A 72,089-nucleotide genomic window follows, 5' to 3' on the forward strand; every position below is an offset into this window, starting at 1 on the left:
TTTTGTGGCCTCTCCAGTTGCTGCAAGTGTCGGGTCAGATACATTCCGAATGGGGCATTGTACTCAATCATTGGTCTGATGAGTGATGAGTAAAGGGAGACTATGACCTCCCTTGATCTAGATGAGAAACCCTTCATGATAAGGTGGGCAATGTAGAACGTCTTCCTAACTACTTTAGCTACATGGGTGTCGAATGACAGACTACTATCAACCTGGGTCCCCAGGTCCCTGATAACTTCTTCTGTGCTCAGTGGATTGCCACCTATTTGGTAGCTAGGGGTAACCTTGTTTTTCCCGAAGGGTATGACTATGCATTTTTTGGCATTTAACTTTAGGCCGTGGCTCTGGCACCAGTTATCCGTTTCTGTGAGACCCTTCTGAAGGATATCTGTGTCAGATGTGTTTTCTACTATGGCGCCCAGTTTACAGTCATCTGCAAACTTTGTCAGCCATAACCCTCCTGTGTTTGCTTGTACTTCAGAGAAGTAGATGCCAAACAAGAGTGGGCCCAGGACTGAGCCCTGTGGGACACCACTTGTGACAGGCTTTGAGTCAGACATGGCGCCAGCAACTCTGACCCTGTGGGTTCTGTCACTCAGCCAGTTTGCAACCCATCTTGTGATGTATGGGTTGACATTTAAGCTGATGAGTTTTTCAATGATACCCGAGTGGGGGTATTGTATCGAAGGCCTTAGCCAGATCGAGGTAGGCTGTATGGACTGCCTTTCCCTCATCAATGGCTTTGGTGACTGTTTCGAAAAAGTCAACCAAATTTAAAAGGCATGATCTGCCTTTGACAAAGCCAAACTGGGTTGGATCCAAAGTCTGCAAACTCCCTATGTCATTATTTATGAGGTCCATTATGATCCTCTCCATGGCTTTGCAAATAAGGCTTGTCAAGCTAATGGGCCGGTAATTTCCAGGGTCGGTGGAGGCACCGCCTTTGTGGAGTGGTACCACAGTTGCAGTGCGCCACTCCCTGGGTACGTATCCAGAGGTAAGACTTTGATTAAACAGCTGTCCTAGCTGTGGATTTAATTCCTCATTGAGTTCATGGAGCACACAGCCGGGGACACCATCAGGTCCCATGGATGCTGTGTTTTTTGCTTTGGAGAGCAGTTCTCACTTGCGCGTTGGAGATGTTTGGCGGGCTGCAATGGTTTGGTATAGATATCTCTCCTTTTGGGGAGGGAAGAAGTTTGCACTGAACCTGTCAGCCAGTATGTTGGCAATGTCTGTAGGATCAGTAATCTTCACATCATTTTGAACTAGCTCTGAGCATATCTGGGAGTTTCCTCCCAGGTTTCTAACATAGCTAAAGAATGCCTTATGATTGTCTTTTGAGTCTTTAGCTATTTTTCTCTCGAAATTTGCTTTGGAAGATTTTATGAGAGCTCTTAGTTTTTTACTTATAGTGATCAAGGGTGTCTTACCTTTTAAGGATTTTGCTCTATCTTGTAGTAGCTTCCTCCTTTTGTTGTAGAGTTTGTTTATGGCTGGGGTCCACCAGACTGGACGCTTGCCTTTGCTACAAAGAGTCTTTGTTTTGCTTGGGATTGCCTTATCCATGCAGTCCTGTAGGTGCTGGTAGAAGGCATTTGTAAGTGATTCAGTGGCTTGAGTACTGTTTTCCGCCAGCTCGGGGGCCTTGAAGGAGACCACACTAGTCTTTAGAAGTGTGAAGTCGGCTTTTGAGAAGTTATTTACTGTGGTCTTTTTTATTTCAGGTGGGGGTGGGATGAGGACCTCCAGCGAGATTAGTTTGTGGTCTGATCTCACCAGTGAGGGGTACACCTCCGGTGTTGAACATTGTGCTCCCATGTTCGTGATGATGAGATCAAGTATGTTGTCTCCTCTTGTGGGGATGGTGACTAGTTGTTCCATGGCATTTGAGTTTATGAATTCCAGGAACTTTTGGGCTAGGGTGTTTGGGCTTGAGTAGTGTTCCCAGTCTATATTAGGGTAATTGAAGTCACCTAGTATGATGGTGTTTGGTGATACATTTATCCCTCTAGTGTTTTCAGGAAGGCCATGTGAGGTTCCTGAGTTTGTGAGGGTGGCCTGTAACATGCTACAATTTGCAGAGCAGTCTTGCCTATGGTTAATTGCACCTGGATGGTCTCCGATGCATCGTGCGTTGCCACCAGTCTTGAGGTGTGGGTGTCCTTGATGAATATGGATACCCCTCCTCCTTTCTTGGTATTGTCCGGATTTTGGGGCCGGAATGCATGATATGAGGTAAAACCTGATAGCGCTGGGGTGCTCTCGGGAGCCTTGAACCAGGTTTCTGTCACAGCACAGACATCGATGTTCTCCATACTGAGAAGGGCCTCGAGTGCGTGCATTTTGAGATTTAGACTTCTGGCATTGAGCAGCATTACCCTTAGTTTTTTTCCTTTTTTGTGTTCTAGGGTGGTAGGTTTAGAATTTGAGCCTTGCCTAAAAAAGGCACTATGGGGGTGGCAAGAGCCTTGGCCAATATCCGGAATCCCAGTACATCAAGAAGTACTGTGGAAAAGAAGGCTGTTGATGAAGCTACAGATCTAGTAGAATGGACATTTGGGGGGATAGGCATTGATTAACTTCCTTCTTTATAAACATAAGATATACATTCAAACAATCAATAGGAAAAAGTAACTTTGAATACCTCCTTTCCCATCTTGACAGGGGAGCAGGAAACAAACAATTGATTAGTTTTCCTGAAGGCTTTTGCCCAATGTAAATATAATCTTAACTGACAGTGAACATCTAGTAAGTGTAATGTGTATTCACCTTTGAAAACTTTGGGAAAAGAACAGGAAGATTTATAGGCTGTTTGATAGAAGAATGAGAAGCAACCTTTGGAAGAAAAAAAGGGTTAGTTCTCAAACACACGCTGTTTTGTGAACAACCATGTATGGAAGCTTTGCAGACATGGCATGTAGTTCAGAAATTTTCCTAGCAAAAGTAACAGTAACAAAAAACAGAGTTTTCCATGATAATTTTAAATCAACTTTGGTGCAGGTTCAAATGGAGGGCTAGTTAGGGCTTTCAGTAAAATGGTACTATCCCACAGAGAACTGAATCTCTAAGAGGGGGAGTGTAAGACAAACGTTCCTCTAAGAAAGGGTTTAGATAGTCTTAAGGATGCAATGGGAGTGCAGCCTTCACCACTGTGAAAGGAGGATATGGCTGCTAATTGTACTTTGAAAGTTGAATAGCTGGCTCCTTTCTGAAAAAGATAGGCCAGGAACTCCAATACTGCTAGAAGAGGAGCTGAAAAAAAAAATCAAGATTTTTCTGAACTGCCCAGATGGAGAAGCTTTTCCATTTGCTTTTCTAAATCTTACATGAAGAATGTTTCTGTGATAAAGTCAGGATATAAACAACTGAGGATGTAAACCTGGACTGTCTTTCCATCACTGGAATTGGAGAAACCATGTAGTCAACTTGAGGGATTGAATGTCCGCATGAGGTGACCCTGAAGGGTGGGAGAGTAGATGCGGAACAGGGATGGTGTACCAGATGGGGACAGAGGAAGGGAAACCATAACTGTCAAAGCCAGTACGGGGCTATGAGAATTACTGTGACTTTGTTTGCCAATGCTTTCTTTAAGAACTTGGAAATCAAAGGAATATGAGGGAAGGCATGAAGGCATCCTGGGGGCCAAATGTGGGTCAGATCATCCTTTAGTGACTCTCCCTTTTGGGAGATCAGAGTGAATAACTTGCTGCAGTTGGAGTTGTGAGGAAATATGAACAGGTCACAACCTGGTCAGCCCCAATGGCTGAATAACTGCTCCATGACTGTTGGATTAAAAGACCACGCAAAAGGAAGGAGGACATACATGACCAACCCCATCCGCTAACACACTGGACTTCCCTGGAATATGCATTGCCATTAGAAAGTGGTGAGAATATATCACCCATTCATACATTTCCATGTCCTCTCAACCTAATGGATAAGCTCTGGATCCTCCCTGTTTGTTGATCTACCAGATGACTGCCATGTCGTCTGTCTGGATATAGATCACATTACAGGGGTGACAGTCTCGAAAGGCATGCAACCGTAGAAGAGCCACTCTTACCCACAAAAGACTGATGTGAAGACTGGCCTCCAATTATGACCATGTGCTTGGGACTTTTTCCTAGGTAATGACCCCCCTCAAAGCCAAGTGGAAAGTGTCTGTGGTCACCATGGCTTGAGGAGAGGGAAGATTGAAGGGACATCCTTATGAAACACGCGGTGACTCCAATCACCACTAGATATGTGTTTTCCAAATTTTTGTTAAAGGTACTCAGAAAGACAAGGGTTGCAGTCTTATTGATCACTGGACTGCAACAGTCCATGTTAGAAATCGCATGTAGTACCAAGCCAGGGGAACCAGGGTGATCAAAGCTGTCATGCAGCCTAGAAGACAGTGAATTGCTTTTAATGTTAGGCTCTGATGGGGTAGGCTCTGGGATACATACCTCTCTCTCCAGCAGGTCCTATTTATATCACAGGCAAGGTTTAAGTCTTTAGAATGGGTAATTCTGGCACTGTTTGTTTTGTGGATAAGCAGGAGGTCTATCAAAGTGAGGTCTGACAATATGTCTTGTCTGTATGTTCATCACTCCCAGATGAATACAGTCCTGTAGGTCCTGCAACACAAGGAAACCCCCCATTATCTCTAGGACATTTATGTGAGGACATGTCTCTGAGTCTGATCGAAAGCCAAGGACAATTTTCCTTTCATACTGCACTCCCACCCTACCCTAGAGAGGATGTGTCTGAGGCTACAGTTACTACTGGAGATCGGACCTGAAAAGGCCTGCCTAAAGATATGAGAAGAATAAAGCCACCAGAGTAGAGATGGGCTCTGCACAACTGAGTTATCTTGATGGGTTAAGAAAGAGAATCTTACTTCTCAGACCAATGAGACTGCAGCAGCCATTGTACGATTCTTTTATGGTAATGAGCTAATTGCACCAATAGAATCAATGATGCCATGAACCCCAAAACTCAATATCAACCATGATTAAGAACAATCAAATTAAAGTGGATTCTGCACTGTAGCTTTCAAAGAGACAATTCTGTCCTGTGGAAGAGAGATTAAAGCTATGGTAGTGTCCAAATGGCAGCCTAAAAAGAACAGACACTAACTGGGCCAGGTAAGACTTCCTAGGTTTAGTGAAATACCACGGGAAGCACAAAAGTGACGCAGATAATCCTTTGCTCAAAGGAGAGACTCCTTGGAAGAGGCAGCTAGGAGCCAGTTATTTAGGTAAGGGAAATTTTTGAATGCCAGATGATCTGCTACAACCACCCTGCACTTGGTGAACACCTTGGGGGTTGAGGTAAGACTGAAAGGTAGGGGTCTAAATTGGAAATGATTGGCTCCTAATCAGAAGTACATGAATCTCCTGGACGACTCCTCTATTTTTATGTGAAGGTAAGTGTCCTGGAGATCTATACAACACATCCATTTTTTCTGAAGACAGAGAAGAACTGACTTCACCAAGACCATTCAAAAGCAGGTCATTTTAACATAATTATTTATGAAACTTAGGTCCAAACTGGGTCAAAGGTGCTTTGATTTATTTGGAACCATAAAAAAGTGTGAGTAAAATCCTGACCTGATATGGTCTGATGGGACCTCCTGCAAGTCTCTTTTTGCAGAAGACAGCAAACTTCTTGCATACCAGCCTTTGCCTGATTGGGTGGTACATCCAGCAATGGGGTTGGGGGGATGGGTTAATTTCCAAAAATGGAATTCAATATCCTCTGGATATGATCCCTCTTGCCCATTTGTCTCCTGAAACAGTGAACCACAAATGAGGGTAGAGGGATATGCATCTCCTGATTGCCTCCAGAGAGAAGTGGGCAAATCTTCAGGGATTTTAAGTGCATCTGTCAGAGAAGACCCATGGTATCCTTGTTTCTGTAGATATCCCTGGCCTCTGAGCCTAAATCCACTGAAGTGGCCTCCTCTGCCTTGGCCACCTGTGTCAGAACACGAGTCATACTGATGACTAGATTTAAGAAATCAGAGTAAATAAGGCTTTTTTGGTTGCTATTAAAGGTGTCCACTCTTCCGAATCCTTTCTTTCACTGTGGAACCAAATAAGGTGGTTCTTTCAAAGGGATTGTTTGTGAAGGATGCTTTAAAGTTGTCCACAATGTCACACAAATGCAACCATATGTGGTGTCTCTTGGCAACACCCACTCCAGCTGCTCTAGATACCCCATCCACTGCATTATACAAAAGGTGAGTGGAAATGTTGATGGTACTGGACACTGTTGACAAAGTGGCTTGAAGTTGTTTCTGCGTCTCTGGTGAAATGGGGTTCTTCATAGTGGATAACACTTGCTGAGTGAGATCCCTATGGAATTTTGTCATATGAGTAGTGTAGTTTACAGCCTGGACAGCAAAGGAACTAGAATCATACACTCAATTTCCCATTTTATCCATAGTCCAGGACTCCTCTTTTTTCCTGCCCAGACTCTCCCCACTACTGCGGTTCTGGTGATCATACCTTTTAATTACATCTTGTACTTCTGATTTTTGCCTTCAATAGTTTTTTTTGTTGTATCATAACAAGGACCCTCAGCTATCTGGCAGTTCCTTTTCTGATAAGGGCCTTACTCACCTATACCTAAGAGCTATGGTGGAGAAAATAAATTAAAAAAAATTTCCATGTTTGCAAGAAAGGCTGACCAGCTGCAGCCCCACATATCCAATCCTGCTGCTCTAAGCTATGCAAAAATGCTCAGCTATCTGGCAGTTCCTTTTCTGATAAGGGCCTTTCTCACCTACACCTAAGACCTACGGTGGAGAAAATAAATAAAAAAAAATCTCCATATTCACACGAAACGCTGACCCCTCTTACCTGTACACCCACTCTCCATGATGCACTGCAACATAAAAATCCTCTTTTGACCCTTTCGGAGCCATCTCTCTCCTTTTTTTCCTGCCCAGACTCTCCCCACTACTGCGGTTCTGGTGGTCATACCTTTTAATTACATGTTGTGCTTGTGATTTTTGCCTCCAGCAGTTTTTTTGTTGTATCACAGGGTAAATTTTTGTTTAGTACTCTGTGCCTACTATTCATATATTTTTAGTACTTTGCCTTGTGAAGATGCTGGGCATATTTGTACTGTTGCTGTTACTGTTTTACACTCTGACCTGGTTCTGAGTGACCCATTTATGGTGCAAGTGACTTACAAGCGTCCTTGTTTTAGTTACTTACTGGTATATCTTTCCCTGTCCGTAGCATTTTGGCCACTGTTCTAAAGAGAAGCGCATATCAGGCAATGTCCATCTGCTAATTCAGTGTTGTGTCCTACATGACACTGAACACTGAGCTTGCACCTCTTAGGGTTGCATCTATTTTGTTTAACCTGGTCGGCTAGCCTTTGGCACCTAACTTCACCTACCTAATCTGTTGTTGGTTTATTGGCATTCTGACCTCTAGGTATACTAATCCACAGTAGCTTACAGGGCCTGCCTCCTTCCTGTAAATGCTAGTGGTCGTCGGGGTTCTGTACTTTTGTCTTTCTCAGACACTTCCCACATTTTGGGGCTGATCTCTACATTAAAGCACCTAGTCTCACACTGGCATAGTATGTGCTTACCACTGTTACTGGCTGCTCAATACACAGTTACATTTGCTTTGCATGGAGTCATATCTTCCTTTTTTTTGCTTATATTACTGGTGTGTCATTTTATAAAAGCTGTCTGACTGTTGTCTCAGTTGTATTTAACTCGCATAATATTTCTTTTGTGCTCTCCATAGAGTATTTTGGTAACTCAGCTACTTAATCTGCTACAATGTAATTTGTGACAAACGGACTTTATGTTGCCTGTACCTCCCTTATATTACATTAATTGCTACTTTGTCTTTATTAGCTGCTAACCATTTGTATCCACTCTGTTTTTTATCTTTCTCTCTCTTTTCCCACTCGAGTACTTAGCGGCTCTCTTAGCATACCCCCGTAAACTCCTTTTCTGACACTACTCATTTCTGCACTGAAACCCATATTACCCCTCCACTATTCCCCCTCTCTCTTACACCACTACCCATCTAACTTTTCTCTCTATTTTTGCAGAACCCTCAGCTATCTGGCAGCTCCTTTTCTGATAAGGGCCTTACTCGCCTACACCTAAGATCTACATTTGAGAAAAAAAAATCTCCATATTCGCAAGAAATGCTGACCAGCTGCAGCTCCACTAGTTCCAACCCTGTTGCTCTAAGTGCAACAAAGTATGTCAAATAAATCTTGAAGTATTGCTGCCTTTTAACCTCTGTTACTTTTGAAAGTGTACCGTACCACCAGAACTCACCCTCTCCTCCCCTCTCCTATTTCTATTTAATAATCTTTATTCCCTTGTCTACCCACTATATCTTAATCTCGCTTAAATTCCATACCAACACATCTCCTCTGAAAAAAGTTATGTCTTACCATAGCGTTCCATCTGTGTTGTTGATCTTCTTCCATTCATCACTGATGGGTTCTGTTCCGAGCCCCTCAGAACCATGTCAGCCTAATACCAAGCTCGCATACACCAAAAACTCTTGGGCTAACCTGCTACCCACAATGCCCTTCTCCCTGTTACTTCAGATCGAGTTTGCATAAGACATATAGAAGTAAAGCAGAGGCCATTTCTGGGCAAAAACCCAGATACACTACAAGGACCCATGAGATCCACCAGGAGCCTTTAGTGGGGGACGGAGGGTGGGATGTGATGAATGGAAGATCATCAAAAACACAGATGGAATGTTATGGTAAGACATAACTTCTTTATCTGATGCTCTTAATCTTCTTTCCATTCATCACTGATGGGACAGAATCCCCAGCTACCTGAGAAACCTGGGTGGCCCTTATGGAAGAACATTCCTGAGCACCATTGAGCCGAAGGCCGCTCTTCCCCTGGAGACCATATCCAACTTGTAATGTTTGATGAAGGTGTGTGGTTTAGCCCAAATGGCTGCTGCGCAAATGTCATCCATAGAGGCTCTGCAGTGAAAAGCTACAGAGGCTGCTATAGCTCTAGCTGAATGTGCTTTGATATTGTGAGGTCTAGGCTTATTTGTACGTGAATATGAAAAGGAAATACAATCTCTGAGCCACTTGATAAAGTGAATTTTGACACAGCATATCCCATCCTCGGACCAGAGAAGGAAATGAAAAGTTGATCTGTCTTACGGCTAGATTTAGTCCTGTCTAGGTAAAAACGTAGTTGCCTATGCGCATCCAAGGAGTGGAGGCGGTATTCTCCTTTATTGGAATAGTTTGGTAAAAGCACTGGGAGCTCGATGGATTGGTTCACAGAAAAATCAGAAACCACTTTGAGGAGAAAGGATGGATTAGTATGTAGAGATACTCTGTCTTTATGAAATATCAGGTACGGTCTTCTTGATGTATAAGGCCTGTAATTCTGAGATCCATCTAGCTGAAATGACAGCTACCAAAAAGAGAGATTTCCATAAGAGAAATATGAGATCACATTTTGCGGCAGGCTCAAAAGGGGGTTGAGAGGGAGACTGCAGTATTAGGGAGGGATTCCACATCTTTAAGGGACACCTAATTGGAGGTCAGCTGTGAAACACTCCTTTGAGAAAGGTTTTGCACAGGTGAATGGACATAATTGGAATGCCCTGTACTCCATTATGAAAAGTGGAAATTGCTGCTAAATGGACTCATATGATAGAGGCTGATGTTCCGTTTTCAAAGAACTCATAAATGTATTGAAGCATGACAGAGACCGCGGCTGAGAAGGGATCTAGCATCTGTTCTTTAGACCAAAGAGAAAACCTTTTCCATTTATCTCTGTAAAGTTTTCTGGTGGATGGTTTATGGGAGGCCAGAATGATATTAAGAACAGGTGAGGAAAGAGCTTCTTGCCTGGCGACTAACGGAAGTGGAGAAACCAAGCCATCAGCTTGAGAGTTGACAGATTCGGGTGAGTCAACCCTTGGGGGTGAGAAATTAAGGCTGGACGAGTGTCCAGGATCCATGGAGGCTGCAACAGATGAGGCCAGAGGAAAGGGAACCACACTTGACAAGGCCAGAATGGGGCAATGAGGATCACCTTGCATTTCAACTGAGTGGCTTTCTTTAAGAATAGAGGTATCAAGGGAATTGGGGGATAAGTGTAGAGGAGACCAGTGGGCCAATCGTGAGTCAGAGCATCTCTTGGGGACTCCCCCCTCTGGGGGAAAGATGGCAAAGTAACTGCTGCATTTGTTGTTCGAAGGAGAGGCGAAGAGGTCGTAGCAGGGCTGGTCCCATTGGCTGAAAATTTCTGCTGTCACTTTGGGATTGAGAGACCACTCATGTGGAAGGTGAATGCATCTGAACAACCTATCCGCAATCATGTTGGAACTCCCTGGGATGTGCGTTGCTATAAGAAAGCGGTTGGAAGCTATCACCCAGTGCCAAATTCTCATGGCCTCTCGACATAGGGGGTAGGATTTGGTTCCTCCTTGTTTGTTGATGTACAAGACTACTGACATATTGTCTGACTGAATTGCAATTGTTCCAGGGGGAAGAAGCGGATGTAATGCCTGCAACACTAACAGCACCACTCTTAACTCCAGAAGACTGATATGCAGGTTGGCCTCTAAGCTTGACCACATGCCTTGGACCGTCTTTCCCTGAAAATGGCCCCTCACCATATTATGGAAGCGTCCATGGTCACAGTGGCATTGGGTTGAGGGGGTTTGAAAGGGGCGACACCAAAGTTTTGCATCTGGCCTCATCCACCAAAGGAGATTTTGCTTGCAAAAGTTGGTTAATGAGCACCTGCGAGTTTAGGGGGTGAAGATTTGTGAAACACTGGGACAATAGGAGCCATTGTAACTCATGTCTCATGTGTAACCTTGCCAGAGGAACTATTGGAATGGCTGCAGCTATGGACCCCAGAGCCTGGAGAACTTCCCTTGCTGACTCCTTTTTTTGACAGAGTATCACATGCACTTGCAATTTTAACCTCTGAAGCCTGTGATCAGGCAGAGATACCAGGCAGGATCGGGTATCAAAAACTGCCCCTATAAATTCCAGCTGTTGGGTAGGTTCTAAGTTGGATATCTCCCAGTGCACAGTGATGCCTAGGGACTCCGCTAATGAAAGGGTGTATCGGAGGGCCATAGTCAGAAGACGCTTGGTGGGGGCAGAGAGGAACCAATCATCTAAATACAGAAACACCTGGAATCCTTGAAGTCTCAGATGGGCTGTCACCACTGCTAGGCATTTAGTGAACACTCTGGGGGCTGTCGAGAGACAGAATGGCAGGGTTCAGAACTGGTAATGATTGGCTCCTAGAAGAAGCGAAGGAGACTCCTGGAGTGTTTGTCCATTTTGATGTGGTAATACGCATCCTGAAGGTCTAGCGAGCACATCCAAACATCTTCCCTTAAAAATAGGAGAATGGATTGAATAGTGACCGTGCGGAACTTGGATTGTACAACTGATTTGTTTAAATGGCTGAGATCCAGAATGGATCTCTAGTCCCCTGTCTTTTTTGGCACTAAAAAGAATCTTGAGTAAAACCTGGATCCAAACTGGTCTGGAAGGACAGGTTGGATGGCTCTTTTTTCAACGCAGCTTTCTTATCTCTGAAGCCGCTTTTTCCCTTTGGGTGGAACATCCGGAAGGTTTTTTTGTAGGTTTTGGATGGGAGGTTAGAGGGATGTAGTAGCCTCTGGAGATTATTCTCTGCACCCATCAATTGTTTGTAATAGAGCACCAGGCAGTTTGATGCAGAGACAAATGAGCCCGGACTGCTTCCAGAGGAGAGCAATTGGGCAACGTTTCAGGAACATTGATAAGACCACCCAGAGAAGGAATCCCTGGAGTCTTGGTTTCAGGGACCCCCTCTGCCCCTAAAGGGATATCTTCCACCATTGGAACCCCCTCTGCCTCTGGGGGAATCCTCACCACACGCGTTACGGAAAGGACCCTGAGATTTCTTGTGCCAGATTTTTCCACTCCTCTGGTTCCTGGAAAAAGAACGTTGAGGTTTGGAAAAACGTAGGCCAATGGCAGACAATCTTTCCGTCTTACTTGCACCTGGCCAGCGTGTCCTTCACTTTAGACCCAAATAAGGAAGATGGTTCAATAGAGAAGTTCAAAAAGGAGGACTTGAAGGACTCTGCGAGGTCACAGATGCGCATCCAGGCATGACGCCTCATGACTATGCCTGCACCCGCAGCTCTAGCCGCCCCTTCGGTTGCATGGGAGAGCAGCCTTATGGACGAATTGGAAAAAGATTCAAGAGTGGCAAGTTGAGAGGCAACCTTGTCCCATGCCTTGTCAAAAATTTGACTCGTGAGGGATCCAGAAAGTTCATAGGTAAGTACTAGGCTATCTGCCCAAGGGCATTTATAAGCCTAGCCACAGAGTGATGGCTTTCGCCTCCCCATTAGATTAGTAACCTGGGCCTCTGTCAACAGGGCTCCTGAAGTGATCCCAGGGTAGAACTTACGATTACCCATCCACTCATCAAGATTTCTCTTGAAAAGGGTCAGAGAGGAGCTCTGTCGAATATGGATTGGGATTCTATTCCAGAGTGAGGGGAGTCGCTGGGACAGGAATCTATCCCTCCAGCATGTCCCATTTATTGTTGTACATAGGTTCAAGTCACTAGAATGAGTGATTCTGAGGGATCTCGTTTTTTTGAGGTGAAGCATGTCCATTATTTCAGGGTTTGACATGGCCCTATAGGTCAGACATAGGTCACCTCTGAGAAGACGGTAAGCGACTGAGAAGAGCTGGAGCTTTTTTAGTCGTGCTTCATTGGGTAATTGTTTAAGGCCCTTAATCCTCTTAGTGAGGTACTTCTGTGGTCTTTCTAGTTGTTGCAGGTGTCTAGTGAGGTGCATCCCAAACGGGGCATTGTACTCTATTATGGGCCTAATGAGTAAGGAGTAAAGGGGCACAATCACCTCCTTGGATCTGGATGAGAAACCCTTTGTGATCAGGTGTGCCACATAGAAGGATTTCCTGACCATTATGGCTATGTGGTTATCAAAGGAGAGCATGCTATCTACTTGGGTACCCAGGTCCCTAATTACTTAGTTCGGTAATCAGATCTCTTTGGAGCCTCGTGAAGTGTGCCAAGCAGATCAGGGACTTGACAGCAAAGGTCGCTGAAGCAAAGATTGTTTCCTCAACCTGTCCACAGCCCGGGACTCCCTGTTGGGCGAGTCAATAGCAGGACTTTCTTCCATTAGATCCTTTTTAGTGGCCGCCTCCACCACCACAACGTCAACTGGCAAACCCCTGGACCAGTGTGAATGCTCTTCTGGGGGGGGGAAGAATCTTATCAGGTCTCCAGGGAATGGTCTCAATAGAGTCAGGGTTCTGCCAGGCATGCTGCATGATGAGCTGGATTAACTCATCGGCAGGTGGGGTCACCCAAGAGGTAGAAGGCCAGAAGCGAAAAGTCTGCAGAAACACTGACTCCTCCAAGGAAGGGTTGGAGGGCTTCCAGCCTCTGTTTTAATATTTCCAGCATGTCTCCGAAGAAGACATAATGCAGGATGACCATGGGGTCCCCTCCCTATCATCGTAGTCAGTGTCTTCTGTCAAAGACTCTTCAGGAGAGTCTATGTACTTCCTCTTGCATGCCTTCTTCCAAGGAGGTTCTTCAGTGGGAATATCTGAGGAAGACTTGGAAGGATGGGTACCCCAAACTGGGTTTACTGAGGCTTCTCCTCCCGGTGTCCCCGGGAGGTGGCTAGTGGTAGCTGTAGCTCAGAGGGAGCAGGGTGAAGTTCCAACATTGGAGGAGCACTTCATGAAGCAAGCACCCTCTCCATCACCCGAAAAGCAGGCCAGCGTGAAGAGGAGTCGTTGTCCGGAACTGAAAAGGACAACCTCAGAACTGAGGTCACACCCCGCTCCGTCGGACCCAGTCCCAGGGATGGAGCCTCAAGCAGGATTGTGGCAGGCCTTATCCCTGGATCTGAGGGCGGAACTGATAAAACACTTGGAACCATGCTCTGGACCAAGGACTCCGCCACTCAACCATGTGTCTGAGGAAGGGACAGTTCCGTCCGAACTGAAAACCAAAAGGGTGGCCTCGAAGCCTCAGTGACAGTCACTGTCGGTGCCGAGGGATGGGATTCCACAAAGGACATTGGAGCAATGGGCTTCGGAAAGGACAGGTCCGAAGGAGGAGTATGTTGGAGTCTTGGGAGAGATAGACCCAAGTCCCAGAGGGGGATGAGCCTTTGGAACATTTGGTATCCCTCTGGCTGTCAACACCTGATCCAACAGGCGCACCACATCAAATTTGGTTAGACTCCTGGTGGACCTTGTGCTCAGTCCTGAAGGGGAGTCGGGTCAATCCAAAAAGGGGTTGTACATTTGACACAGGAACGGATCCAAGGAGGGGGAGTATCAGGTCCGTGGTGTCTGAGCTAGTGGCACCGTAGTCTCTAATTTGGAGACAGGTAGCAAAGGAATCAGTGGAGTAGTAAAAGGGCTCGCTGCCAAAGAGGCACCCGGAGTTGATGTCATCGGTTCCAAAGAAATGGCAGGGGTCGGAACCATTTTCGATGTAGTCAAAGGCAAAGTCGGTGCCATAGCTGTAGTCAAAGGCAAGGTCGGTGCCGTAACTTTAGTGGAAGGCAAGGTGGGTGCCGTAGCTGGGGGGGGGGGGGGTTCAGTGCCGAAGGTGGCACCGAAGTCGAGAATCCGGTAATGTCCATGGCTTGAGTCATAGTAGTAATCGGAGCAGAGCTCGCAAGAGTAGTAGTCGGAGCCAAAGTAGCAAGTCTATGCTCCGAGGAAGTTTTGTGGGCCTTATATTTATGTGTCTTATTCCTATCACCAGTCGGTGAAGGGGGATCAGAATGAGGACGTTTCTTGTCCTTTATTGGAGTGGTTGAGACCTCTGACACAGAAAGGGCCTCTGAGAAAGGAGAAGCAAGAAGTCATTTCAAAATCAATTTATTCTTTCTTTCATTCAGTGTCCGCTGACTGAAACTTTGGCAAATCTGAAGAGGGGGGGTTTAACAGAGAGATGAGAAACCCCCAGACAATAAAACAGTCATCGTGAGAGTCACTGTTTGGGAGTTTACCATTGCAAGAGGTGCAATGTTTAAACCCCGAAGTCCCTTTTTTATCAGACATTTCCACAAACACACTAATCACAAGTTAACTAGAATATCAAACAAGGAAAATACCTAGAAAGGCAAGAAAAGATACCAACGATGGTATCAAGAAATACCACAAGGGTAAGGAGAGGGCATACCAACGATGGTAAAAAAAATTACCCAATGGGTAGAGCTAGTTAGGAAAGTTACAATAACTGTAAACGAGTGAAGTTGAAGGAAAATAGATTTAGAGAGTGACTAAATAAGATATATATATATATATATATATATATATATATATATATATATATATACATATATATATATATATATATATATATATATATACATATATATATATATATATATATATATATCCAAATATACAAAACGTATCAAGAAAAATACCACTTAGCTTGAAAGCTCGGTGAAACGCTGCTATATGGCTACGCGGCAAATGAGATCTGAGGTAACAGAGAGAAGGGCATTGTGGGAAGCAGCTTAGCTTGAGAGTTTTTGGTGTATGCGAGTTTGGTATTAGGCTGACACGGTTCCGAAGGGCTCGGAACCGAACCCATCAGTGATGAATGGTAAGAAGTTTAACATCATCAGATCTTTAGTTTTCCTGTCCTTCTCTGACACTCTGGTTTGGGCACCTCACCCCTGCTCTACTAACCTTTCTTCCCCAGGCTTCTGGCCATCTACTTTCTTCCCTGCAGCATCATTCTTTTCAACACCACTCTTGCCTTCACTACTCACCTCACTGATATATTTTTTTTTTTTTTAGTCAGAGCTCCTCCTGCTCGGTCTAGCCCCAACTCCATTTGCCCTTGATTCGCTCAGGCTCTCTGAGCTCCCCTACCCTACCCCCACTGCCACACACCCCATATCATTTCCTTTATACCTGATCACACCATTTTCTACATGCCCTAACCCCTGCCCCTTCTAACCCTCATCATCCAATACCCACAAACCTCCTCTCCTCCCAACCCTCTTCATCCAATACCTACAAACTTTTTCACACAATCTTTATTCCTTCCAGAGCAGCATAACAAACTACATACACCCATCCCCACCTCCTTTCTACATTACCTCCCCTGCTTTCCCCTAATCTTTCTCAGATACTGCCTTCCCCTCTCACTCTCCCATAGCTCTTTCCACTGAACCTATACTGTTTTACAACCATCCTCTATATACCTCCTTTAATACTACTTTATTCACCTCTTATAATTTTCAACTAATACCTCAATACTCCTCTCCTACATCTATCGACACAAATGCCTTTGCACTACCTCAGCACTCTTTCATAATCTCCCCATTCATATTCTCATTAAAAACCAAATCCCTGAAATCAAAACTTCTTCCCCCCTCAGTTTCTTCAAAGAGCAAATAGAGGTACTTCATCTTCTACCCAGCTCTCTACAACGCTAACACCCTCCCTAAAATTCTACTACTATCGGGTGATATCCATCCTAACCCTGGCCCATACTATCCCCCTTCCTACCAACACCTCAAAAGACACAGTCACAGACCCCCCCCCCAAAAAAAAATCATCTATCATTCTACTCAATGAATATTAGAAGCATTCTGAACAAAGTTACTGAATTCCATGCCTGGATGTCATCGCACTCTCCAGATATTATTATCCTAACTTTTGGTTAAAACCAATTAACCTAGATAAAGACTTTCTCCCTCCAGGTTATAATTCACTCCAACTAAACAGCCAAAAGAAAAAATGTGTTGGAGTGGCCATTGTCTACTCTAACCTTTTTACACTTACTCTGTTTGACAAACCAACACCATCCTTTCTACCCACTGAACTCCTAATTGCCAACTTCAAAATTAATAGTCATATTAAAATTATAGTAGCTGCCATATATATTCCCCTTGGTGATAATCACCTCCTTCTAGAACACATCCTTTCCTGGCTTGCTCAACGTATACATAATGAAACATCCTTCTAGGGGACGTCAGCATAAACTGGCTGCCCCTCTGCTAACCTCACTCCACTCTGAGCATAAGTTTGCATGGCTTCACCCAGCTAATCTCTAATCCCACTCACACTAATAAAACCTATAACTCCAGCTCAATTATTGACTGGATATTACTCTCAGACCCACATAAATATCACAACCATGAAACACTGCCAGACTCCCTTAGTGATCACTGTCCAATAAAAATGCTTAGATTCTCATCCCATTCCCCCAGACCACACAGACACATCGAATGGCATAAGCTATCACACTTTGATCCTAATACCTTTAATACTCTCCTTTCCAAAGTAAATTGGTCTTCTCTGTTCCACCTCCCTATTGATGATGCTGTCATCTTCAACTCTACTTTTCTAAATATACTTAACTCACTAGCACCTCTACACACTGTACATGTCAAAACTAACATATCCCCCTGGTTAACCAATGTCACCCGCTTCTTAATGAAAGCTAGAGATAGAATGTAGAAAACCTGGATGAAAACTAACCTCCCAATTCACCTGAAAAACTACAAAGAACTCAGAAACCTTACTAAAAGGCAAGTAAATAAAGACAAAAAGGACTTGTATAATAATCCACCCAGTTCTCAGAGATCTAATCCTAAGAAATTCTGGCACGCAATTAATCAAATACTCCACCCTGGTAACCCCTCATGTCCAATCCCTTGCCCTATTAATACACCTCTCGAAATGGCATAAAATTTCAACATCTACTTCATAGAATCTATCAGTAAGCTCATTAAGTCCTATCCCCTCTAAGTCCAACATAAATACTCTTCCTAACCCCCCCAACCAAAATTCCACAAACACCTTCTCCCTCAAACCTATACCTACTAGCTACATTTAAATTTTACTTCACAAACTAAAACCTTGTTCTGTATCTGCAGACAGCCTACCTCCCCACTTCATTCAGCTAGCAGCAGAGTGATGTCCTCCCAGTTTCTATTCTAATAACTGGACTATTACTGAATCTAAGTTTATGTCTATCTGGAAAGAATTCTATATCCTGCCCATTCACAAAGGAGGTAACTGCATTGAAATCTCCAACTTCAGACCCACAGCCATCCTCTCACCTCTCTCAAAAATACCTGAAAAATGTATGCATAAGCAAGTCATGGAACACCTACCTCAGGAAAATCTGCTCACCCCTACACAACATGTCTTTCGTCCTAAGCATAGCACAACTACTGCCCTACTATCCTGCATCAATACCATCTCTCAGGCCAGGGACAAAAATTAACTGGTGTCATGCTAATTCCTAGATCTTTCCAAAGCATATGACACCGTGTCTCACTCCTATCTTCTGGACAAATCACTAATCTCAATTTTTCCTCCCCTGCTACTGCCTGGTTTTCTAGCTCTCTCTCTGACCAACTACAATCGGTTAATTGGTTCTCCGCTGTCTCCCCTCCACTTCCTGTCAAAATGGGTGTCCCCCAAGGATATATTCTTGGGCCCCTACTCTAATATTTTCTGTAATTTACTCTATACCTCCTGCCCCCAGTTTACTCTCATCCAATATGCTGATGACTCTACAGTCATCACCATAGCAGACACTCCCCCCCGACTTAAATTCCATTTCTCAGAAATCCTTAAATTCTGTTGAGACATGGCTTTCCCAGAACCAGCTAATTCTTAATACTAAAAAGACTAAACTGTTACTTTTTCTCCCCAAAAGCCTAAATAACCTCAAATCCACCTTTACTATCCACTCTCTAGATATTACACCCATCTTCGTCGAACCCCACACTAAACTTCTATGGGTACTAATTGATGACCAACTGAAATTCGATTTGCACAACAACTGTATTAAACAAACATCAAAAACTCAGCGTCTTATACAGAAACAAAACATACCTATCCAACAACATAAAGGTTATCCTCTCTCACACCTACCTCCTACCAAGCCTAATGTACAGTGCTCAGATCCTCTCTAACCTCCAAATCACCCTCCTAACTAAACTAGAAAATACCTATAATAATGTGGCTAGATTTGCTGCTAATCAAACCTACATATCCCACCAATGTCTCTCTTTAAAACACAAACTATCTGGAACTACCCCACCTGCTTCTCCTCTCACAACTTCAGATTATTCACTCTATCCTTTACCAACCTTCTTTCTATCCTAGCTTGACTCCTCTTATGTCCTCATAGACCCCTTCTAGGTCCCTCCAAAGCCCAAGAGCAAAATTGGTCAAAACCTCTATAGCTATCACCCTACCATCTCCTGGAACAAACTCCCACTGGAGATTCAATCTCTTAAACAACCAAAAGTATTCAAATCAGCTGTCAAAGACGTACTAAAAAGCCACTGGATATGCCACTGTACTCACCCCCCTTAAACTGTTATCCTTTCCTATCACTACTCTTGTCAGCCTTCTACTCGTTCCTATTCACATTTACAACCCTCTATCTTCCTCCTTTAACTTGATTATTCTCTCTTGCTCCCTCTTAATACACCCTTACTAATATACCCCGCATATCTTCTCTTATTACAACTAGCTGGCTGTATCCACAACAATTGCCTTACTCTTTTTCTCTCAATGTTAATATATTTCCAAATGTAATGTAAACTCAGTAACCCTACATGTTTTCTATGATTGTATTTTTTTTCTCTAATTAGAATGTTAGACTTTCCTTTTGTACAAAATTATGTGCAAATTATTTAAATGCAACTATTGTAGAAATTTTCTCCCCAGGCCTCCACTGAAAAAGGGCTATCAGCTCAGATGGAGAAACCCGGTCAACAAATGTAAAATAAAATAAATAAATAAAATAATAAAATATGGATAGATGGAATCTTCAGTCCACTCTTTTTCAGTGGCTGCCAGTATTATAATGGAGTCTAAGGGGGGAGTATTTGACCAAAAGGGTTTGTCCTCAACACGAAGCAGTACTCTGTCAGGTTTCCTTGGTACGGATTCACATGTGTCATGCCTCTGCCACATTTTCCTCACTGCTAACTCCACCAATCTGTCAGTGGGAGGGACCACCCAAGATGTGAGAGGAGCCATTCCATATTCCTCAAACACTACCACTTTATCGTGAGAGCAGAATTAAGTTGGCTATGATCCCCTCTATCTCATGAGCTCCAGGATCTCTCTAAAGGAAACATTCTTGGCAGGGGATTGTGGGGAGTGGTATTCCATCATGCAATACAGTACCCAAAGTGACTGACTCAGTTGGCAAGTCTAGATGCTTCCTCTTGCAAAACCGCTTCTAAGGTGACTAAGGTGATGAGATTCCCAAGTATTTAGAGGGCTGTCTCTGCCAAAATGCATGAAGTTTGGCTTACATGGAACGAATCTGCCTTGATGACAATTGTTGTGAAATCAAGCCCAGTGAGTGAGGGTCATGGTGTGGAACTGTAGTTGGAGTGTCCAATGGATCTGCATTGCATGGTGATAAAATGATTCTCCCCAGCACTTGGAATGATGATTTAACCTCCAGGGGATCCAAAGATGCCACACCTGCGGTCAGCTCCAACTCTCCAAAGCAAGAGTATAAGAATGACCCGGGTTGGATCCTCAAATCCAATTGCGTGGGACCAGAGCCAAAGTCTCAAAAAAGATGACATCTCTGACAGCAGTAATGGAGCCATCTGCCTAAATCCTCAGCTCCAAGACTCTAAAATCTGGTCTGACAGGTGCCGAGTTGGATCCAAAATACATGGGGTCGATGATACAGGATCTGGCTGACCATTTGGATCCAATGGAACTGGACCCAATGAATGGAATGGTGAGGGAGCATGGACTGGGTGAAATGCATGGAGCCAGCCAGCTTCAGAGCAGATGGAGTTGCAATGAACCGGTTTTGATTTGGGTTTTGAGAACTTCTGCAACAGGTAATTAACTTCTGAGGCACTTTTGTAGGATTTGAAGGACCTTGTATATTAGGGATGAATAGGGTCTTGAAATTGTGTTCCTACTTGTCTTGGGAGAATCTTGTGTATTGTAAGGGCAACTCATATTTATGGATCCAGAATAGGTTATATGTTGGCAGTCCAAGTTTTGTGGTCATGTCTCAGAGTTTGGTTTCAACACTGGTACCAAAGCATCAGATGGACAGTTTCTGAACTCCAAATCTTTAGGCTTCGGGTTTCTCTCAGCAGGCTTCTTAGATTTGACAGTCTCCAGATTGGGAGTAAGAAGCCCCTTAATTATCAGCTTGTTCCTCCTAACTGAAAGGTCTCCAAGCCCAAAGACATTACGAATGTCTCAAGAAGCACCAAGATGTACAACCCCCAAACAGAATACACAAAGCTCATGGGGGTCTTGAGGTGGAATTTTATGTCAACATTTGGAACATTTCTTTAGGCTGAAAGCTTCTTCTATTTTTGACAGTGCTTAGCACAATATCAATACTGCAGCTAAACAGAACTATTTCTAATTCTAACACTATATGAATATAAAATCTTATCCTGAAATATTACCACACTGTGCTAGGTCTAAACTGTCTTCTTTTTCTTCTTTCAGCTGCTCCCATTAGGGGTCACCACAGCAGATCATCTGCTTCCATTTCTTCCTGTTCTCTGCATTTTGTTCGGTTACATCAACCACCTGCATGTCCTCTCTCACCAAATCCATAAACCTTACCTTAGGCCTTCCTCTTTTTCTCTTACCAGTTAGCTCTATTCTTGCATCCTTCTTGCAATATACTCAGCATCATTCCTCAGCACAGGTCCAAAGCAATGCAATATAGCCTGTCTGGCTTTGTCTCCAAACCTGAGCTGACCCTCTAATATACTCAGTCTTAATCCTGTCCATCCTCATCACACCCAGTGTAAACCTTGACATCTTTAACTCTGTCACCTCCAGTTCTGACTCCTATCTTTTTGTCAATGCCACAGTCTCCAACCCATATAACATAGCTGGCCTCACTGCCATTTTTCAGACCTTCCCTTTCACTCTTACTGGTACCCGTCTGTCACAAATCACACCTGACACTCTTCTCCACCCACTCCACCCTGCCTGCACTCTTTTCTTCACCTCTCTTCCACACTCACCATTACTCTGAACTGTTGATTACAAATATTTAAATTCATTCACCTTCACCAACTCTGCTCCCTGCATCCTCACCATTCTTCTGTCCTCCATCTCATTCACACACTTATATTCTTAGTCCTGCTGACTTTCATTCCTGTCTTCTCTACAGAATATCTTCACCTCTTCAGGGTCTCCTCTCCCAACTCTAAAATGTACTTATAGAAAAACACACACAAGTAGAAAATAGTAAATAAGCCATTATAAATGACACTAATTCTATCTTTAACTGTAAGTAATGACACAGTGAACAAGATAGACACACAAAAACAGATAACAAAATGGCACTGTGGCTAGGAATAGAAAGACTGGAGTAAAAGTTTTTTAATATCCAAGAGTAACTACTATCTATCATTACACTAACAATTTAAAAAGTTATAACTACATGAAACAAAGGACAATGCCTAAAATAAACTGTCCGCACTAGTAATTTTAAATAAGAGGTGCAGCACTTATCTGCAGAGACCAACACTGCTACTTTGAAATGTAACAAACGAGATCTGAGCTAGTCATGGAGGAGGAGTGCAGTGTAAGTCAAAAAGTTTAGGAAGGGCTCGAGGATGGAGAGTGGTGTTGAAGCTGGAAAGAATCTGAGCAGGACTCAAGGACCCCTATAACAAATCATACAGACTGAAGGAGTAGAATCAAATTATGCAGATTTTGGTTTATTCCATCATGTCAGTTGGAGTTATCAAAATATAATTTTAGAGTACATATATCAGAAACCGAGCTAAAAGTTAAATAATTTCAATAAACATTAGTAAACAAAGTTCCCCATCATAATACATAATATTATACTCTATAGTATACACAAATCATTGTAAGGTAGGACAACAAAAATTGTTTCTTTTTGCAAAACCACACTAATGCTGTAAAGCATCTTACTTTTATTTAAATCAAAATGGTTTTCCCTTCTTTACACAGATTTACAGCTTTTTTAAACTTAACTCAGTTGACGTTCACTGTCATTAACAAATGGAACATAACATGCTACATAAATCTTTGATTTCTGTATAATATTTACCTTTTGTTTTGATCCAGGAATCATCATTCATATTGTAAACGTAAACATGTTTATTTATTACCATCACAATATTATTGCATACAAAAGCTTCCGAATATAGTATTGCAGAATTTGCCTAAAATAGAAAAAAAGCATTAATATTTATCTCTTGATTTTTTTTTGTTTGTTTTCATTTATTTTGTTTTGGGACCTTGTGTCACTCTCACCATCAGTCTGCATTTGTGATTCTCATTCCAACAGGCCACAGTCACCAGATTTCCCTCTTGACAAAGCCTGCCTGGCAAAGGGGAGTACCCTGGCTAGGACGTCTAGCTAGAGCTAACCAGTAAGGAAGAAAGTGGTGGGGTATCATCACCTATGTCTGATAATAGTTTGCTATATACACTGACCATCTGATCTTCCTTCTCTTGGCTGGAGGCCACAGTGCAATAGGTATATATTATATTGGGCCAATGCAAGTGCATGCTTTCATAGACCTCAAATCTTCTGAAACCACAGCTACACTCCTTGGTGAGCACCCCCTACTACAGAGTCCCAAATACAAGAGCACTACTACTGCACCTCCATGCAGCTACCATTCTTCTGATGGGACTTTTACAGCACTATCCAGCACCCCCCACCACAGGGAGGGGAGCAGGATGGGGAACCATTACTGGTTGATTAATCCCATCCATATCCAGCCAGATCCTCCAGTATTCAGTCCAGTAGTCAAACATGAGTCATCTACATCACTATCGCGTCCAAATCCTCTCTACCAGCAGGGCCAGATAATGTTGATTTATTTATTATTTATTGACACTTCATTACCAGAAAAGTCCGACTGGGTAGGAGTCCATTTTCAGCAGAGGCCCGGGGAGAAACTCTCCAAAGTATTACCAAACATTTTAAGAACATTAGTGTTTAAAAATGTGTTTTTGCTTACCGTGCCTCAGTTTAAACATTTAACAGCCAGATGAGTTTGCTGACTGTCTGTAGCCCTGAGGAAACTATTCAGCACCTCCTACCCATGCTTCTTGGCTACGTCCAGAAAATCACATTGCACAACCTATGCATGAACTTCAATGGATCCCAACAATTTCTGTAAAGACATTTATTATTTCAAAATTAAAACAAATACAATCCACCAGTAATGCCCTTACTTTCCTTCATTGTCCTCCATCAGGTTCACTTCTCTAATTTATCACAGCCGCATTCTTTGATACCACATTATCTCACCTGGGTAAGGTTTGTAATCTAGATTGTACATGCACAGTCAATTTAAATCTGTTTTCATGTGTAATTCCTCATACTCCTCCTTTTCGTTTTATTCAATATACAAAATCAGGTTTGTCTGTACTTTGGTGTATATCCTGCTACAAACTAATGAAGAAAGTTCCTCTGACAATATGACCCCATGACATTAAGTACATTTAACAACAACTTGAACCATGACAAAGAGTGTAATGGGTAGAGTCTTTAAATATACTACATGACCTGTAAGCATTTAGAACTGCTCTCTGCTAATTCACAGACTCATAGATATCCCAAGGCTATTGAGTCTTATTGACCAGTCAAACCTCGCCAGTACCTTCTCCTCAGGCTGTAACTCCTTTCTCCAAGATGGCCAAACTAGTCAATCCTTGAGTAAATTTGTGGATACCCATCCAGTCATATAGATTATGTTTAAAGAAAGATGAGTCAGACTGTTTAACATGCAGGGAAATTTATTCCAGAGATTTGAGCAGTGCTGGGTTACAAACCTATCATAGATTTGTAGTTAAGTACAAGGCCAGCTGCCCTTGCAAGCCATTTTAAGCCTAGCCAATTTCCCTTTTCGTGCTCAAAATAACCCACCCAGTTTTCTTAGACAGCAGTCTTACTCATCCCACGTTCAATAAAAAGAAGTTATGCCTTGCCATAATGTTCCACCTGTGTTGTTGATCTTCACTAATCCTTGACTGTGGGCTCGGTCCAAACATTGGAACCGACTCAGCAGTTATTCCAGCTCGCACCTTCCAAAACTCGAGCTAAGCTCTATCCATAATGCTCTTCTCCAAATCACCTCAGATCAAGTTTGCAAGCAATACAAACAGACAAGAATAACAAGATCAGAGCCCTTATCTGAGACTTTATACTGAAAGCCAGTCATTGGACATATTCGATTCACCAAGAGTTATTAGGGCAGGGGGAAGGAGTGAGGGAATGTCATGGATTAGTGAAGATCGACAACACAGATAGAACATTATTGGTAAGACATAACTTCTTCATCTGATGCTGCCAATTTTCATGTAATCGTTGACAGTGGGACAGAGTCCCAAGCTACCTGAATCTTGGGAGGTCTCATGGAAGAATATTCCTGAGCACCATCAAGCTGAATGATGCACTTCCCGTAGAGACCAAGTCCAGTTTGTAATGCGTAATAAAGGTAAGAGGAGATGCCCATGTTGCCACAGCACAAATATCATCTAAAGAAGCTCTGGCATGAAAAACTGCAGATGCTGCTATTGCTCTAGTTGAATGGGATTTAACAGGTGCTGGTGGCAGAAGCCCTTTCCTGCTGTAGAGAAAGGTGATGCAAATCACTAAACCATTTAGCCAGAGTAACTTTAGATACAGGGCATCCTAAATTGGTTGAAGAAAAGGAAAGAAATAGCTGGTCAGATTTTCTGATTTCCTTAGTTCTGTGAAGACAAACATAATTGCCTGTGTACATCTAGCAAGTGCAGACAGTATCCCCCCTTTATTGGAAAAACTGGGAAAGAAGACTGGGAGTTGTATAGTCTGATTGATATTTGCCTCAGAAACAACCTTCGTTAGGTATGAGAGGTTAGTCCGGAGGGAGACCCTCTCATTATGTAAAATAAGGTAAGGGGGTTTGTTGGATAACGCCTGTATTTCAAATATTCTTCTGGCAGAAGTAATAGCTACCAAAATAAGGTTTTCCAGGACAAGAATTTCAAGTCACAAGTTGCAGAAGGCCCATATGGTTGAGAGACAAGTGACTGAAGTACCCATGGTGGAGAGAGTTCCTTGAATGGAGGTCTGAGCATTAAGGTTCCTTTCAAAAAGGCTTTGCAAAGTTTATGTGACATAAGGGACGAGCTGTTTAAACCAACATGGAAGTTACATATCTCAGCAAGGTGCATGCGAATAATGGAGGCTGATGTGGCTGCCTCAAACAGTGAAGCCAAAAAGTTAATCTTATCAACAGGCACTGAATATGGGTCAAGATTATAGTCTAGTGACCATTTAGTACACTTTAGCCACTTGTTATGGTATAGTTTTCTTGATGAAGGTTTGTGGTGGACCAGAATGATGTGTTGGACACAGGAGGTGAGAGAGGGATGCCTGGCAATCATGGAAACTGGAAGCCACGCAGTGAGCTTGAGATGCTGCAGATTCAGATGAGCCAGTCCCTCGGGGTGGGACAATACATCTAAAGCTGGGTCCAGTATTCAGGGCTCCCAAAGTAGATGAGACCACAGGAAGGGAAACCAGACCTGCCAAGGCCAGAATGGGGCGGTGAGGATTATCCTGTCCATTGGCCTGCTGGCTTTCTTTAGAAACTGACATATTAGAGGAACTGGAACAAAGGCATACAACAGACCGGAAAGCCAACCGTGCAGGACAGCATCTCTGGGTGACTCCCCCAGTGGGGGGATAAGGGTAAAGTAACTACTGCACTTCTTGTTCAGAGCAAGGCCAAGAGGTCGCAGCAAGGTTGGCCCCAAAGATGGAATATCTTGTCTGCCACTACTGGATTGACAAACCACTCGTGAGGCACAAGGATGGATCTGCTCAGCTTGTCCGCAATCACATTGGAGCTCCCCAGAATGTGTGTTGCCACTAGAAATTGGTTGGAAGAAATTGCCCTTCACCAAGCTCTGAGCACATCTTGACAAAGGGGGTAAGATCTGGTTCCCCCTTGCTTGTTGATCTACCAGACTACCAACATATTGTCTGTTTGAATTGCAATCATTCCCAAGGGGAGGCTGTCTTGACATGCCTGCAACACCAAGAGCACTGCCCTCATCTCTAGAACAGTGATACGCAAATTGGCCTCCAGCTGGGACCAAGTTCCTTGGACTGTCTTTTTCAGATATGCTCTCCCACCCTATCTGGAACGCGTCCGTGGTCTCTATGGCTTGGGGTTGAGGAGGGACAAAGGGACTGCCTGACAATATTTTGTTGGACTAAAGCCACCAACTTAGGTCTTCCTTGCATCGAGTGGTGATCACATCAGATGGGACATCGGTTGACTCAGTAAGTCCAAAGGAGGGATGGGCCTCCTTGAAACTGATTACATGTACAGATCTGGAATCGTGAGACTCCACACATCTGCTGACATCATGACACCCAAATATAGTGAAAGTTTTGAAACAGGAGGAGAATAAATCTAAGATAACCTCCCTGCTTAACTTAGTAGAAGCATATCACTGTCAAGCAGGTATGGAAATCAAACCAGAAGTAGATAAAAATCAGGCAGCAAGTGAATGTGCCAAAAAACAAAAGAAAGAATATAACGTGAAGGATCAGATGAAAAGGCAAGAAATGTGAAAAATGCATAAATATAGTTGCAAGTATAGAAAACTTCTGGAAGAACCTCATGTCGCTCAGGAATAAACACAGGAATGGTTAAGGAGAGGTGAATTCAAACCAAGAGATGAAAGGTTAATACTGGCAGCACAAGATAGTGGGCTACATACACATTGGTTTAGAAAGTCCATTGAACATGTGGGAGAGACAGACAAATGTAGGTTTTGTAAATCAGAGTTGAAAACTGTCTCACACCTTGTTGCTGGTTGTGACATACTAATGGCAGAAAGATTGTACACTGAAAGGCATAATAATGTGGCAAGACTACTGCACTGGTGGTTATGCAAATATTATGGTGTTGAAGTGGCTGAGAAACACTGGAAACATCAGACAACAAAGCATCATAGAAAATGATGACGTCTACATCACATGAGAGCATCCACTACCAACAGTTCAAAAGATAGATGCTAGAAAAACAGATATAGGGCTCAAGAAAAGAAGACAAAAGTAGCATTGATCATTGAAATCACCACACCCAGTGACTACAGTGTCCTGCATACAGAGACACACAAAGTCATATTAAGATCTGCAAGCAGAAACTACAGCAATGTGGAAGAAGGAAGCCCAGATAGTTCCGATAGTAGTAGGAGCAATGGGTCTTATAAAAAAAGAGTCTACAATCGTATTTAGATACTCTACAAATACACATTACTCCGTATGAATTACAGGAGGAGTCATTACTGGGCACATTGCGGGTGCTCCGAAGAGCACTTCTGGCTGACATCAAACAGCGAAACAATACTAAATTTCATGAACTTTAATCATAATTTGACTTAGGAATGGGATCCATTCCTGTCATGGTACAAGAAACCCAAAATAATTGGAGAAATTAAAAAGGGAGAGGCCAGAAGCCATTGAAGAATTCACATGTGATATATGGCCAGGGGAACTAGAGTGATAGAGGCTGCCACTGACCCTAGAGTCTGTAGAATGAGTCTCACTGTTACTTTCTTGTTGCAAATGATCTGGATGACTTATGATCTGATTTGAAGTCTTTCTAGGTGTAGAGATGCAATGCCGCTGACTGTGTTGGGCATAGCTCCAATGAATTCCAGTTGTTGGGAAGGTTCTAAATGTGATTTGTCGTGGTTTCTAGTGATCCCTAAGCTGGAGCAAAGATGCAGAGTATAATCTCATGCCTTTACAAACTGACGCCTGGTGGGAGTGGAAAGGAGCCACTCATCTAGATATGGAAACATTCGGAATCCTAACAGTCTGAGGTGAGCTGTAACCACTGTTATGCATTTGGTGAACAATCTGGGGGCTGTGGTGAGACCAAAGGGCAGGACTCTGAACTGATAGTGACTGGCTTCCAGTTGGAAGCGCAGGTATCATCTGGACCACTTGTCCATTTTTATATGGTAATAGACATCCTGAAGATCTATTGAGCACATCCAATCATCTTTTTCCAAGAACGCAAGTATAGACTGAGCTGTGACTATCCCTTGTCTCCTTGTACACTGAAGATGAAGCAGGCAGGGTAGTTTAAGATGCTTTATTACACAGAAACACATCAGGATGGATAGCATCATCAGTAAATATAAATGACCTGATTGACAGGACAGAGCTTACACACATACATTTCTAGTCTCCCACCAGGACACAAGTGCTCTTCAGCAATTGCATTTTGCTTGATGAGCACACTCAAGCAAATCTGCAGTCTGCGGCTACCACTCCACCCATACAGTACAAGAAGGAATCAGTACTGCAAAACTAAACAAGGATATACATTTTGAGCCTCAAGAGCAGGAGCACACTCAAGCAACTCTGCAGTCTGCGTCTACCACCCCACCCATACAGTATAAGAAGGAATCCCTACTGAAAACTAAACAAGGATATACATTTTGAGCCTCAAGAGCAGGAGCACACTCAAGCAAATCTGCAGTCTGTGGCTACCACTCCACTCATACAGTACAAGAAGGAATCAGAAAGTACAGTTTTGTACCTACCATAAATGTAGATGTTCGAAGATCCACATTGCTGCAGTCCTGACACTTGGGTAGTCCGCTGTCCCAGTCGGCCCGAATACCAAAGTATAAGGCTGACGTCGGTCAAGGCGCATTAGTCTGACGTCAGGACGTCAGGGTACAAATGCGCATGACCGACGTCATTTCCTTAGTCTTTTCTTGCCCCAGATGTCAGAAGACCCTAAAAAGATAAGGCCAAACCAAAACACAACAACACACCAAACACCCTTGTACCAAATATATGTACAATATATACAAAATCAGAAAGGTCCAAACCCACCCACACAACCACCCCTAAACACAGAGGGGAAGGAGGGAGGGTAAATTGGACTGCAGCAATGTGGATCTTCGAACATCTACATTTATGGTAGGTACAAAACTGTACTATGTTCTTCATCTCACATTGCTGCAGTCCTGACACTTGGGTAGAATCCCAAAGCAGAGGTAAGGGAGGATGGCAAATCACAAAGAAGCAGGAGCTGACAACATGCCCTGTAAAATAGCAGTGGCAAAACCAGCCCTAGATTTAGAGTAGAGAGGAAGGTGGTAATGCTTAGAGAAAGTATGCACTGAACTCCAAGCAGCTGCCTCCAAAATATCCTTAGTTGCCACCCCCCTTAGAAATGCTGTTGAAGTGGCAGTAGCCCTAGTGGAATGAGGCCTAATCCCAGCTGGAATCTCTTTGCCATGATGGGAGTAACAGAAAGTAATGCAAAACCCAATCCACTTAGAAATAGTTTGTTTTGACACAGGCTTACCCTGAGAACTCAAAGCAAAAGAAACAAACAACTGCTGAGACTGCCTAAAATCCTTAGTCCTGCTTAAATAATAACGTAATTGCCTGTGTACATCTAAAGTGTGCAAGATCTTTTCCCCCTTATTTTGGGGATTTGCATAAAAGGTAGGCAAATGAATAGTTTGGTTTAAAGCCACACTAGAAACCACTTTAGGCATAAAGGAAGGATTAGTACGCAAAGATACCCTATCCTTATGAAAAATCAGGAAAGGCTCAACCGCCATAAGGGCCTGCAATTCAGACACCCTTCTTGCAGAGGTAATGGCTAACAAAAAAGCAGTCTTCCATGACAAATATTTCAATTCAGCAGTAGCTGCAGGCTCAAAAGGTTGTAGAGTGAGTTTCTCCAACACAAAATTGAGGTCCCAAGCAAAAGTAGGAGCTCTACGTGGGGGTCTTATATTCTTTGCCCCTCTAAGAAATTGCTTGAACAAAGGATGAGAAAATAATGGTGGGTCACAATCATAGTGAGCTGAAATTGCGGCAGCATGAATCTTAATGGAAGAGAAAGACAAACCTTTGTCCAATAACTCAGTAAGATACTGAAGAGCCACACTCAAATTTGGCTCAGAAACATCCAAATCCTTTGCTGCACTCCAAAATAAAAATCTCTTCCATTTTTCTGCGTACACTTTCCTTGTACTAGGTCTTCTGGCTTCCATAATCACATTCAAAACTTGTTGAGGAAGCTGAGACCTGCTATGGCTCAAAACAGAATATGCCAGGCTGTTAGATGAAGAGAGTGAAGCTTGACATTGAGTAGATGCCCGTCCTTCTGAGACAATAGGTGTGGAATCAAAGGTAAGGGCCATGGAGGCTTCCTTACCAGACTCCTCAGCAATGGGTACCAGTGCTGCTGAGGCCAATCTGGAGCTATTAAAATCATCCTTGGCTTGTCTTGTCTGACCTTTAGGAGTACCTTTGGGAGGAGAGGCAGAGGTGGAAAGGCATACACATGAAGATTTTTCCAACTGAAAGAAAGAGCATCCACTTTCCAGGCTGTGTGATGAAACCTTTTCGTGCAAAACTTTGGCAGCTGGTGGTTTAGTGGAGAAGCGAGCAGATCTATGTCTGGAGTTCCCCATGACACTGTCAATTTCTGAAATACATGAAGATCCAGTTTCCACTCGTGGGGATCCATGATTTGCCTGCTTAACACATCTGCTAAGGAGTTCTGTGCTCCTGGCAGAAACCTTGCTTGAAGATTCAGTTGCAAGCTTAACGCAGTCTCCCACAAAATCATTGCTTGCCTGCATAGAGGATAAGAATGTGTTCCCCCTTGCTTGTTGATGTACCACATGACAGTTGTGTTGTCTGTTAGAATCAACACCTGCCCTGGAAGAAGTAAATCCTTGAAAGCCAGTAATGCAAACTGGACTGCTAACATCTCCTTCATGTTGATATGTAGATGCTGCAGTCTGGCAGGCCACTTGTCTTGTATCCACTTTCCATTCAGATGAGCTCCCCAAGCTGTGTCTGAGGCATCTGTCGTTAGAATCTGACTCGCCTCTGGCCGGGTCACAGAGAGTCCCTTGTTTAGGTGACATTCCTGAGCCCACCACAAAAATTCCTTTTGAATGCAAGGTATTATTTGAATGACAGTGTCCAAATCCTGGCAGTGCTGTGTCCAAACATTTTTGAGATACCATTGCAGCTTCCTCATATGCAGTTTGGCATTGGGAAGCACCAGAATACAAGATGCCATGAACCCTAAGGCTTGAAGGACTGTCCTTGCAGTCAGCCCGGACTGATGAGATAGTTGATGGAAGTAAAGAGAAAGATTCTGTTGTTTGTCCGGGGTTAAAAAGGCCATCTGGGCTGCTGTATTCAGTCTCACACCCAGAAAGCACATGTCTTGAGAGGGTACTAGACTGGACTTTATTTCGTTCACAGAATACCCTAGGCATCTTAGCACTGCTATCACATATTCCAAATGCTGAAGAAGCACGTCCCTTCCTTGAGCCAGAATCAGGCAATCGTCCAAATAAGGATAGATTTGTATTCCTTTTAGCCTGAAGAAAGCTATCACTGGAGCCAGAACCTTTGTGAATACTCTGGGGGCAGTAGATAAGCCAAAGGGCAATGCAGAGAACTGATAATGAGAATTCCCAGCTCGAAAACGCAGATACTTCCTGCAAATCAGTCTGATAGGAACATGAAGGTAAGCTTCCTTGAGATCCAAAGTTACCATCCAGTGATCTTTGCCCAGCAGAGGTAAAAGCTGTTGTAACGTCAACATTTTGAACTTGGGAATGTCCAGATAAGTGTTGAGGATAGATAAATCCAAAATTGGTCTCCACGTGTTCCCCTTTTTTGGTACTAGGAACAGGCGTGAATAAAATCCTAGGCCCCTTTCTGGCACAGGAACCGGCTGAATGGCCCCTATTTGGACTAACAGAGAAATTTGCTTGTGAGCCTCTTTCCTTTGTTGAGGAGGAATGTCTGGCATGCCTTTGAAAGGAGGCAAGGTATGGAAATAAAACCTGTAACCGTGGTGAATGATATCCAATACCCATCTGTCTTGGGTAATTAAACTCCAGTTTTCTTTGAAAAGTGCCAACCTTCCTCCCAAAGGTGCTGCCAGGCGAGAAGATTCTGGCAGCTGAAAAGGCAGGTCATTGGGTCTGTTTACGAAAGGACTGACCCCTGCCCTCACCAGAAGACTGAGCAGGTGAACTCCTGTTCTAGGCCTAAAAGAACCTTGAGCTCTGCCCCTACCACGTCTAGACCTACCCCTAGACTGGGAATCATAAGCAGGATATGTCCACCCCTTGGTAGGCCAATTTCTACTAAACTTCGGAGGCTGAACCTGCAAAAATCTTTAACAGTCTGCATAGACTTAGCCTTGTCTTCCATTTTCTTTAGAACTGCTTCCACAGGCGAACCAAACAACACATCAGATTGTAAAGGAGCATCTAAAATCCTTGTCTTCACATGCTCAGCTAAATTCTGATCCCTCAACCAGGCGTGCCTGCGAAGAACCGAACCAGTGGCAGCCACCCTCGAAGAGGCCTGCACAGCATCAAAACCACATTGCAAAGAATGCTTACCCACCTGTTCAGAAACATGAACTAAATCCTGCAACTCTTTACACTCAATACCTTCCGCCAAAGCATCTACCTTAGACTTTAATTGTGAAAGGAGATAATTTTGGTATTTCAACATGTGAAACTGGCAATTCAAAGCTCTCATGGCCAAAGTGGAAGAAGTATACACTTTCTTTCCCCATCTATCCAAAGCCCTCGCCTCTTTATCAGGAGGAACAGGATTTTTAACAACAGAAGCCTTAACACCTTTAGGCCCCTGTGAAACAGTTTCTGGGTCTGCCCTAGGACTCTTAAAAGATACTTATGAGCTTCAGGCACCCTATAATATCTATCCGGTTTAACTGGAGCAGGAGGCAAAGAATCAGGGTTCAGAGAAGCCTCTGCAAAAACATCCTCCACCACATCTAGAACAGGAGGTATAGCTAAAGGCCTATGCTGGGGTAGAAACAAAAATTCCCTAAGCCTTTTCCTGGAATCAGAGAAATCTTGACCTTCCCATTTAAAATGCTCCCTCATGGAATGAAGAGTCTCTGAAAATGAAAAATCCTCAGGAGGAGAAGCAGAAGGAGTAGAATCATCTACATCAGAATCAGAGTAAGGAGAATACTCCTGCAAGTCTTCAGCCGAAGACTCAGAAGCATCCGAACACTGCTCAAAACTCCCAAGCTCAGGTTCCACCCTAGGCCTCTTATCAGGAGGGGGCATAGAACCTCTAATCATAGTAATCAAATCTTCTGCCATCTTAAGCATATGCTTCTTAGGTACAGACCCTGAAGAACTAGGGGTAACACCTGAAACAAAACCTGGCCTGCCCCTGGGAGAAGCCTTGGAAACAGCAGGGGAGGGCCTAACCACCTTAGGAAGGGAGGGAAGAACAGCTACCTGAGAAGCCCCTTCCGCCTGGCCTACCTCCTGAGAGGTCACATCTTGCAGTAATAAAGTCTCTCCCTGGGATTCCAAAGAAATTTCTGGCTGAACCTCTGGCTCCACCGAGCCCTCTAAAGAGCCGACGTCCGTGCAGACGGTTCTTCCAGCCTAGGCTTTGCTGTTTTGTCCTTGCGCTTTTTTGCCGAAGCGGGCGTCGGAGCATCCGACGGCATTTTATAATTACACCGCTTCCCAAAACCTAACCTGGCACAATCTAATCTTCTCTTTATAGTGCGTTTATTAAATCTAGCACAAGAGCGACAGCCAACAACGTCGTGCTCAGGCCCTAAGCAAGGTATACACAAGGTATGGTAATCCCTATGAGGTATCTGTTTCCCACAAGAAATACAGTTATTCACTTTTTCTGACATCCGGTAAAATACTGAGGCAAGAAAAAAACAAAATATTCCCCAACGGGGTACTTAGCCAACTTGGATTCGGTCTGAAACTCCGACTTCGGAAAATCTCAGAACGCCAACTTGCACTTGCAAAACTGCTTCTGCATCGGACCATGCGGCAAAAAAGACTGAGGAAATGACGTCGGTCATGCGCATTTGTACCCTGACGTCCTGACGTCAGACTAATGCGCCTTGACCGACGTCAGCCTTATACTTTGGTATTCGGGCCGACTGGGACAGCGGACTACCCAAGTGTCAGGACTGCAGCAATGTGAGATGAAGAACATCTGCAAAACTAAACAAGGATATACATTTTGAACCTCAAGAGCAGGAGCACACTCAAGCAAATCTGCAGTCTGCGGCTACCACCCCACCCGTACAGTATAAGAAGGAATCAGTACTGCAAAACTAAACAAGCATATACATTTTGAGGCTCAAGAGCAGGGTCAGTCCATCCAGGCATTCTACTTGTATTTTTTATGAGAGTGAAGCTATTACATTAGCAGTATTTCTTAGTAGTTCTCAGTGTGCTAATAAAACTGACTGTTGTAGCCTTGTGTCCCCCCCCCCCCAGCTAGTGCAGTAATCCTAACTGTCCAATAGACAGCATACATTTAATTCAGATCCCTGTGACTAAATTAACCATCAAGCAGCCCTCTCAGTGCTTTCTGCCTTAGTTTGTATCACTTGGAAGCCCACCTGTTTATTTGCATCTCTATACATTCCCCTTCATTGCTAATGTATCTCCCTACTCTAATCTGTGCACAAACTGGTTACTAATCAGCAAGTCAATGTGAAGACACACTCCCAACCTTAATAAAGTTTGCTGTCTCTTCTCTCCTTCACTTTACAGGTAGTTTGAATTCTTACTTGCCCCCTCTGAGGCCTTCACTGACAGTTTTCCACCGATTGCCTCTCTGGTTTCTTTGCATTCCACCTGGTTTACACCCCTTGTGCTATCTCCCTCCCCCAATACTAAGTCTATATTAGAATCCTGCTGAGCATGGAGCTATCTTTAAATTTATAGTCTCCCACCAGAACACAAATGCTCTTCAGCAATTGCATTCTGCTTGCTGGTAAGCCATTAGACCTCAGGAATTTGTTTAAAGTGTTCAGATTTGTAAAGTAATACTTACTTTACTCTTGTCTTGGTGGGCTCTGCCCCGCTCCATTCGCCCTCGCTAACGCTCGGGCTCTCTCCGCTCCCCTGCCCTGCCCCCTATTCCCTCCCGCCCCCACTACCTCTACATTTATAGTAATCACAGCCACACCCACAGCTCACCCTTACATCACCTCAACCAATCACAGCTCCTCAAGTCAGATCACATTATACCACACCAACTTGCTCCACAAAAAAATACTCCCAATCACTCTCATTCCCATTAGGCATTTTATGCATCACCCACACTACTTACCCATCCACATATCGTGCAACCCTATAATTCCTATTCAGACCCCCACCTAGTACCATCTTAAACTTTATAACCATGTTTATCACACAACTAAGTCTAGTCTGTCTTCTCATAATTCTTTATACCACCACAAGTTATCACTCTAGCATTATCCCTAAACTTAGTAGCACAACAATACATTATGCACTCTCATATACAGACACCACACATTATAATAATATATGTCCACAATTGTTCAAGAACTACATAATGGACCAATTCAGAACTAAACACATATGCTCTCATTCCTACTCCAAAAAAACACAATATTTTCTCACACTCCTCACCAAACTCCAACATCTGTATCACCATTTTAACATCAGGCGCACCATAAGTCGGGATATCTACCCCAACCCAGGCCCAAATCCATCCTGTTCAACACAAACTGATCCAACACAAATGTCAGACTATAACACCCCCACTATCTTCATCCCTGGGCAACTCAACAACAGCAGCAAAACCATCTTTTAATGCTAAATATTAATATTAGAAGTATAAAAAATAAAATACCTGAACTCCAGGCCACAATAGCACACTACTCCCCAGACATAGTTGCTTTAACAGAAACCTGGTTAAATAAAAACATAGCTAACTCAGAAGTTCTCCCTACTGGCTACAATATCATTAGACAAGACAGACCACTTCGTAAAAGGGGTGGAACTGCCTTACTGTACAAGTCCAACTTAACTGTACGTCAATTACCAAACTCCTACCCCTCCCCCAATAATTTAGACATACTTATCTCACATCTTCAACTTCACCCTAAAAAGGTCATCACCACAATTGTGATTTATATTCCACCTGCTAGCCTTGAAGACTTCTTATCCTGGTGTTCTTCCACATACTCACAAGAAACCCTTATTCTGGGGGATTTCAACCTAGATTGGTTCACCTGCATATCAGAACCACCAAGTAATCTAATAAATCTCCATGGCTACCAGCAGCTAGTCCAAATTCCAACTAGATGTGATAAAAAATCTAAAAAGGAATCCATCCTTGACTGGGTCCTAACTAACAACCCCACATTGTACCCCCACGCAAGTGGTCTACAAGACACCTTAAGTGACCACAACATAATATACTTTATGCGTAGTAGAACAAGCATATGCAAAACCACTAACTATATATCCACTAGAAACACAAAAGAATTCTCTCCTGAGGTCCTCAATACTTTACTCTGTAACTGTGACTGGACCCCCCTAAAAACCCTCCCACTTGACCAGGCTGTAGCATATTTCAACAAAACATTTCTACAACACCTAGACACTGTCGCTCCATTACGCAAAATCAAGGTTAGAACCTCTACAAACCCCTGGCTCAGTAAAGAAACCAAACAAATCCTCCAGTCCAGAGACACTGCCTGGCTTTACTATCAAAAACCAAAGAAACACAAAGCCTAACTAAGTACCAAGAACCGCGCAACCGTACAAAAAATGCATTAGGCTGGACAAAAAGTCCTACTACACGACATTACAAACTAAATACCAACACAACCCCCCAAAATTTTGGAAAAGTGTAAACCAGCTACTAAAACCCACCCAAAAGACTACCCCCAAACCAACCGCCCTTGACACTAAAGTTCCCATCGAAACACAATTCAACTCCCACTTTGTGAACTCAATTCTATCCTTAGTATCACAGGACAGTTCCTTCCTCACTATCCCCCCAACACAAATAACACTAATACAAGTTTTACCTTCAAAACAGTTTCCACCACTTCAATCAAAAGCATGCTGTCCAAACTAAAAACCTCATCAACAGCAGCTGACCTACTCCCCAGCTATTTCTTGAAACTCACAGCAGATGCTATTGCTATCCCAATGTCCACTCTCATAAACAGATCAATTGTTGAAAACTATGTGCCCAAACTCTGGAAAATAACCTATGTTACTCCCATACATAAAGGCAGGACCCCCACTGAACTTAATAACTACAGACTCATTGCTTTACTCTCCCCCCTGGCCAAAATCCTAGAAAAATGCATCCATACCCAGATGCTAAAATATCTCCTAGACAGCAACATCCTGTCACCTACTCAGCATGGTTTCAGACCTGCCCATAGTACCACTACAGCCCTCCTCTGCTTCAAAGACACAGTAAACCATCTCAAAAATGAAGGCCTGCAGGTGTCAACTCTTTTTTTGGATATATCCAAAGCATTTGACACAGGCTCACACCAAATCCTGCTAAACAAACTAAACCAGTATCACCTATCAAATTCCACTCTTACCTGGTTCCAGAGCTACTTAACTGACAGGTATCAAGCTGTGAAATGGGAAAATTCTCTCTCTCCTCAGCTGCCCATAACTATAGGAGTCCCACAGGGTTCTGTCTTAGGACTACTACTATTCACAATCTTCACAAATGACCTCCATACCTCCACACAGTATGCATCTATCATTCAGTATGCAGATGACACTACTTTAATCTGTGCTGCACAAAACATTCCCACCCTCCTGCAAACAACTCAACTAGCATTCTTTGATGTTGAAAACTACCTAACAAAAGCCCAGCTTATCCTCAATCCAAAGAAAACTCAAGCTTATGATTATAACCATTTCTAACAAAAACACTAACAGTCAATTCACTATCTACTCCACAAATGCTACTCCAATCGCTCCAGTGGCACAGGCTAAGCTATTGGGAATAACCATAGACTCCCACCTAAAATCTGATAGTCATCTCAACTTAACTATTAAAAAAGTACATGCCAAACTGAGATCACTCTACTGTATCAAACCATTTCTTACCATCAACACAAGATCAGCCACTGCTCGCTCCCAACTTCTATCCACCCTACTCTATGCCTCTCCCATTCTGACTAATCTCAACAAAACTGAACTAAGCAAAATGGAAGCCTGCTATAACAGAATTGCCCACTTTGCTGCAAATTGCTCATATAGAACTCATCATTGTACTGCTTTGAGACAGCTCCACTGGCTTGAATTGCCCAACCTCCTAACCTACAATCAGCTCTGCCTCTGTCATTCTATCTATTACCTCCCCAATAAGTGTCATGCCCTCAAAAACCTAGTACAACATCACTCAGCCAAAAGGGCTCTTAGATCATCAAGCAAACTGCTACTGGAAGTCACCAACAGTTACAATAACTTTGGAGATGCACTATATAGTAGTTCAGTGGCTAAAAAATGGAACTCTGTCCCCACTAGCATTCAAAACACATCATCCAAAGCCTCCTTTAAAGAACTCATCAGGCAACATCTCAAGCAAAGTTGGCAGTGCCATGATTGCTCCCCAGGCTGGTGAAAGTGGATAAGGTACATATACTAAACCTAGAATACTTGATTAAGATTGAAAACTATTTTCACAAACACTGGCTAATCTACAATGTATGTACTGTATCTGTGTACTATGTATGTATTCTACCTATGTTCCAAATTTCAGCTGTACACCACAAATCTATTAAGTACCTTTATTTTTAAATTAATATTTTTTTTTGTTTGTTCTCTCCACTGTAACTGTTGATGTGCTGCATACCACTGTAAAAACATGTATTTTGTAATTTGTGTGTATACTGATCATGTCTAAATGTATCTGTAATTTTTCTATGTGGAGTTTTTCTCCCTGGGCTTCTGCTGAAAAAGGGCCATTTCGGCTCAGACACCCCCGGTTAACAAATGTAAAATAAAATAAAATAAATAAATAAACATGCTTATATCTCAACAGCTTACTACAAAATGGCAGTCAGACTTGCACGTGCTCATTATTTTACACTTGTGCAAGCCCTTGGATAGCTTCGTAAAAAGACATACACACATTGAACTACAGACACCATCTGGAATTTGGTTTGCTGAACCAATTTGCTCAACTGAATGAGATCCAAAATTGATCTCCAGCCCCTCCATTTTCTTTGGCACTAAAAAGAATCTTAAGTAAACCCCAGATCCTCTCTGGTCTGGTGGGACTGCCTGTGTGACTCTTTTGTCGAGCAATTTTTGAATTTCTAAGACTGCTGCATCCCTGTGACAGGGTGGAATGTCCGGGATTATTTTTAGTCTTTTTGGATCTTCTAAAAAGGGGATATTGCAACCTCTGGTTAAAATCCTCTGCACCCATTTGTTGGTTGTTATCCTTAGCCAGGCAGATTGGTGCAGGGATAGTAGTCCCTAGACTGCCTCCAGGGGAAGGCAATCAGGCCTCCTTTCAGGAATGCTGATAGGAGGTGCCAGGGAAGGAATCCTCGGAACCCTGATTCTGCAGGCCATTTCTGCCTCTTGAGCGGTGTCTTCCATTATTACTTCCCCCTCTGCCCCGGGGGAAGTCATCGCCACCCGAGTCCTGGAAAGGCCCTTGAGATTTCTTGAACCATAGCCTCTGAGGAGCGGAAAAGCATATGCTCATGACAGACAAAGCCTTCCCATCTTTCTCACATCTGGCTAGTGTCTCTTTAATCTTGGGACCAAATAGGGAAGTTCCATCAAATGCAGCACTGATGAAAGAAGACTTAAATGGCTCCAAGAAATCACATAAGTGCATCCAGGCATGTCTCCTGATTGCTACACCTGAACCAGCTGCTCTTGTCGTCCCATTGGCAGCATGAGCAGTTAGCCTCATGGACAAGTTGGAGATAGATTCTAGGGTGGGGTACTGAGAAGTCACTTTGTCTCACACTTCTTCAGCTATTTCTCCAGCAAGAGTATCTGACAGCTCTTTAATCAGATCTCTTTGAACCCTGGTGTTAGAAAAATATGTATTAATGTGTATATTAGTGCTTTTAAAAGCCCAAAAGGGTTAACACATTTATTCTATTTCATACTGCATAAATCCATATAAACTGCGAATGCTTTCTGACCTTGTATTTTGTCAGCATAGCTGAAATCTTGCTTACACTTTTGGAAATTTACTGAGAAGCAGATGATTTTCTGCTGAGTTAGGAAAATAATGAATAGAACAATCCCGTTTCTATAATGTTATTAAACTTAGACAATTAGCACTGTTTGTGCTATGAGAACATACACAGCTGCAGGAAGGATAGATAAGTAGAACAAAGACTGCTTGAAGAATATGAACTATAATCTGTGTTTGCTTTGTGCTTGAATTAGCAGAGTACCTTGAAATGTAACACAGCACTGTAGAAATAATTGTAACTAGCTAGTGGTCTCCAAGGCCATGATATTTTTCAAAAAGTCTCTCACAAATCTAGTAATGTAATGTCACGTCAGCAGAAAATCATGAACAATATCTACTGTGAAAAACAATATTGTAGGCTTGTATTTGATTATGTCATCTTTAGAAGGCAATGTCTTGTAAAACAGTACAAAAATGGCTTCACTTCTTGTTACTAATCAGAGAAACTCTGTCTTTTTGCATGTTTTTGTCTCCTTGCCGCAAGAATTAAAAGTGCCTTAACCTGAACCTTACGTGTATTGGTCTTTGAAGTTTTTTCCTTTGACAGATTGGTCCTTCGGACTGGAAACCTTCACTTCGCCTCGGATCAGACAGGCCAGGTGGCTTGAAACCGTACAGGGAAGAAACCACATCGGTTCTTCTTATCTGAAAAGACCTCCGACTGAATTGTCGTACAAAAGAGGCCAGCCATTTTCTGGTCTGTGACTGTAGGACGGGTTTACCTCGAACCAGGTGATCAATCACGAAGGCTCAGGTAAGGTGAATTTACCTTCTCTTTTTCTGTTTTAGATCAGGGACTTGATTAGCATTGTTTTGTCAGGAGATTTGTTTTGTACAGATCAGGGACAAAAAGACTGCTGTCTTGTCATAGATCAGGGAAACAGAATAGGTAGGCAGTCATTCTGAAAAGACTATAGAAAACCCCGTGGTACCACGTAAAAGATAAGCAGGGTTACGTAACATTCTAAAGGTTAGAACAAAATGGGAAATAAGTGCACAAAAAGATCCCAAACTCCGCCGTTAACCGAAGACGTGAAATATATGCAATCACAACATGCCGATAATGTTAAATACTACTCAAAATGGGTTAATAAGTATGAATTTGATGGTAAATTAGAAAAATCCTCACTTGTTAAACTTGTCAAACAGCTTAAAACTGATTCCAGAGGTTGGGTAAAAAAGCAACGTAAATTAGGAATTCCTCAGGCACACAGGTGGATTGAGGAAGCAAACCGTAGGGAACAAAAGAGTAATAATTCCAAAGCAACGTTTTTAGATGAGGACAATAACTTAGTAATAGCATCAGCCCCTCCACCTCCCTTACCAGAATATGAGGCAAGTGAACAAGTTAGTCCACCCCTGCGATATCCTGCTATCACTGTAAGTAGAGACACTACAAAAGCAACACCGTTTGTTAGAGATCCCGTCGAGACCGGTCTCGAACACAGGCAGGAAACTCAAAAGGGGACATTGAGTTATATCAAATGGGTAGAAATTCACGATATGTGAGTGAAGAAGAGATATGCCCACTCATAGAAGTACCTAATCCTCAGGCAGGACAAGAAGGACAGAACCCAACTCTCCTAGTGTACAGACCATGGACACCGGAAGATATCCGGAAAGCCACTGAGGGAATTCCCCATTCAAAAGTTAATTTTAGAAAATTCAAAGAAGACTTACAAGGCATGAGGTTAAGTTATAACCTAAACGGAGAAGAAGTAGAAAAAGTAGTCAGACAAATCGTGGGACCAGATTGGCACATGATCAGTGGCAACTGGAATCCCCTTGATGCAGAACACAAACCCCTCCCAGATAGCAGTGCAGAGCTAGACAACAGAGTGAAAGGTCTTACAGACTGAATCTCTGAGAAATGGAAGCCTAGGGCAGACTGGACTTGCATTAATCAATGCATCCAACAAGAAGGTGAAACTGTTGACAGATATTATGCCAGATTGTTAGAGTGTTTTAATAACCATTGTGGAATGCAGGTTCCTGAAGACCAGACACATGATTCCCCATATGAGCAGCAGTTAAAGAATGCATTTTTGAAAGGCAGTATTGCACCCATAAGCGGTTTTATTACAAAACACATGGTAGATCATTGTACAAGCAGATTACAGTCATTGCTTGAATATGCTAGGCATGCCAAAAGGCATTTTAATAGCAAAAAGAAAAAGAAAGCCCAAGTATTTTCTGTAGAAGATGGAGCAGAAGTTTATATAGTACAGTCCGGGAAAAAGGGCAAGAGAAATGCCCAGGGAAATGAACAATCTGATCAACGATCAGAGGACTTTGAGGGACAAAAGAAAAGGGGGGAGTGCTTTAAATGTGGTAAAAAGGGACACTTGGCAAGGGATTGCAAGAAAAACAAGAAGGCAACTACGGAAGATAAGGAGGGTGAGGACTGACTATATGATAGTCAGGAATCACTAGAAGGGGATAGCAGAGAAAGGACAAATGAGAATGTGACAGAGGGAGTAGAGGATGTGACAGAAGAAATAGAGGAATTGCAGGAAGTCACGGATAGTGAAGAAAATGAAATTTTAGACTTTGAGCTTGGAGCTCTATTTTAGCAGGCACAAAACCAGAAGTCACATTCCTGGTAGAAGGGAGGGAAGTCACATTTTTGTGCGACTCGGGGGCCTCACTGACCCTGATACATCCCTCCAAATTGCCAGAGAACTCAGAGTCACCTGATTACATATTAATGAAAGCAGCTAATGGACAGCTGTATCGAGAGCCCCTCTCCCATAACATCGCGATAACTGATCCTGTTTCAGGATTGACCCAGAAAAGCAAAATTGTTGTTTCTGCAAAATACCCAGTAAACCTCTTGGGCAGAGACCTTATGCAGCTATTTGGTATAGCAGTAGTTCCAACTATGCAGGGTATGGAAGCACAGCGACAAATTGATACTTTTGCAGTGCGATCGGAGGGTGAAACATTTTATTGGTACAGCCAGGACTTGGTTATGACTGGTCCAGGGGCAGTAACCGAAGAGCTGATGAACGTAGCCATCAGCAAGTTCCCCTCCCTTGACACTGATAAACAACATTTGTTGCACTGTACTCTGTATTATTGTAGCACACCAGGACCTGACAAGGAATATGAGCAAGAGTTGTTTAGAAACCGTGCAAACAGGTTAGTATTACATAATCTGTACTGGGACATAGAAGGGAACAGTGTAGTTAGCTGTTCATTGCCCCAGGAATTCTTTGCACTTTACAAATCTAATTGATTACCACATGTTAGCTTGACTAAGGACAAAAATGCAAAATGGGCAGACTTATGAGAAAAAGTCACAAGATGGGAAAAACAGAGAGTTAGAACTGTCAGAACAGGGAGTACAAAAGCAGATGTTAAACTGGATAACACAGACACACTCAGCTGTACACGTGCAGTCTAGCAAGGACAGTTGATTAGCACTCTTAAAGAGGAAGAAGATTCCTTACAAAGCATACAAGAAACTCTCTGGTCAACAGGCAAATCAGATGTAGGAATTATTCGTACAGCAGGACCAGTTACTATCACGCCAAAGTCAGCATTTAGACCACAAAAGAGACAGTATCCCTTGAGAAAAGATGCAGAAGTAGGAATCAAACCTATAATAGCAGCTTTACTTAAGGAAGGAGTACTGGTGGAATCTCCTGATTCACCATGTAACACACCCTTATTTCCTGTTAGGAAGGCGAATGGCGTATGGTCCAAGATTTACAAGCTGTAAATGACGCAGTAATACCAAGGGCACCTATGGTGCCAGATCCACACACCCTGTTGAATGATTTAAAACCTCAACAGAAATAATCTTCTGTGGTAGATATCAGCAATGCGTTCTTTTCGATACCAATACACCCCGACAGCCAACACTGGTTTGCATAAACATTTCAGGGGAAAAGGTACACATACACACGACTACCACAGGGATATTGTGAAAGTCCGACAATATTCTGACAAGAGATGGCGAGCAACTTGGCGGGATTTACCCCACCGAGAGCAGTCAGATTTTAATTTATGTTGATGACATCTTGTTGGCAGCCCCCACCCAGCAAGATTGCAAAGAAGATACCATAGCGTTATTACAATTTTTAGCCACTCAAGGACATAAAGTAAACAAAAATAAAATGCAGCTTTGGAGAAAGCAAGTTAAATACCTAGGATATGTAATATCCAAAGAGGGTAGAACATAGATGAGGACAGAAAAATAGTGATTTTGCAAGCACCGAAATCCACTATCAAGAAGGAAATTATGTCCTTCCTGGGTAAGACCAATTTTTGTCGGAGCTGGATTCCAAACTATGCCTTGGAATCTGCACTTCTGACTAACTTAATATATAAGAAGCCTATGGCAGCACAAAATTTATTACAATGGACACCAGAAGCAGAATCTGCTTTCTGCAAATTGAAACAGTTGATAGCATCCTCATTAGTTTTAGGATTACCAAACTATCATAAACGATTTTTTCCAAACTGTAGATTGTAAGCAAGGTTATATGACATCAGTGCTAACACAACAGCATGGGGACAAGCAATGCCCCACTGCTTACTATTCATCACAACTGGACCCAGTGGCGTGGTCTTTACCCCACTGTGTACAAGCAGTAGTCGCAGCTGCAATGGCAGTACAGGCTTCGGCCTCATTAGTGTTGTTCCACCCTCTCACATTGAGAGTGCCTCATGCAGTCACGATTATTTTACTGCAAGAAAAAGCACATCTTTCTCCTGCTAGGCATCTTTCCTGTATGACTATGTTGTTAAGCCAACCTCATATGACAACTGAACGATGCACGACTTTGAATCCGTCTACCTTGCTTCCAACTCCTGCAGATGGCACACCGCATAGCTGCCTGCAGGAGATTGAGCAAAAGACACTGCCTAGAAAAGATCTTATGGATGTTCCCTTGGATGATGCCGAGGTGACATACTACGTGGACGGCTCATGCAAAAGGGGTCCCACAGGACAGAACCTAGAAGGATATGCAGTAGTTTCTGATACTGAGATTATAGAAGCAAAATCTTTACCACACAATTTATCTGCACAGGCAGCAGAACTGATTGCCTTGACGCGGGCATATACCTTAGCAAAGGGTAAATGTGTGAACATTTTTACTGATAGCCAGTATGCTTTTTCTACTGTACATGTTTTTGCGCAACAGTGGAAAAATCGAGGAATGATAACATCTACTGGCAAACCAATCAATCATGCACAGTTTATTTTAGATCTTTTAGAATCTATTCAGTTACCTCAGAAAGTAGCTATTTGTAAATGCATAGCTCATACCAAGCAACAAGATAGAATTTCAAAAGGTAATGCGAGAGCCGATACAGCTGCAAAGCAGGCAGCTTCAGCTTCAGAAGTATTTCTTTTGAATGAGGAATTACAACCTTCTGAGATTTTAGACTTAGAAATTTTAAAAACAATGCAGACACTTCATAGGTTCACAGGTTCATACTAGGTTCTCTGCCCTAGGGCATTTATAAGCCTAGCCAGAGTGTGTTTGGCTTTCACCACCCATTTTAAATTAATTTTGCTTTGCCCTTTTTCGAGGTTAGTATATTGTGCCTCTGTCTAACCGTGACACAGAAGTGATACCCAGGGTAAACCTACGATCTCCCATCCACTCATCAAGATTCCTCTTGAAGAGAGTCAATGAGGTACTCTGCCTAACCTGGACTGGAATTTTATTCCAGAGTGAAGGGAGCCTCTGGGTTATGAATCTGTCCCTCCAGCATGTCCTATTTATTTCAGTGCTGAGGTTCAAGTCTCTCGAGCAAGTAGCTCGATGGGATATGGATTTTCTGAGGTGCAGCATGTCCATTAATTCCAGGTTGGACATGGCTTTATACGTCAGGCACAGATTGCCTCTGAGCAGGCGGTATGCCACTGAAGTTTCTTTAACCAGGCAGCATATGGCATCTGTTTGAGCCCTTTGATCCTCTTGGTGAGGTACTTTTGGGGTCTTTCCAGTTGCTGCAGGTGTCTGGCAAGGTACATCCCAAAAGGGGCATTGTACTCAATTATGGGCCTGATAAGGGATGAGTAAAGAGGCACGATGACCTCCCCTGATCTAGATGTGAATCCCTTCATGATTAGGTGGGCTATATAAAATGTTTTTCTAACCACTTTGGCCACGTGGTTTTCAAATGAGAGATTGCTATCAACTTGGGTCCCCAGGTCCCTAATTACTTCTTCTGTACTTAATGGATTACCACCTATGTGGTAATTTGTGAGCACTTTGTTTTTGCCAAAGGGGATGACTATACACTTTTTGGCGTTTAGTTTGAGGCCATGGCTCTGGCACCAGTTGTCTGTTTCTATGAGGCCCTTTTGGAGGATGCTTGTGTCGGCTGGAGAGTCGATTATGGCGCCCAGTTTGCAGTCATCTGCGAACTTGGTCAGCCACAGTCCTTCCGTGTTGGCCTGTACCTCCGAGAAATATATACCGAACAAGAGAGGTCCCAGGACTGAGCCTTGTGGGATGCCACTTGTAACTGGTTTGGAGTCTGACATGGCTACAGCAATTCTAACCATGTGGGTTCTGTCCTTGAGCCAGTTTGCAACCCATCTAGTGACATAGGGGTTTATATTTAAGCTGGTGAGCTTATCTATAATGCCCGAGTGGGGTATTGTATCGAAGGCTTTTGCGAGGTCCAGGTAGGCTGTGTGGACCACCTTCACCTCGTCAATGGCCTTGGTGACTGTTTCAAAGAAATCGACCAGGTTTAAGAGGCAGGATCTGCCCTTAACAAAGCTGAACTGGGTAGGATCCAGTGTCTGTAGGTCCCCAATATCTTTATTTATGAGGTCCATGATGATCCTTTCCATAGCTTTGCAGACCAAGCTAGTCAGGCTTATGGGGTGATAGTTTCCAGGATCCGTTGAGGCACCACCTTTGTGGAGAGGGACCACTGTTGCTGTACACCACTCTTTGGGTACATATCCTGTAGTAAGGCTGAGATTGAACAGTAGTTTTATGTTTGGGTTTAGCTCTTCTTGGAGTTCATGTAGGATGCAGCCGGGACACCATCTGGTCCCATTGATGCTGTGTTTTTGCTTTGGAGAGGCGGCTCTTACCTGAGCATCTGAGATGTCAAGGGGCAGCACTCTGCTGGGATAGATATTTGCCCTTTTGGTGGGGAGTTTGAGCTGAACCTGTCAGCTAGGATGTTGGCAATGTCTGTGGGTTCGGTGTATTTTTTGTCATTTTGGACTAATTCTGAGCACATCTGGGAATTCCCACCCAGGTTCCTAACATAACTAAAGAAAGCCTTGTGATTATCCTTAGTGTCCTGTGCAATTTTTCTCTCGAAGCTGGCCTTAGACGATTTTATGAGTGCCCGTAGTTTTTTGCTAATACTGATCAGAGATGCCTTCCCTTTTTGGGGAATTTGCTCTATCATGTAGTAGCTTCCTCCTTCTATTGTATAGTTTGTTTATGGCTGGGGTCCACCAGACAGGACGTCTGCCTTTGGAGGACTGGGTCTTGGTTTTATTTGGGATTGCATGATCCATGCATTCCTGAAGGTGTTCACAGAATGCGTTTATAAAGGATTCTGCAGTCTGGGCCGTATTTTCCACAGGCCCGGGAGCTTTGAAGGATTCCACCTCGGTTTTGAGGAGTGTGAAATTTGCTTTAGAGAAGTTTTTCACTGTGGTTTTCTGAGCAGGGGGTGGGGTCGGGATGTGAATATCCAGTGAGATTAGTTTTTGGGCTGATCTTACCAGTGAGGGATACACTTCTGGTCTGGAGCATAGAGTCCCCATATTGGTGATGATCAGGTCCAGTATGTTTTCCCCTCTTGTGGGAGTGGTAACAAGTTGTTCCATAGCATTTGAGTTTATAAATTCTAGGAACCTTTGGGCTAGGGTGTTGGAGCTAGAGTAATGCTCCCAGTCTATGTTTGGGTAGTTGAAGTCGCCCAGTATAATGGTGTTTGGAGAGACCTTCATATTTTCCAGTGTTCTCAGGAAGGCCGAGTGGGGTTCCTGGGTTTGGGAGGGTGGTCTGTAGCAGGCTATAAACTGGAAGGCAGTTTTACCCACTGTTAGTTGCACATGGATAGTCTCTGATGCTTTGTGCTGTGCCACCAACCTGGAGGTGTGGGTATCTTTGACCAATATTGATACTCCCCCTCCTTTTGTGGTTCGGTCCAAGTTTTGGGGCGAAAAGCATTGTATGAGGTATAACCTGGTAGTGCTGGGGTGCTCTCGAGCCTTGAACCAGGTTTCTGTTACTGCACAGATATCGATGTTCTCCATGCTAAGGAGAGTTTTGAGTGCATGCATCTTGAGGTTTAGACTTCTGGTGTTGAGTAGCATTACTCTTAGTTTCTTATCCCTTGTGATACCTATGGAGGTGGGTTTGTCTTTTGAGCCTTGCCTAAAAAAGGCACTATGGGGGTAGCAAGAGCCTTTGCCAATATCCGGAAGCCCAGGGGTGACAGGTGCAAGCCGTTCCTAGCGAAGCATCGTGGCTTGTCGAGCATGTCATCCCAGGCTGACAGGCATTGGATCCCATTTGAATGACACCAATACTTAAGCCAATTGTTGAAATTGATCATCTTGTCTTCATATTGTGGCATCATTCTTGGTGAGGGTAAGATGCTACTCAAGGTCAGGGTCATACCGGCCTGGGCTACATGCTCAGAGAGCTCCTCTATGTCTCTTTTCATGTAGTACAGGGAGGTACGTCTCAGGTCATTCACACCAGCATGGACAATGACTGAGTCATATTTGTACTTGCCTTGGAGTGACCTGAGTGCTTGTGTTATGTGGCGGATCCTAGCGCCCGACAGGCAGCTCACCGTGACCTTCTCCTTGTTCAGCCTGGTGAGCGCGACATCAGTGTGCCTGACGATAGAGTCACCTATTACAAGTGTATCAGGTGTGTTGTTTAGCCTTAAGGGCTGTGGCTGTTCACCACACTGGCTTTGTGAGATATGTGTTGCACGTGTTTTGTTTTGGGGTAGCGGTTGCTTGGGTGTCTGCTTTGGAGTTATCTGCTGCTTAGGCAGATTTTTATTTAGATCCTCCGAGTATGTTTTTGTGTGTTTATGTGTTTGGTTTGCTGTCGTGGTAGGTCTATGTGAGACTGGAATTGTAGTGAGTGTGGTTTCCTTCTCCTCCTAACTGGTTACGCCAGTACTGAGTTGAAAGAGCTTAGCCTCCAGTTTGGCTATATGGTTGGATCTCTCACATGTGTTGGAATTTGTTGGGAGGAGGAGAGGGTTGTCTGTGTACATGAGGCAGTTGTAACATTGCCTCAAGATTCCCAGATTCACCAGCTGGACCGTACAGGAGATTGACAACTGACCTTTGGACATGCTAGAATAGTATTGGGAATTCCTTTATAATTGAAAAAAGGGCCAATGGGGAACAAGGTACTCAAGGGGAGTTTGTGAGGGTGTAGTGCTTTTAATTTTTTAGTGCTGACTTAGTGAGCAAGTGCCAGGTAACTTAAATGCAATGTTTTACAGGTAACTTAAATGCAAAAACGACAAACAGTAACTTTCTTTCAAGTGAAACAAGGAAATAAGTACAGTAAGCAATGCAGATATCACTAGGGATCCACAGAAGCGCTGTAAAGCCACGTTTTAGGTGGAATTAGCATTTCAGGGAAATAAGCAAACAAACAACAAGCATACAAACAAAGCTAGATTCAGCAGGCCTGGATCTAGTCTATGCTACAGCAAACAAGGTGTACCAATTTCTGTAAGAAGCAGTTCAAATATGCAGGCACTATAAGCCTTTAACCAGAAATTCCCAGCTCTGAAGGGCAGAGTCCAGCCTCTCCTCCCACAAGAGTGCAGACCACGAACCCTCATAATGTAAAATAACTGGCCTGAAGCCCAAGTGCTTAAACCAAAATTAATACACTTTTAGAATAACAGACACTGAGCCCTCAATCAGCAGTTCCCAACGTAGAAGGATGTAAGCTACCTGTTCTGCCACTACAGTGCAGACCACAAACCTTCTTAATGTAAAACAACTGGTCTGAAGCCCAAGTGCTTAAACTAAAAGGCTTATAATGAGTTACACCAAGCAGTAATAGATACAATTGAGTACTTATAAGATGACACAAAAGCAAAATAAAGTAGGAAGAAACACAAATACAGTAAAAGCAGATAATTTTTTTTCTTAAGTGGAAAGAGAGAAAGTAGTAGCAGAAACTAAGCTGATTGGCCTTCTCAAATGTTCTCCCTGTACTGGGTAGAATGAGGTAATGACACTAGACTGGGAGGAGGGTCCCAGATCAAATTTACACTAGGGGCGGGCAACTGTAAAGCACCAACTATAAAAACACTATACCAACAGCGAGTGAGGGTGGAAAACAAACTGCAGAAATGTTTCTCACAGCTGAAAAGCAGCAGTGAGCCTTTAAATGAAAGTTTTAAACAGCTAAAGGAGCCTCTAGAAAAAAGAGTTTAACTGCAACAAGTTATCAGAAACAAACAACCCAACAGATGCTTAATAAAAGTGGACAATTTCCAGTTAATACCTCACACACAGTGAAACTAGCTATAAAAATACACAGTACACAAAGTGCTATAAATAACAAAGAAATAAAGAACAAAATAAACAAAAAACAGGATACTTAATGTTATATATTATAGCTCCGAGTTTCCTCAGTGTCTTTCCTTCGATCAGCTCAGTGTGAAATGGCAGAACACTCACAACTGAACTTCTTAGGTAACATAAAGTTGAAACCTGAGACAGCTTTTAAGAAAGAAATCTCAAAAGAACCAATGAGGTGCTTAGTCTAAGCTGTAGTCCAGGTGACCTCAGTTAGCCAATGACCTCAAACAATTCTCTCTCACTGAAATGCCTGATGGCTTTGGCTAAACCAAGATGTCCCTGAATATATGCTCAGACACACAGCCTCCACAAACTCTAGGCCCAAATACAAGCCTGAATATGGAAATGCTACAAATATCCCCACTACTTAGAACAAACTGCAGAAATGTTTCTCACAGCTGAAAAGCAGCAGTGAGCCTTTAAATGAAAGTTTTAAACAGCTAAAGGAGCCTCTAGAAAAAGGAGTTTAACTGCAACAAGTTATCAGAAACAAACAACCCAACAGATGCTTAATAAAAGTGGACAATTTCCAGTTAATACCTCACACACAGTGAAACTAGCTAGAAAAATACACAATACACAAAGTGCTACAAATAACAAAGAAATAAAGAACAAAATAAACAAAAAACAGGATACTTAATGTTATATATTATAGCTCCGAGTTTCCTCAGTGTCTTTCCTTCAATCAGCTCAGTGTGAAAAAAAAAAAAAACTACGCAAGTTGAGAAACAGAGATGGATAAAACGAGGAGCAATTCTCGAGAAAGGGCTGTACATCTCCAAAGAGGGAAAACCGATATTGCCATCTAACTTGTTTAGATATGCAACTTTGTTGAGCCATGGGCAATGCCATGTCTCAACAGGGCAGATGGTACAGTTAGTGAACAGAGTGTTCACAACATATGGATTCATAAACTACACTAAAAATTTTGTTCGTCATGTCACGTTTGTAATAAACATCACAAGGGGCGTTAAAGCCCAAACAAGGGAGTTTCCCTACACCACCGTATCCGTTCCATACTATCTGTATGGATTTCATAGAACTGAACAAATGCGAAAATAAGAAGTATTGTCTTGTCATTGTAGATATGTTTTCCAAATGGGTGGAAGCTTTTCCGACCAAAAATCCAGACGCAGCTACTGTTGTGAAAAATCCTTGTTAAAGAAATCATTCCTAGATTTGGCATACCGGAAAGGATCTACAGTGACAATGGCACACATTTTGTAAATCAAACCATACAACAGCTGAGCAGGTATTTTGGAATTTCTTTAAAAAATCATTGTGCGTATCACCCTCAATCTGCAGAATTGGTAGAGAGACACAATGGAACATTGAAGAATAAGTTAAGGAAGCTTATAGAGGAAACACATAGAAATTGGGTGTACTGTCTGCCCCTGGCACTGTTGAGCATGAGAACTGTTCCGAATGCAAAGGGATTGACTCCTTTTGAAAAGTTATTTGGACGAGCGTATTATATACCTCATTGGAAACCTCTCATCCCCGCAGACCAGGAAGCCGACTGTACACTTGCTGAGTATATAAGAAGATTGTTGAATTCTAAACATCTGTTGCAGTTAAATTCTGTTTCAGATAAAGAACAAACCAGACCATCGGAAGCAGCAGTAGTCCCAGGCACGTGGGTCTGGGTGAAGGTCATCAAAAAGAAGAACTGGACGACACCAAATTGGGAAGGCCCATTCCAAGTGCTACTGTCAACACCCACCGCAGTCAAGATTGCGGAGCGATCATCTTGGATTCACCTGACACACTGCAAACTGGTGCAAAACTTTGAACTGGACAAAAATCTTGTTACTGTCACACAACAAGAATAAAAATGACAAAATCCAGAGCAAACAGGAATGCAGAACAACCAAAAAAGTATTGCATGATCATCCTGTTAACTATACTGGTGACACTAATCTTTTTGTTGTGGCCTTTCCTTTTTCCAGCCACACAAGCTGAACTGAATAAACGTGATGCATTACTCATAGACTGGCACCCAAACTTTAACACTTACCAAACAATTAAATATGTGTATGCTGAGACTTTTAATGTTTCGAATTGTTGGATCTGTACAGCTTTACCGACAGCATACGGGGGAATATTAATGACTGCAGTTCCCCTAGGGGTCAATGAGACCTGGGAAAACTTAATTTATGACACCACAACCGTTAAATCACAGGATAAAATAGCATTGCACTTGTCTGTTCCACAGAAGGGAAATGTGTGTTTCTACAAAAATGATACTGTTCAGGTGGATTGGAGCAATTGCAATGTGACAGTTCCTTACAAATGTTACACTAAAGCAAATAATGCAGGTTCTTATTGTAATACAGACTATGATTCATTTCTTGAATTGATGCATAAAACAATTAATGAAGTACAACATAATGATGTTCTTTTTAATCAACTGTCTATAATTGATAGGAAAATGTTTCATGCAGGGCAAGTATATGTTAATAGCAAGGTTACTACTAAGGTAGAGGATTGTTATTTTGTGTGTGGCAAAAAGGCATACAAATGGTTACCTGAGAATTGGTCTGGCAGTTGTTTTTTGGGTTACCTGGTTCCGGCCATACGACACACTGAAGTTTTGCCTCGAGGTAGAATTCGAAATGCCCGAGAGGTCACCAAGAAACCTGTCAAGAAACCTGAGAATCCAGTGGGACAAATCAAGGCAGGCTGGAGAAACCATCATTCCATGGGCAATAAACTGACACATATGGACTTGAGTGATACTGTTATATCATGGGCAGGCATATTACCAGCATATGGAGCAGTGAAATCGATTTGGGAGCTGAGAAAACTGTCTAAATTCCTCGAAGTAATGAGCAATGCAACTTTTTCCGCTCCCGAATTAGTAACTGATAAACTGAATGCTATGAGAACTGTGGTGCTTCAAAACCGTATGGCTCTTGACTTCACCCTAGTGGCGAGAGGTGGTACGTGCGCTTTAATCCAAGAAGAGTGCTGTTCATACATTCCTGACAACCAGCACGAGATAGACAACCATCTTGAGGTGATTCAGCAAGTATCGGCCATGACCAAACCAGGCCCAAACTCACTGATGGACTTTTTCCAGAAATGGTTTGGGGGGTGGGGTAACATCCTAATGAACATCTTGATTGCCATTTGTGTAGGTATGCTCCTGTTGGGAGTATGTGTTTGTTGTGGTATCCCCTGCATGAAAAGATTGATCAAAGATTTTATATACATGTCGGTTTCTGAAACCTTATATCAAAGTACTGAGTTTGAATTCAAAGTTATGTACTCACCATAACGTTCCATCTGAGTAGGTGACTTCATTTGGATGCAACCTGTGGGTATCGGATCCGACCTCGGATCCGAGCCGGCATTTCAAAAGCTTAGGCTCCGAGCTCCTAGCTCCTCCCTCTTACCCATAACCCCTTGCTAAGCCCTGACTGACCTCAGATTGAGTTTGCCTAAATAATACTGACTACAGTACATGAACAAAGCATAAATACTCGCTCTATAAAGGCCAGGGGGATGGAGGGGGGGATGGTTGCATCCAAATGAAGTCACCTACTCAGATGGAACGTTATGGTGAGTACATAACTTCTAAATCTGAAGTAGGCAGACTTCATTTGTCTGCAACCTGTGGGACAGAGTCCCGAGCTACCTGAATCTTGGGCGGCCATCATGGAAGGATGTTCCGGAGCACCGCTGAGCCAAAGGATGCTCTTCCCCTGGAAACAACATCCACCTTATAATGAGAAATAAAGGTATGAGGCGAGGCCCAAGTAGCTGCAGCAGATATCATCCAATGACACACGGGACTTAAAGGCGGCTGACGTGGAGACTGCCCTAGTAGAATGAGCCGTAACCCTCTGAGGAGCAGGTCTACCTGAAGTGTCATAAGCCTGCAGAATACAATTAGCAATCCACCTAGATAGTGTGACTTTAGACACTGCTTTACCCAAAGCAAATTTAGCAAAGGAGACGAACAGCTGATCTGATTGCCTGTGACCAGCTGTTCTGTGAATATAAAATCGTAATTGTCTATGAACATCCAAGGAATGCAATTTGTATTCTCCTTTGTTTGAGTACTTGGGAAAAACACAGGTAAATTGATTGATTGGTTGATATTAGATTCTGAAGAGACCTTCGGAAGAAAAGATGGATTGGTCCTGAGGCACACCCTATCTGGAAAGAAAGAAAGGTAAGGCTGACGATAGAGCCTGAAGTTCAGACACTCTTCTGGCTGAAGTGATAGCTACTAAGAAGGCAGTCTTCCAGGAAAGGTACTTTAGGTCTGTAGAAGCTGCAGGCTCGAAGGGAGGAGCAGTAAGGGCTTGCAGAACTAAAGATAGGTCCCAAGGTGGTACAATCTCCTTGACTGGAGGCCTCAACAAAAATCCCTTTGAAAAGGTTTTGCACAATTTCGTCATGATGGGAGCTGTCTCATGACCAATGTGATAATGCGAGATGGCTGCCAATTGTACCTTAATCGTGGAAGAACTTGCCCCTTGATGAAAGAGGTCTGTTAAAAAATCCAGCACTGCTGACATAGGTGCTGAGAAAGGATCCAAAGTTCTCTGAACCGCCCAAATAGAGAATCTCTTCCATTTACTCCGATAAACCTGCCTGGTGGAAGGTTTATGAGCTGCCACTAAGATGGCCTTGACCGGTGACGAGATACCGGAGTCCTAATCAAGGATGGAACTGGAGCAGCCAAGCTGTCAATTTCAGGGTGCGTAGATTGGGAACCGAAATTCCCAGAGGGTGGGAGATGAGATCCGGAATCGGATCCAGAATCCAGGGTGGATTGATTTTGTGAGACCATACAAAGGGGAACCAGGGTTGACGAGGCCAGAACGGGGCAATGAGAATCATTCTGCTCCCCAAACTGTTGGCTTTCTGCAGAAGCCTCTGCATCAGAGGTAGTGGAGGGTAGGCATAAAGGAGACTGGGAGGCCAAGCATGCACCAGCGCATCTCTCGGGAATTCCCCTGGTGGGGGAAGCAGAGCGAAGAAATTGTCGCATTTGGCGTTTGAGGGAGAGGCAAAAAGATCGCAACAGGGTTGCCCCCAAATGGCAAAAATCTTCTTCGCTACCTGAGGATTGAGAGACCACTCGTGAGGTGAAAGAATGGTGCGACTGAGTTTGTCCGCAAGGATGTTGGATTTTCCCGGAATGTGCGTTGCTACCAGAAAGCGTTTGGTGGAAATTGCCCATTCCCAGACTCTCATGGCCTCTCGACAAAGGGGATAGGACCTGGTTCCTCCCTGTTTGTTGATGTACCAGACTACCAACATGTTGTCTGTCTGAATCACAATAGTCCCTGAAGGAAGAACGTGGTGAAGTGCTTGCAACGCTAGGAGCACCGCCCTCATTTCCAGGACATTTATATGCAACGATGTCTCTGTGGGGTTCCACGTGCCTTGGACAATCTTTCCCGCAGAATGCCCCCCCCACCCGAGGCAAGAAGCGTCCGTGGTCACTGTGGCTCGGGGAAATGCAGCACAAAAAGGTCTCCCTGTCAGGGGCTCCGGAGAAAGAAGCCACCAAAGAAGGGAATCCTTGCACGCTTTGCTGACCGCTATCGGAGTGTTGAGAGAGGAACAGAGAGGAGACCACTGAACCTGAAGGGTCCATTGAAGAACCCGCATGCGTAAGCGTGCATGAATAAGAAGCGGGATAGCTGCCGCCATCGAACCTAGGGCCCTCAGGACCGAAGCTGCAGTCGGAAATGGTTGCAGGACCGCTGCTACATGACACTTCAGGTTGGCAATTCTGTCTGGAGTGAGGAAGGCTCGCATTGACCTGGTGTTTAGCCTTCCTCCTATGAAATCTATAGCTTGTGTGGGGTGCAGTAAAGATTTCTCCCAGTTGACAGTGATGCCCAGCCTTGGGGCTAGTCCAAGAAAGTAGTCCCTGGCTGAGCACAGAAGATGCCTTGATGATGCCGTCAAGAGCCAGTCGTCCAGGTACGGAAAGACCTGTAATCCCTGGAGCCTCAGGTGGGCCGCTACCACCGCTAGAACCTTGGTGAACACCCTGGGGGCTGAGGTGAGACCAAAGGGGAGGACCCTGAACTGGTAATGACTGGCTCCCAGCCGGAAGCGAAGAAACCTCCTGGACCGTCTGTCCATGCGAATGTGGTAGTACGCATCCTTGAGGTCGATGGAGCACATCCAGTCGTTCTCCCTCAAGAGGGGGAGTATAGATTGAAGGGTGACCATCTGGAACTTTTGCTTGGTTACTGACAGGTTCAGCAGGGAAAGATCTAAGATTGGTCTTAAGTCCCCCGTTTTCTTTGGCACCAAAAAGAACCTGGAGTAAAACCCTGACCCGGTTTGATCTGGGGGACGCACTGGATAGCTCTTTTTTCTAGCAGCTGTTCGATTTCGATAGCTGCTGCCTCCCTTTGGTCGGGTGGAACATCTGGGAGGCTGCGAGATCTGGGAACTTTGTACAGGGGGATTGTATAACCGCTGGATATCACGCGAAGCACCCAACGGTCTGATGTGATGGACTCCCAAGAAGTTAGGTGCCTCGAGAAACGCCCCCCGACTGCCTCCAGAGACGGACAGCCGGGCAACCCTTCAGGGCTGCTGCGTGGGTCTCTCAGAGAAAGGTTCTCTGGACCCAAAGTTTCTAGGAGCCCCCCTGCCTCTAGGACGGTGACCTCCCTGTCCTCCTCTGCCACGGGAGGACTGGTTATCCGGAGCAGGTTGGGACTGCTGCGATTTCCGGAACCACATCTTCTTCTGTCCCTTTTGGTTCTTCGAGAAGGACCTCTGGGGAGCTGAGAAGCGGACTCCGACGGCAGACAGCGTCTTCCCGTCCTTTTCGCTCTGGACCAGTGTTTCGCGAACAGTCTTGCCAAACAAGGCAGAACCATCAAAGGGGGCATTCGCGAAAGTCGCCTTGAAGGGCTCTGCGAAATCACAGTGGCGGAGCCAGGCCTGCCGCCTCATGACTAGGCCTGCTCCGCTGGCTCTAGCGGCTCCCTCGGTAGCGTGAGAAAGTAGCCGCATAGATGTGTTAGAAACCGCTCTAAGAGTGGCCATTCGGGTGGAGTATACCTGCTTATCCTCACCCGACATGGACTCTGGGGAGATGCAGCGTATTCTTTAATCAGATCCCGCTGCATCCTGATGACGTGTGCCATGTAGTTCAGTGCTCTCAAAGAAAAGGTTGCTGAACTGAAAACTCGCTTCCCAATGCGATCCATCGAGCGGGACTCCTTGCCCGGAGGATGCATAGAGGGACTCTCCTGGGCCAATTCCCTCTTAGTGGCTGCAGCCATCATCATGGCATCTACTGGGGGGCCCTTGCTCCAGTGAGTGCGGTCCGCCGGAGGGGAAAGGATACGATCAGGACGCTTGGGTACAGGCTCAACGGTGTCCGGATCCTTCCACGCTCTGATGGATATAAGGTCCACCAGAGGGTCGGCAGGAGGGGACACCCAAGAGGTAGATGGGCCCGCCTCGAATGCCTCCAAGAATACAGACTCGTCTGAGGAAGCCTTGGGGGCAGACCACCCCCCCCGATCCTTAACATTTCCATAATGTCTCCAAATGAGACGTCTTCAGGGGGTGATCTTGGGGAGCCTTCCCCTTCATCCAAGTCTGTGTCTTCGGTAACGGACTTGGGGGAGTCCATGTGCCTCCTTTTGCACTTACGCTTCCAAGGTACTTCATCGGGGGGGCTGTCCGAGGAGTACTCTTCCGCAGCTGGATGTTCCAAGGGAACTACTTGGGACATCGAGGCGGGCTGTCCCTGGGACCGGCTGGTGGGAGCCTGGCCCAACTGCAAGGGAGTGCGGGATGGAGCCGTGGCAGGGACCGGGGGTCCGGACGTCCTCAACAGTGCCCTTTCCACTACGTCGAAGGCCGAGGGGGAGCCAGCTTCTCTAAACCCCAAGAGCCGACCCCCACTCGGATCCGACGCACGGATCGGAGCCGGAGCCGAAACCGTCGGATCCGAGAGACCGGTGTGCTCCAACCTGGACGGAGCCGAAGACACACCAGCTCCCTCGGATCCGAGGCTCGGTCCTCGGCTCCGAGAGGTCGGGTCCGAAGTACCCGAAGCACTCAAGGGATGGGATGGATCCGAGGTGCGCTGACCTATCGGATCCGACCCACCCCCGGATCCAACTCTGCCCGGCGCCGACAGCTCCGAACCCATGGTATGGGTCGGAGAAGGAGCCAAAGGGGCGAAAAAAGGGGTCGAAGCCCCTCCCGGATGAGGGGGGGCTAGGAACACTCCCATTTGCATTTGGGCCTGGATGAATTTCCTCATCATCCGGTCCATATCTGCTTCACTCATGGAGAATGTGGATCTGGTGGAGGCCACCGAAGCGGACCTAGAGAGCCACCTTGGGGACCTCGCTGAAGGGCTAGCCTCCTCCTCCTCGGGCCCAGGAGAGAACCGAGGGGAGTGGAGCCGAGGAGGAGGAAAGCTAGAAGGCACAGGGGAGGCCCGCTTAGATGGAGGAGCCGAACTGGAGGTTTCAGCTCTCCGTTTGTGGTGCCTCTCCCTGTGCCTCTCCTTCTTCTCTCTCCCTAGAAGACTCTCTCTCCTCCAGCATCTTAGAGGGAGGTTGAGTCCCAGCCGGTGGAGGAGAGCCCACAGCAACTGCTTGCTGAGTAGAAGGGGCAGAAGCCGGGGCGTCTGGAGGAGAAGTCCCGCCAGCACCAGCTTCGACCTCCGCTCCCTCAGCTCGGGGTTGAACCCTGCACAAATGGTACAACCAGATGACAGGTGTTCAACCCCAAGCATTCTTGCAGTGTGGCCATCCGCTGGGGACAGCTTATGGCCACACTCGGTACATTTAGAGAATACAGCCTTATGGGCTTCAGACATGTTAAGCCCTAACAGGCCTAAAACAAACACACACACACAAACTACGCAAAACCCGAGAAAAGTTTAAAAGAAAGAGAGAGGAAAGCCTAACACAATCACTTCTAACTAATTAAATTAAAAAAGTTAAGGTTTTTAAAAATTTTTCTGTCAGAAAAACTTATCTGCACTAGGAGCTCAAGGAATCCGTCGCAACTTGAAAGCGGCAAACGAAATCTGAGGTCAGTCAGGGCTTGGCAAGGGGTTATGGGTAAGAGGGAGGAGCTAGGAGCTCGGAGCCTAAGCTTTTGAAATGCCGGCTCGGATCCGAGGTCGGATCCGATACCCACAGGTTGCAGACAAATGAAGTCTGCCTACTTCAGATGAACTGTTAAAGACTGAAATGCTTTCATAAGTTAAACTGAATGACTCTCTTATCTGCAAATCCTGAATGGAAGAGGTTAGGAGAAGAAACAAACTGTTTATGCTTTTGAAAGTAGAATAAAAGTATTAATAGGGGGAAATGGTAGAAAAATATGTATTAATGTGTGTATTAATGTGTATATTAGTGCTTTTAAAAGCCCAAAAGGGTTAACACATTTATTCTATTTCATACTGCATAAATCCATATAAACTGTGAATGCTTTCTGACCTTGTATTTTGTCATCACAGCTGACATCTTGCTTATGCTTTTGGAAATTTACTGAGAAGCAGATGATTTTCTGCTGGGATAGGAAAATAATGAACAGAACAATACCGTTTCTATAATGTTATTAAACTTAGACAATTAGCTCTGTTTGTGCTATGAGAACATACACAGCTGCATGAAGGATAGATAAGTAGAACAAAGACTGCTTGAAGAATATGAACTATAATCTGTGTTTGCTTTGTGCTTGAATTAGCAGAGTACCTTGAAATGTAACACAGCACTGTAGAAATAATTGTAACTAGCTAGTGGTCTCCAAGGCCATGTTATTTTTCAAAAATTTTCTCACAAATCTAGTAATGTAATGTCATGTCAGCAGAAAATCATGAACAATAACTACTGTGAAAAACAATATTGTAGGCTTGTATTTGATTACGTCAGCTTTAGAAGGCAATGTCTTGTAAAACAGTATAAGAATGGCTTCACTTCCTGTTACTAATCAGACAAACTCTGTATTTTTGCATGTTTTTGTCTCCTTGACGCAAGAATTAAAAGTGCCTTAACCTGAACCTTACGTGTATTGGTCTTTGAAGTTTTTTCCTTTGACACCTAGTAAAACGTGCCATGTAATTCAAAGACCTGAAAGCAAAGGTCATTGAAGTGTATACACACTCCCACATCTATCCATCATCCTAGACTCTATGTTAAGAGGATGAATAGTAGGACTTTCATCTGCAAGTTCCTTCTTGGTGGCTGCCACTACCACCATGGCATCCACAGGAATTCCTTTGGCCCAGTGTTGTTGATCCTGCAAAAAAGACAAAATATGGTCAGGTCTGCTTGGGATCGGCTCGATACAGTCAAGCAACTTCCAAGCCGGCTGGGTGATCAGCTTAAACAAGATAGTCAGCGGAAGGAGAGATCCAAGAGGTAGAGGGTTGGGCACAACAAGTCTCCAGGTATACAGATTCCTCTGAGGAAGGCTTGAGGGCAGTCAAGCCACCCATCTGTTTAAGAATTTGTAGGATGTCCCCAGAGGGAAGCATCTTCAGGGGGTGACTTGTGGCAACCTTTCCCCCTCATTGAAATCAGTAACTTCTGTGATGGACTCTTCAGGGAAGTCCAAGTGCTTCTTTTTGCACTTTCTCTTTGAAGGTAACTCTTTGGTGGGTTGTTCTGGAGAGGTATCTGAAGATAACAAAACCAATGTGGTTTGATCCTGAGACTTTTGTGCCCTCTGTCTCATGGAAGTTCTGGTCGAGGGGATGGACAAGAGGTATGGACAGACAGATGGCACAGACTGTTTGTCCACCATGGACAAGGCCCTCCCCATGGCCTGGAAGGTGCCCCCTCCATGGAGCCCAGATCCGAAATGGATTCCTTCGGAACTGTGGTCCCATCCCGCACTGAGGAAGCTGCCTCCAAAGCAAGAGTTGAGCTTACATATGCCGATGCACTGAGGGGCATGGATGGCTCCAAAAAGGTCAACGTCGAACCCCACCCATCTGAACGGGCAAGAAGCCTCGACTCCACGAGGTCTCCAGGTCAAAGAGACCCAAAGAACTCAGAGTTGCTATTGGTGATGGGAAAGAGACTCTGACCAATAAGGAAGCAGTAGAAGCTGGGAATGCCAGTACCAAGGGCTTCAAAACTCAGCTGGAGCTGAAGAAATAACCAGTGATATGGAAGATAGTAAGGTTCCAGAGCTAACATTGCTAGGAACTGAGGAAGGGGGTAATCCCCTAACCATACGGAGCTGGTCCACCAGTCTCAATATTAGATTTGGACAAACTCTTGGTGGATCAAATTGAGGAAGCTGATGGAGATTTTGGTGGATGTGTCTCCAAAAAAGGACTAGGAGGATGGTCAACAAAGGGGTCCATTGTGGGAGAATATCTGATACATGGTACGAATATGAGTGAAAGATCCTTCAGTTCTGGATGCTTGGTTGGAACCGAAGAATCTTTAGTTGGAGTTGGCACTGAAGACTTTGGTGCTGAAGAAGATGGTGAAGAAACAGGCACGACTGGCACTGAGGACTGAACATCTTAGACCACCGGTTCAGAAGAAGTTGGCACAGAGGGAGACTTGGCAATTTTATTTGGTGGTTCCTATGAAGGTGTCGGAACAGACTGACTGTTTTTCTTAGGTCTGAATGAAGAGGAAGATAATGATGAACTGGCTTCAGTTTTTGGACCAAATAAGGCCTCGTCAAAGTCCAAATTAAGCAAACCTTTCAAACTAGCTTATTTTTACATTCAATCAAAGTCCTGTGTCTAAAGTTCCGGCAGATTGCACAGCCCTCTTGTAGATGGACCACATCAAGACAATATACACAAAGAGTCTATCCATCTAAATTTGCCATTTTCCTGTCGCATTTTTGACACCTCTTGAACCCAGAAGTGCTTTTGGAGGGTTTGTTGCCATTATAAAAAAACAAAGGCCACAACACGCACACACACACACACACACACACACACACACACACACACACACACACACACACACACACACACACACACAGTTGTACTAACAAGTGAGAGAGGAAAAGGCTTTTTTTAAGTGAAGGCAAGAAAGGAAAAGAATACCAGTTAAGGTATTTAAGAATACCCGAAGGTAAAAGGGAGAAAAGTGCCAGCGATGGCACTGAGAGAAACCACCTAACAGTAGACAAAAGGAAAATACATGCATACACAAGTTAAACAGTCAAAGGTAAGAGCTGGTAGTACAGAAATACTTGATAATACTCAGAAAGAAGAAATCAAAAGAATCTAACTTACAGTTTACTTAAGCAATAGCTTTCGCTCGACAGCTCAGACAGAACGCGTCTGGCACTATGAAGAGGCAAACGAGATCTGAGGTGATTTGAGGAACAGAATTATGGGTGAAGCTTAAATCGAGAGTTTTGTAAGGCATGAGCTGGAATAATGACAGAGTCAGTTCCGAGGCTCAAAATCGAGCCCACGGTCAAGGATTACGTGAAGATTGACAATGTCAGATTTATATATCATCTTTAATGAAATAACTGGGATCATAAGTTGAGGAGAATCATGCATGGGGTAAAGCATTTAAAAACCGCCTCTGTATATTAGTTGTACAGGGAGTAGCTCTAGGGTAAATTTTCTGTTTCCCATCCATAGATCTATGGTTTGGTTGAATATGGACAGAGATGAACTTTGTTTTATGTGGATGGTGTCGCTAATATAGTCAGGAAAAACAGACCAACAGTTGTGGGTTCGGTTCAAGCAGCTTTATTATATACAAACACATCTAGATTGAGGCTTAGCAACTTAAATTTAAATAAATTTATAAACAGACTGACTAACACACTCATACATGCTTACACACTGGCTGTTCTCTCAAAATGGCACTGCTGCCTGCACGTGCTCACTATTTATATGCATGTGCCTACACTTGAAAATATTTCTTAAAGTTACAACATGTGCTCTGTTCTACATTCTCCCTCTTTAAGAAATAGTTCATACATTAATGACAACATTGATTAGCATGCAATTGTAGAGAAATGATCTTTTGACGCGCAGTTATACAAAGCAAATATACATAAAACAATTATGTCCAGGTTGCTGAGTATTTCACACTGGGTCTAGAATTACTACCAGATCATGTGACATAAAAATTAGAATTAGGTCTAGCAACGGGGACTGTCTTTACTGAATGTTCAGGTTTAGGGAGATCTGGGACATCATCAGAAACGGGAGTAGGTACTGAGACATGTTCTTCGACAGGAAAATAGTCTGGATTGCTCTGAAATCTAGAGTCTGTATTACAGGTACGATACTGCAATATTGATTCTGACAAAGGAAGAAGATGCTTGCATTTTCTCCTGTATTCTATACCCTCAGATTCCACTAAATAGGATCTTGGCTCAGCGCATATACCTGTCACTTGACCAAGGAGATCAAAGCCTTTCACTGTTTGCATCCTCGATGTTTCTCCTTTTCCCAATGGATGAAGAAATCTGCTCATTTTGTCATAGCTAGACTTCTAAAAAGATCATTTTCTAAACATTTGGGCTTTGATTGCTCTGTTGTTTTTAGCATTAGGAAGCAAAGAGCTGGAAATGATAGACAAGGTTTTTCTAGTTTGCCTAGACAGAAGTCTCTGAGCAGGCGAGCCAAATAGGTTGTCATGGGGTATATTCCTGAGACTGAGTAAGTTCAAAAACATATCAGTATTGTCACGCTTTGACCTCTCAAGCAATTGCTTTGTACTCTGTACTGCATGTTCACCCAGGCCGTTTGACTGTGGGTATTCCGGACTGCTAGTAACATGGATAAAGTCCCAGTCTTTTGCAAATTTCTGAAATAATTCACTGGTAAACTGCGTACCGTTGTCAGAGATGACTCCATGTGGACTACCATGGACTGAGAAATGACATTTCAACTTAGTAAAAACAGTAGTAGACATTAGGTTAGGTAGAAAATCAATTTCAAACCAGTTTGAGTAAGAACTCACTGGTTGGATTCAAGACACTCTCCACAAGATGCTAGAATATTTTTCCTTTTATTTACTAATAGACTTGAAGTGCGTTCAGTATCATGCACTTTTCAGCAAGTGAATACTCAACTTCTTCAGAATGCAAAACAGTGGAGCCTTCCAAAAGGCTGCCTTTAATACATCAATCAATTAACACTAATTAAAACATTTAAAATGGCTGTTTCTCTTATTAAAACAAGCATTGTAAACTGCAACCTATAAGAACAGTATGTAAAGACTAAAACAACCACCAGGGCTAGTCAATACAAAACATGCTTGGTTCTATATAATTAAGTTCTAACAATAAAATATTTAGAAGTTAGAATCCATCACAGTGTAAGTAACAACACTGGTGTAAATATAAAAACAGTGTTTGTTGCTTTTTCAATGTTAATGTGCAAAGTTAATACAAATCATCCCCTATGTACAAAACCATCCCCCTTCTCTGCAAGTCTCTACTGTTTGGAGGTTAAGCAACTTTAGGGAATTCAAAAAGTTGCAGGGTTTTTTTTAAAAAAACTTTAAGAAGTTAAAACACACAATAATAATGAATATAATGAATATAATGATAGGAAGTACCATGCAACTAAACATGAAAGTAAAATTAACTTAAAAATGAGAATAAATGTGTCTTGCTGCAAATAGGTCTACTTCCTACTTAGTTTGCACGTAATTATGCATCCAATACAGAATGTACAAGTTGTGATGTGTGCTGATATTTAGTCTTGTAAATGCCTAAATGTATATAAAGCATCCACCTATTAATAGGCTTGACAAAGGGTGGGGGTGAGTTTACCACCTCTCTAAGTTCTTTAATCTCAGTATACACTGAATTGAGCACATTTCATTTATCCCAGGTCTCTGATTGGAATTAACCCTCAATTGCCAAAGGAGCTCTTTCCTTTCGAGTTTAAGTGAGTCATGACCACCCCTTCCATCACTGACCTGTTGGTCAATGGCCCTAAATTTAAACTCGTGTCCTGGATGTTCGTTAACGTGCCTAGCCAGGGCGTTGGACAGTTTATTACACCTAATGCTGTATAGGTGTTCGTAGATCCTCTCGTTTAACCTTCTGTCCGTCTTCCCTATGTAGAAGACCGGACAGTAGCAACACTTGGCTAAGTACACTACCTGTTTACTGTTGCAATTGAGTTTGTAGTTTGTTTTAAACCTCCACTCACCTATTTCAAAATTACAGCCTTCATCAATAAACTTGCAGTACTTGCACATGTTACATTTAGTCATACCTTTCCTAGTTGAAAATCCCTGTTTACTACTCTCGAGGAGTTCTTTCAAGTTGCTGCCCCTTTTGTATACTATCTTTGGTTTAATTGGGAGTTTGTGTCTCAATTCATCGTCGTTAGCCAGGAAGTCCCAATTTTTTAAAATGATGTTAAAGATAGCGTTGGAATCTAGGTTGAATGTGCAAGTGAAACTGGCCATGTAGTTTACCTCATTCCTTTCTCTCCCTTCATTAACCACTGTAACACTCTGGGTCGAACACCTCACATTTAACAGTGGTACATATACCTTTAAGGTTCTTTTTGTTTTAACTTCCTCGAAAATCTCAGTGAGGAAGTCGTGAGGGTAACCCCTCCTCGAAAAGAACTGAAATAAGGTTTCACATTCACTAACAAATTCCTCATAATACGTTATCATTCTAGCTGCCCTTACTAACTGACCTTTTACAACAGATTTCTTTTGATGTTTAGGGTGGCAGCTAGAAAAATGGAGGAAGGAATTAGAATATGTCGCCTTCCGATGTATCTTAGAGACCCAGATTTTCTTATTGTAATCTTTCCTAAGGTCGACATCTAAATAATCTATTCTATCCTTATTGAAGTGAAATGTGAAGGAAAGGAAGTCCGTAGAATTATTGAGGTACCTAATGAACTCATCGATCTCAGTGTTTGTTCCATCAAACATCACAAACATATCATCTAGGAATCGAGTGTAGAAGAGTAGCTTTGAATTGTGGTCTCCTTCGTTTAATAAATAGGATCTCTCCCAAGATGCCATGACTAAATTAGCTATGCTCCCCCCACATGGGGAACCCATGGCTATCCCAATTTTTTGATGGTATAATTCCTTCTCAAATTTAATAAAATTGTATGACAGGACCACATCAATTAACTCTCCTACCAGTTGACTTTCTTCACTAGTTGCTCCCAGTGACCTTAACATAGCTGGTACCCAATCTACTGCTATATTGTGGGGAATAGAAGAGTAAAGGTCTTTCACGTCGATAGTTACAAAAAAGCAATTAGGGTGGAACCCCAAAGAATTAATAGAACTTAAAAAAGACCAGGAGTCTTTAGTGATTTGCTTTTCCATTACCACATATTTCTGTAAAATACTGTCCAAAACCTTGGCACAGGTGTATGTGATACTGTTTCTCCCGTCCACCAAGGGTCTCATTGGTGGGTTATTAATGTTCTTATGAATTTTGGGGATTCCAAACAATAAAGGTGTTCTAGGTGTAATTTGTTGCATGTAACTGTATGTTTCTCTATCAATACGTGCTTCAATGTATAACTCTTCTATGAAGCTTTTAATTCTGTTATGTGCTGTATTCATCTCACTGATGGATGATTTCGAATAAGCTTCACCATTAAGAATTTGGTACATTCTTGCACTGTAATCATCACTAGTCATGATGGTAATGCCACCCCCCTTGTCCGGCTTCATTAAGCGGACAGGGGCCTCCCTAAGGAACTGTAATTCAGTTCTTTCTTCCATTGATATGTTGTGGTTAATGTGACCATGTTTTGGATTTTGTCTCTTCAAGTTCCTCAAATCTAGTTACATTGCTCTCTCAAAGATTACCAGCGTGGGGTGTAGTGGAGGGTTAAAGACGCTGGATACATAAAATTGAGACTTCCTGTTTAAATCGTTACCCATAAGATGTAGCAAGTTTAGTTTCCTCGTGAACAGTTTCAAGTCTATTAAGGTACTAGCCAGGTCAAAGTGGCAGGAAGGTACAAAAGTGTGTCCTCTGGATAAAAGATCGACCGTCTCACTACTAATGTTGTAGTGGGTGTAATTAAACACCTTAAAGTCGCCACTCTTGTTCAATAGTATCCTACAGCCCTGGTCAAAAAGTTCTGGGTGGTCCTCATTTTGTGCTGGAATTACCACCTCTTCCTCCTGGCCCCCCTCCTTTTGTTGTTGTTCTGCCCACGAGTGTAGGAGGCTCCTGGTCGAAAATTTTCACCCTGGTTATTACTGTTCATGTTGGCCCCATTGTTGTTATTAGTACCTGTGTTGTTGTTTTTGTTTTTGTTGTTATTTTTGTTTTGATTTTGGTTCGCTATCCTTTCACTTCTCCTGGTCTCAGCTCTAGTGTCTTGACTGTTGAGCTCCATGTCTTCATCCCATTGGTCCCCGTTTTGATACCTTTGTTCTCCCTCCATAACACCAGCGACATCTACATTTGCCCCTGGGTCCCCCGTGATTAAGGCCTTGCTGTTGGTATACACAGGTGGTTTTGGATATGCTTTACCAAGTCTATAATCATTGAGATCTCTAGTGATTTTTTTGTTTTTTGTTAGATTTAATCTACTCAGGTGTTCATCGATGCTCAAAAAACACCTCTCGTATTCGAACTGGTATCTCCCATAATTAATGTCATTTTTAATGCCATTGTCCAGTTCATCAATTTCTCTGAGTAGTACATCTATTAAAAGTTGGTATTGTTCACAAAGCAACCCTAACAGTTCCAGCCCATGTCTATCAAACAGTGACAACAATGCCTTGTGGAAGGAAGAACCTTCCACAAGTCCTGCAGGGAATTGCCATTGTCGCAGTCCCTTTGGCACTATTTTTAGTTTGATACATTCACGGAAGTAAGCAACCTCCAGTTGCAACTTCCGTACTTTAAAAAGTTTGTTGTCAAAAATAGTCAGTCTAGTTGTTAAGTCATGGCTTACCTCCTCACGGTCTGCCAAGTGAGGTAACGCTCCTCCATTGTTAAAAACGAATTCTCTGTGTACCCATACGTCCAGAGCTGGAGTCGCCCCGATGTTTCTATGGGCTTGAATGGCTCCGGACCCTTGGTGTCCAATTCCTGTTGTTTCACCAGTACCACGGTCATGTTGCTGTTCATCCAGGCACTGCTCTCTTCTGTTATTACTTCCTGTTGTAGTGGTGCTGCCTCCCGGTTGACAGGAACTACTCCTAACTCCACTGTTCTGTACTCTCTGCGTACCCATAGTACTTCCACAGGTCCTATTCTCTCTCTCTTGTAATTCTTCGTGAAAGCGGGTTGTAGCGCTGACCTGCTGTGACAACCGGTCCACTTTCTGGGTTAAAAGCTCAATGAGCATAGTGAGGTTCCCCTCATTCTCTTGTGAGTTACCGGTGTTCACTGGAGAGCTTTCTGGTTCCATTCGACACAAAAGACAAACCTCCGATGAACGAAAAAGAAACCAAAAACTCACTGGTTGGATTCAAGACACTCTCCACAAGATGCTAGAATATTTTTCCTTTTATTTACTAATAGACTTGAAGTGCGTTCAGTATCATGCACTTTTCAGCAAGTGAATACTCAACTTCTTCAGAATGCAAAACAGTGGAGCCTTCCAAAAGGCTGCCTTTAATACATCAATCAATTAACACTAATTAAAACATTTAAAATGGCTGTTTCTCTTATTAAAACAAGCATTGTAAACTGCAACCTATAAGAACAGTATGTAAAGACTAAAACAACCACCAGGGCTAGTCAATACAAAACATGCTTGGTTCTATATAATTAAGTTCTAACAATAAAACATAGGGAAGACGGACAGAAGGTTAAACGAGAGGATCTACGAACACCTACACAGCATTAGGTGTAATAAACTGTCCAACGCCCTGGCTAGGCACGTTAACGAACATCCAGGACACGAGTTTAAATTTAGGGCCATTGACCAACAGGTCAGTGATGGAAGGGGTGGTCATGACTCACTTAAACTCGAAAGGAAAGAGCTCCTTTGGCAATTGAGGGTTAATTCCAATCAGAGACCTGGGATAAATGAAATGTGCTCAATTCAGTGTTTACTGAGATTAAAGAACTTAGAGAGGTAGTAAACTCACCCCCACCCTTTGTCAAGCCTATTAATAGGTGGATGCTTTATATACATTTAGGCATTTACAAGACTAAATATCAGCACACATCACAACTTGTACATTCTGTATTGGATGCATAATTACGTGCAAACTAAGTAGGAAGTAGACCTATTTGCAGCAAGACACATTTATTCTCATTTTTAAGTTAATTTTACTTTCATGTTTAGTTGCATGGTACTTCCTATCATTATATTCATTATATTCATTATTATTGTGTGTTTTAACTTCTTAAAGTTTTTTTTTAAAAAACCCTGCAACTTTTTGAATTCCCTAAAGTTGCTTAACCTCCAAACAGTAGAGACTTGCAGAGAAGGGGGATGGTTTTATACATAGGGGATGATTTGTATTAACTTTGCACATTAACATTGAAAAAGCAACAAACACTGTTTTTATATTTACACCAGTGTTGTTACTTACACTGTGATGGATTCTAACTTCTAAATATTTTATTGTTAGAACTTAATTATATAGAACCAAGCATGTTTTGTATTGACTAGCCCTGGTGGTTGTTTTAGTCTTTACATACTGTTCTTATAGGTTGCAGTTTACAATGCTTGTTTTAATAAGAGAAACAGCCATTTTAAATGTTTTAATTAGTGTTAATTGATTGATGTATTAAAGGCAGCCTTTTGGAAGGCTCCACTGTTTTGCATTCTGAAGAAGTTGAGTATTCACTTGCTGAAAAGTGCATGATACTGAACGCACTTCAAGTCTATTAGTAAATAAAAGGAAAAATATTCTAGCATCTTGTGGAGAGTGTCTTGAATCCAACCAGTGAGTTTTTGGTTTCTTTTTCGTTCATCGGAGGTTTGTCTTTTGTGTCGAATGGAACCAGGAAGCTCTCCAGTGAACACCGGTAACTCACAAGAGAATGAGGGGAACCTCACTATGCTCATTGAGCTTTTAACCCAGAAAGTGGACCGGTTGTCGCAGCAGGTCAGCGCTACAACCCGCTTTCACGAAGAATTACAAGAGAGAGAGAATAGGACCTGTGGAAGTACTATGGGTACGCAGAGAGTACAGAACAGTGGAGTTAGGAGTAGTTCCTGTCAACCGGGAGGCAGCACCACTACAACAGGAAGTAATAACAGAAGCGAGCAGTGCCTGGATGAACAGCAACATGACCGTGGTACTGGTGAAACAACAGGAATTGGACACCAAGGGTCCGGAGCCATTCAAGCCCATAGAAACATTGGGGCGACTCCAGCTCTGGACGTATGGGTACACAGAGAATTTGTTTTTAACAATGGAGGAGCGTTACCTCACTTGGCAGACCGTGAGGAGGTAAGCCATGACTTAACAACTA

Source organism: Protopterus annectens, chromosome 13.part0 (assembly GCF_019279795.1).
Source record: "Protopterus annectens isolate FY-2018-M chromosome 13.part0, PAN1.0, whole genome shotgun sequence".
Lineage (NCBI taxonomy): Eukaryota > Metazoa > Chordata > Ceratodontiformes > Protopteridae > Protopterus > Protopterus annectens.